The 72089-nt window shown below is 40.0% G+C and overlaps 1 protein-coding gene across 1 annotated transcript; it reads right to left on the bottom strand.

Moving 5' to 3' along the window:
• Positions 1-32499: 32499 nt before the first annotated feature.
• On the bottom strand, positions 32500-71191 carry SETD3 (SET domain containing 3, actin N3(tau)-histidine methyltransferase). Its single transcript, XM_059819409.1, has 12 exons — positions 71089-71191; positions 69369-69461; positions 65926-66074; positions 64794-64866; positions 64017-64273; positions 47575-47633; positions 45596-45710; positions 41353-41427; positions 38461-38627; positions 37729-37814; positions 35821-35981; positions 32500-35197 (listed from the first exon to the last, which is right to left on the bottom strand). Exons 1-12 carry the CDS (start codon positions 71189-71191, stop codon positions 34754-34756), a joined length of 1782 nt encoding a protein of 593 aa, XP_059675392.1. The 3' UTR covers positions 32500-34753.
• Positions 71192-72089: the final 898 nt, after the last annotated feature.

Raw genomic sequence — 72089 nt, 5'->3', positions numbered from 1 at the left:
GCTGGAAACTTCTATGCTGTGTAAGAAAAATCTTCTGGAGCTCTCTATTTCTGGATGATAAGTGAACCAACCCTGCTTTCATCTAGTAGGTTGCTGTCAAGTAAGCGGGTTTGAACAAGCTTGGGTTTATTAGTACATAAAGTGCAGCGTGTGTCGGTCTGTGTTTCTAGGACAGAACCCCAGTTTAAGTAAAGTTCAAGGTTATACCCAAGGCAGAACCATGTGGATAGTCCGCAAAGAACCACTAGCCTCCAGCAGCTCCCGAAAACTGCTGGGTTTGCTCAAAATGATAGCCAAACTACGGGCATACTGCTGTCTCCTGGCTTAAGCAGGAGCTGCGGCTTCTTTGCCAGGATGTTTCCCATATCACAGGGGTTTCCCACATTAATGTACCTACATGCCAGCATCTGCAGAGGTGGCTGCAGGAGCTCCTACTGCCCCAGGGCACATCTGAATCAGAACCTCACCTATGCACTCTGCTTTAAGCCCTCTTGCAGCCTCCCCAGAAAAGTTTCCTATCACTTTTCCCTGACATCCAGAGCAGTTTTGGGAAAAGACCAAGCAGGTCTGATGGTCTGAGATAAAGATGCAAGGGTCAGCACGACTCTGGCCTCCTCCAGGAGTGGGAACCTGGACCCACCCAAGGACTTTGGTGGTTCTCCTGCAGCACCCACCACCCACCTCTCCCTCACTCACACTTCAGCCATTGGTGGCACATCAGCCCCTGTCCCCGAGGGCGGAGGGACCAAACAACCCAGGAATTTCCCCGGGGTCCTCCCCTTTAGTGCCAGCACACCTGTAAATGTCCCTTCCTCTGAGCATTTTTTCCCCATTCAGAGCTCCCATTTCCTGCCCATCCTGCCCCACTCATCTGTCCAAGGGCTGAGGGCCGCCCTCACACCCACATCTCACACTCTCAACTACCCACTGTCAGAAGAAACTACCGACATAGAGAAGATTAACCAAAGACAAAGAGCCAGCTAATATCTTGCTCCCATTCAAAACAAAACAGTGCAGCAGCAGAGGGCTTTTTTCTTGGCTAGCTGGGATCATATACTCAGCATTTGCACCATTTGCAACCAGCCCTGTCTCTTTACCTTTCCTGAGGTACCTCTGCAACTAAGGGCTGGAAACAGGTCCTTCTCAGCACCAGTAAAGCCGGACTGTGACTGGAGAAAGGTGAAGTTTCCCCAGTACAAACACCTTCTCCTAGCTTCAGTACAAGCATGTAGCTCTTGCTAATGATGAGCCTTTGCTGGCCACAGCCTTTGGTAGAACCAAATCAGGGTTTCATTTACTCTTTCCACTTCCTAGGATTTCTGTTTAGTTTGTCCATAATTTCATGTAGGCATTAAGCTTTTTTTGCTATATATATCTCAAGTAGAAATCCGTTCTACCAGAATTCCCTTAATAAAGGTTAAAAGATTTGCAGTGAAGAAATGTCAAAATACACTAGCTTATAATTGCCCGCAAATATGCAGTTTTATATATTTACTTAATGGAGAGGAACCTTGGCATATATTTAATTAAAGAAATGGAGCCTGCAGGAGGTCTTGGAATGGAGCTCATTGTATTTTGGTTTGGGGTGAATTTCACAGTCTACTCTATAGTTTTATTAATCTCCCCAAGCATGAACAAACTCCAGCTATTTCTGTAGAAAATGGGAAGGAAGTAAAACTTAGAAGCCTTTGGAAGTGGTTTTAAACATAGCAGGAGAAATTACAGTATTTAATGTCAGAATCTAGAAAATTATTACAGAATAAATGTCTGCATGCAAGAGAAATAAACTTTGAACCAAGACTGCTAATTGATACTTCAACACAGGAGACATTTTTATGAAACAGACATTCTGAAACAGACTTTTAGCACTTTTGTCAATTAACCAACAATAAAGGTTACAATCGGCACCGGGAAAACCTACAATATGATTCCTGTTGACACCATCTTTTTTGATTAAAGCTAGAAGGGTTAACCTGGAGACCTGCAGAACAGGAACCCAAGAAGTGAAGCTCTGGTGAGCTTCCTAATACCAGCTACTGGATCCAGGAAAGAGTGCAGAAATATGTCACTTAAAAAGCGAGTTGGTGGATGTTATACAGCCATAGCTTGGCACTGCAGAAAAATGGTGCCAGGCCAATCAGAAGGTGACAAGACTTGTGGATCACCTTTGGCAGGAGGTGGAAAACCTCATCTTGAGATACAAGTAAAAATGGGAAATGCACACATGCGATGCTATTTGTGCCAGGACCGGGGACATCAGCGTGTGGGGAGCACCACTATGAACTTTGAATCTGAAGATGTGTCACATCGCCAGTGAAAATTACCCTCCCTCCTTCTGTGGGGAGAGAGTTTTAAGACCTCAGTGAGGCCAGCAAGGGACAGGCCTGGGGTATTTATGGGGGAATCTGTGACAGGAGCATGCTGCTATAACCTTTCACTTGGCTAAGGGAAAAGGAGGACTCTGTCCTGAAACAAAGACTAACACTTTCCTCCTCCTCTTTCTTCTTCCTGAAATGCCAGGGCAAGAGGAAGAGTGACCAGCGTGGTGAAAACAGTGAAATAAAATGTTACAAAATGTGACTAATTCTATTTGTCAAGTAGGCTCAGGTGTCAGAGACTTGCAGGTCTAAAAACCAAGCCAACCCTGTTATTTTTCACTGCTTTACTCCTCCTCGCTTCTACTTTTTCACACAGGAAAGACAGTGGAGGTTAAACTGTGTGGGAATGGGGGTATTTTCCACTGAAGTAAATGTAATTTAAGTGTAAGAAGGGAGAATATAAATTTCCATGGCAAAGCAAAGAATTTGAGAAACATCCCATGCAAAAACAACTTGTTCATTAAGAGGAAAAAAACTTCAAGAAATATATTTATCTTTCCCTGGCTGGTAACTGAAAAACTTTTTGATCTGTAAAACTAGAGTCATGTACCAGTAGGAGTACAAGCACTATATCTCACCAGCTCCCTTCAAGCCCCATACATATGGCAGAAAGTATAAAGTAGGCTGAGTTTAACAGCACAAAAACCTTAAGCATATAATTTTAGCCAAAGGGAGTTCCTTACAGAAGATCTGAGACAAAGAGCTCCGTGTCATAGGATCACAAGGCTTGATTAATTGCGTGCATCCTTCAACCAGAAGCACTGCTTTCCTCACTGTTCAACATGCTCATAGTTGAGGTAAAAGGAGATTTCACACCAAAAGAGGAAAACCACACTGTTGTAATACCTAACTTCCACTTACCCTGGTGCATACTGGAATCCTCAGCCCTGGGTTAGAGACACAGGCATCCCAGGGTGCCAGGTCTGGCGTAGGGGAGAGAGTAAATCTGATACCTCAGGATGGGATTAGAGAAGCTGGAGAGGAGAAAAAGAAGCTGCCCAAGCTAAAGGATAAGAAATGGCCACAGGAGGCCTTGTGGTGCGAAGTATTTAGCAGTGAGGCAACTAAGCAGAGGCAGTTACATAGCTACCGCTGGGAGAGAAGGTGTTGCTTATCTCCTTTGAGAGTCCTGGCTGTAAATCCTTTCCTGGAGATAAGAAAAAAACTAAAAAACAACTAACAATCATCCCCCCATATTTTTCCCTTAGCCACATAAGAGGTAGGAAATCTGCTTTCAAGTCTTCCTCCTCTCTCCTCGCCCACACACCTGATTAGAAAGCAGAGATTTGAACCTTGGTCTCCCATCAAGGAGAGTGCCCTCACCACGACCCTCTGAAGTATTTGGGAACTGGACTTCTTTAATACCTTCTGCTGAATCTGATCTACTTTGCCGTAGCTAATTAAATACCTGCATTCAATTATAAATGAAACCTGACTCTCCCACCTTTCTCTGTAAGACCAAAGGATGAGGATATTCTCCCAGGATGTGAGAGGCTCAAGTTTAAATCACTGCTCCTGAGGAGATGGGCTCAGATGGCTATGAGTTTTGAAAGGACCAGTTCCCAAAAGACCTTAAGGCATTTCCCACTCCACTAAGTGTGTTCAGAGCAGGCCAGGAGGTGATTCCATGTGCTTTCCTGCACCACTGTAGTATCAGCTATACATGGAGCATCCCTTGTAGGTGTTCATGTTGCTAGTTCTTAAAATCTCTGGCGATACAGACTGCATGACCTTCCCAAGCAATCCACTCCAGTGCTCCCCTTGGGGCAGCTTTGAGCAAGGCGATCTCAGTGACACCTGAACACTGGGCATAAATACCCTTTGTACAACTAACTCCTGGGTCAATCCAAGGTACCCCATTTTCAGCGGTGGCTGTTACCTATTGATGCTCTCAGTGGGTGTCTGATGGGTCACATATCTGCCCAGGAAATCTAGCTGGAGCATTGCTCCTCCTCCTGGATCACTGCAACAGTGAGGGTGCTTGCACTCATTGCTCCACAATAAGTAACAGCAATGGAGAAACATTTTGCCAAGGATAGGAAAGACTGGCTGTTCCTCCACCTACTTTAAGTAGCAAGGGGAAGTATTAAAGCCCTCTTAAAGAGGAGAAAATGCATGGACATGAAAATAGGGTGGGAGGATGAAACCTGTCTGCATCAGGCATCCTCCTCCCTCTGGTACTACAGATGCCCTATCAAGAGGAAAAGGTTACATAATGAAAGAAGTCTGCCTACAAAGCCTGCTGCTCCAAGAGTTTGCCAAGAAAAGAGACTCTCGAGAGAGTGCCTTACAACAGCCTTAAAGCAAGACATTGCAAGCTAGAACCTCAAAGCAGGATCTCTGACTAATAACCTAGAAGGGATGAAAAGGATAGAAAGACCACTGAATCAACCAAAAAAGCACATAACAGGGCATCTCTGCAGATTCTCACTCATTAATGTTACTGCTATTGCAAATAATAATACTGTTTATTTTCAGCCTCTGTAGAGTGTGGATGCACGAGTGACTGGGGCTGGTTGTATTTGGAATTCAACAAGCAAGGAGAGAATTTGAATCTAACAGGATGATGGACAAATTACCACACCAAACTTCTCTGGTGTTCGGTACAATCTCCTTAGGCCCATCTAACAATGAACACTATGTGACTCATATGACTGATGTGACCATGACTCATGTGATAAATATGCTTGATATGACCAATGAACAAAGAGAAATAGTGTTGCTGTCCACTACCTCCACGTTGTCCAGGTAGTTTTGTCTTGCTCTGTTTTTGTTTCAGTTCTGTTATTTTTGCAGTGAGAACCTGGATATGCATTGGCATGAAGGAAGGAAAATAGAGGTGTTTAAATACTTAGCTGCCCTGTGAACCCTGAAATAAAATATTCAGTCCCGGTTTGATTCAAATTTTGGTTAACAGTTTGAGATTGCCAGAGACAGATGCCAGTAAAACTATTACCGTTTCCAAAAGTGGCCAACTTCTGATACTTCACTGATACTTCTGGAACCGTTCGTCGTTTGTACATACATGTATTAAGTACACATTGTTCTCTTCCCTTGAGCGTTGATTCACACACTGATGGTATCAAGAGATCCCCAGCGAGATGAGGGCCCACGTAGGTTAGGGGGCACCGGTGCACTTGCTCTGTCTGAAAGAAAAGCTAGGAGCTAGAAAGACTTCTGCCCCCTTTTTACGCACAGAGAGCTGAGGTACAAGCGAACAGAATTACTCAAGATGCCACAGGCAATCTATGGTGGGGCTGGGAACTGAATCCAGATTTCCTGAATCCTATCCAGTGTCTTAACCTCAAAAGCGTCCTTTCTCGCTAATCAGGTATATCAGACGAGTCATCAGACACCTATATGTATATCTGCTTACCCTCAGATTTGTATACCTCTGTGGTCCTGAAAACTGGTTTGTTCTCTCCTGCCTCGCCCACAGAGGTTTGATAAGGTGGCAAAACCAGCTTAAAGACTTCCTTTGTTCTGGTGACAAGCGCTGCAAATAGCAGCTCTGCCCAAGCCTCTGACCTTGGTCGTGAGGTCCTGAGAGACGAAACAGCTGTCGATGGGCTTAATTCATATGGAAACTTCCTCCCAGTTTGTGCCGTGTTAGGCATCTGTTGGAGTACAAGTGGCTGGATGTGCTGTCCTAATGAAGGCAGTGTAGGCAAACCGCTGAAAGAGGCTCATCAGCAGTTCTCCAAAACTGCCTTACCTGTAGACAGAAGGTAGGAAGGACATGGTCTGCTAGACAGAAGGTGCACAGGTCTCAAAGAGAAGCCAAACAGTCTGGAATCTGCCAGAAATCGCTGCCAAAGTCTGCAGCTGAGGATCCTGTTACCTTACCCTCAGTAAATCCTACCAGATTAGAGAAGCACAGACTCCAGAGGCATATGAAAATGCCCTGTGACTTCATTAGCCATGGCTCCATCACTTAGTCAATCTTCATGAGCAGAAGATCCGTCTTTCCATTTCCTTTGAGAGCAGGTGCTGCCGACCTTGTCTCTAGGCACGATTGAAGTCTGCTGTGTTGAAAAGAAAGTTGACAGAGGTAGCAATAGGTATGACAGGACCATATGAGAGTCCTTAAGCTAATCATTAAAGCCCAGGATCAAGAAAGCAAGTGCTTACATGTGCCTCTGACAGTCTTGTCAAGCCAAGAGAAAAAGAAGAGATGGGGGATGAACTCCTGAAAAAGTAACAGCTGAAAAGTGAGGCTGGTGTGATAAGATGGCAGTTCCCAAAAAAGGTGATTCGGGCAGTGATATATGCTGGTATTAGGTAAAAACATGAAAAGTGCATAAGGAAGATGCTGTGAAACTGGCAAAGCTCATGGAATTTAAGAAGAAATCAACAGTTTTGGGAGATTAGCCTATTATCACTGGAAAACCACTTTCACTCTGACTAGAAAAATAAACAGGGGATAAAACTTTAGAACTGCTGTAGCTGGTGGCAAAACTTCTACAGATCTCAGTGGCACCAAGACTTCGTCCCAGGACTCTTGTTGTAGGAAAAGGAAACACCACTGTTTTGGCGAAACGAAAGTCTTGAGTGGGGAGAGCCTGAGCTTTTTGGCTTTTCCACTGTTCCCACTGCCTGTGGATTTTCTGAGCTCCCCACAATACCAGCATCATTCCCAAAGACTAGTATAGCACATGGGTACATCTGCACTGCACATTACAGTGCTAAGAGAGTTAGCTCTAAAAGAACTAGCTTGAGGACGAGAAGCAATCCAGACTTATTAGCATGGTGCTCTACCCATGCTAATTTATTGTGCTAATGTAGCTATACCACTTCTAGGTATCCCTGAACAACACAGTGTTGTGAGATCCGGATTTGCCAAGAACGCAGATGTGTCAGTAGGTTGAATGAGGAAGGTCTGAGACTAACAGGTTGGTTGGTAATATGAGGTACACCGAAAGAGGCTATTACTTTGTGCTTCTTTAATGCCTTCTAATTTTTTTAATTAAAGCTCGGTTACAATATCCCGTAGGGAAAAATCCCTTGCTGGCAAAAAGAGTAGGCCAAAAAACCTCACAAGCTCTTTTCTGGCATTAACGTCTATTACTCTAAGTAGCAGTCCAGCCCAAACTTGTAGGAGAATAAAGCTACCACACTCCTACCACAAAGACTGTTGTTCTTTGCCAGTAATTGCTGTTTTTCCATAGACAAGGACCAGATCATCCACTTTCATTAAAAATTACTTCTTTTAGATTAAGGGAAAACAGCAGTGAGAAGAGGGGGGGAATTAAAATAAAATGCAAGGTCTCCAAGTGAGATCAGCGCATGTTCGCTTCCGCGGCAGGCTGGAGCAGGCAGGAGGAAAATGGCTGCTGCCTTTGCACACACACAGAATTTCTTTGAAATTCCACATGTTGCTGGCAGGCTTAAATGTTTCCTTTATTACATTGGCCTTTCAGGGCTCCCAGTCATTTGGCTGCGCTGATATCAAGCCTCGCAAATGGCTGAAGTCCAGTAAGGTAACAATCAGATGTGTCTTTGTACTTGGGATCAAGACAGGCGCCCAAGCTACATAAAGATTTGGCTCCAGAAGCCCAGCAATGCTGATGCTGCCCTTGCTGTCTCCACGAGCACCCACCGATACAGTTAGGTCTGAACTTCCCCACCTGCCTGTGTCCATGTGCTCTCTCATGTTGCACGGTGAGAGAGTAAATCATGTGGGGAAGAAAAGAAGCATCTTGTTAATTCTGGGTTTGTACCGTCTCAGTGGTGGTCTATGGCCAGATCCTACCGGTCTTACTGTAATATGGCACTAATAACAACAAACCAGAGAAATAATGCGATCATGGTAAAACTTTTGCTGGAGTTGGTCTGGGGGCAAGCTGGCCCCGGTGAAGGCAGCGGGGCAGGGCTGTCGGCAGCTGCCTGCTCGCCCCGCCGGAGGGGGACGGCAGTGCTGCGAGAAAACGATTGATCTGCAGGGCTCGACATGAGAGAGACAACCTGATTTATGGTGATGTAGCTGCATTTGATAAAGGAGCTGTGGCCTTTTACTTTCAGCATAGGTGTGGTCATCACTTAATTATCCCTGAGAAGGTGGAAAGCATGAAAACCTCAGGAAACTCTTGTGTCTGTGAGTGTGAGAGTAAGAGTGTGTTAGGCAGCTAAAATTACCTGCTAAGAATTAATTTTACTTTCTCTGAGGCTTTGCTTTTGTTTCCACACCACATGCACGTACGCTCCGGCACGCACAGACAAATACATGCACGCAAATACTAAACAAATACATTCACCTTGAGAGCATTATTGACTATTCGATATGGTCGGATTGCTTAAGTTAAAAACTCTCCAAAGAAAAGAGTTTGCAGATTTCTGTCAGCCAGAGATCTATTACTCATGCTCAACCATCTGGTATTTAATGAGAATATGACAAGCTGATTGTTATTTTTTTTTCACATGGCAAATTGAAAAACGCGACTTTTTGATCTGTATTTTAATTACACCCCCTCTGATCTCTCTCCCTTGCACTTTCTAGTGATATGAATTTGGAGAGTAAACAGACTCTGACTTTGCCTATTAGCCCTGCCTCTCGAACGGCTAAAAAAAAATTTCATTTCTTTAAATTTCTCTGATTCACCTGTGATCTGTGGAGGTTTAAAGACGACTCTTTTCCTCCCAGCTGAAGAGCCAGGGAAGGGCTTCTGATGAGAGGTGAGACTGCTTGGCTCTGCAACCACCCTCAGTCCACCGCAGCTCCCTGGCACCCTGCTTTTTCCATGGCATTGCAGCTCTCATGGAAGGGGAGTTATTTCATGTTACATTTCATGTTACAGGCGTTGCTATTATCGAATTGGCTCATAGTTTTGCTTGAATGCTGGAAACATAATTAAAAAAAAAAACAAAACAACAAAACATTTTTGCCACAAAAAGAGGGGAAGCTATTACAAGCCCTAGAAATGGGGATTTTTGTCAGAGTGACCCTGCTCAGTTCACGACAGGTTGCTGCTTGCTTAGTCAGGCCTCATGCCTATAGCTGCAGCTAAATCAGACTATATATGAAAGCATGACTTTAAAGGGACCGGACCCAATCACATGACATGTTTTTGTCCAAGTTCCACTATCATGTGACAATCTACAGTAGATTTATGAAATTAAGCACAGATGGCTACTTTGTTTTTGTTCTTTGAACTGACAGCTGCTGGTGTAAAAATAAATTAAATTAAATTTCATATAAGTCAGACTTTGAGATTTTTTTTTTTGGTTAAATAATCTTTAAGGTCCCCCCCCCCGCACATACACACATACATTTTAATGTTTTACTCGTTCTCGCCTCTCACCCCACGCTCCTGGCATACCCCCAGGAGCCTTCCCCAGCCACCCTGGCAGTGACCGACCTCCTCATCTGGGCACACGCCTCCAAAGGGACACTGGACATCCAGCCCCCATCCCCGAACAGACACCGACTGATGGTGGGGACAACCTGTGCCAAGCCTGGCCAGTGGGCATAGCTGAAGTAGGGCCATTTAAAGCCACTTTCCATCAGGAAACCCAGCTAAAAGAAGGGAAAACCCCATGAATTCTCCACCCTGCAAGCCTGCGGGAGAGTATTCCTAAGCCCTTAGGAACTGTCAGCTCTAAAAGGCTGTGTCTGCCAACAAAAGTGGGAGGATTGTTATTAACCAAGCTGCTAATAATCCAATATATAGGAAAAAATGAAGGAAGACACTTCTAGGTAAGGGAAGTAATGTCAGGTGCATAAAAGAGAATGAAACAACTTTTTAAGAAAACAATGGTTCAGGATTAGCCAAAGGGTTCTCCTGTATTCCCAAATCTCCATGGAGCACTTTAAAGTCTTCTGTGTTTGTATCACTTAAAGTGCTGCTATTTTAGGTCAGTGTAAATAAGTCATGTGTGCCGTCAGCCTTGTACAAGTGCTTTCTGCTGCTTAATAATACATGTGCTTGTCCATTATAGGGGCTACACGGGTATGTGTTGGGATCTAGAGGCAGTCATGCAAAGATCCTGTCTTTGGCATGGCTGCTTAATGCTTTGAGTGAGGCCATGGGGTATATACTTGTGATGACCTAGAGCAGGGCAGAGGCTAAACCTAGCTCTGATCGCAGTGCCCAATAAATAATTCATAAGAAACCATACCATGGTATCACTGCTTTCATCCCCAGCTATGCCAACAATCCAGCACTGTTACCTTTTATTTTATTTATACACAGATATCAGGATTTGAGGTAGCAGGGGGTTAACTGACAGCATCCGAATTCTGCCATTTCAATTGCATTTCAGCAGTTTGCTGGGATTTGGTGGGTGTTTGGGAATTATAATATCTCAGGTTCCCTCACAGAGGTGCCTGGCAGGAAGGATGCTGTTCAGATGCAGCATCCTACAGGACACAGCAAGAAGACCCTCTTGGGCCTGACATTCCCTTTGAATACATGTAGATGCTGAGCTCCAGTATCAGCTCTGGTTTGGGCATCCAACAGATTCCCACCCCCGTGAAAGCTATTCAGATGATTGGCCTCAAGTGGGAGCAGGAAGCTCTGAAGCTGAGATCCCCACTGACCTGATATTCGCGGCTCCTGTATTGTTCACTCCCTTTTGTGTCCCTGCTCTCTCTGGGTCTCTTTTTCCATTTATATAATGGATTTGTCAGTACAGGGACTCTCATTATGTGCTTATCCAGAAATTAGCACAATGGGGTCCTGTTCCTGTGGCCCTCTAGGCAGGAGAGCAGCAAACACAATTAGTTTCACTAAGGGTCTAAATTGTACAACAGTGTCGTGCAGTAGTCTGAATACAGGACAGAGAGCGTGAACTTTCTAGATCTCAATCATTTGATCATTTTGCAAAGTTACAGTGAAAAGTAGAAGAGATGGCAAAAAAGTAGGCCTGTCCGTGATGCATGATTACTGGGTTAGTGCTGAAGGAGCACTCAGGTGTTGGGAGCCATGAAGTCCTGTTGGCAGGCCGCTGTGCCACATTCGCTTCAATCCATCTGCATGTTGCTGCATCCGACCAGGTAGCCATCACCATGAGTTAGATGTGGGTTCTCATATTCTGAGCCGGTTGCTTTACCTTGGAGTTTGTGGGGAGAAAATGGGTTAAAGTGCCTAGTTTTCCTGATGGGCATCTGCGAGAGTTAATCAGGAGACACTTGAAAGGATTTTGCCTGTACTGCTGTGGTTTCGCTCCCAGAGAAGTCAATTCAGATTTGCCATTCCTCCAACAGAAGGAAAATTCAACCAACAAAAGAGCAATCTATCGTACTGGAAAAGCCAAATCTCCGAGTCTGACTCGCTGGGAGGAAGATGCCAAAATACCTTTACAAATCTGCACCTCGGTACCAGTGTCAGGTTTGCAAGGTGCAAACGCTGTGCTTCTGAGAAAAAAATGAAGAGGGTTTTACTAGCAAAAGGCTTGCCCAATCACACCTCACAGACCTCCTCAGGCTACTGAAACTGAGCACAATGCCTGCGAAATTAATAGCTGAAGAGTAATTTGGTAAAAGAAAATGGGGAAAAGAAAAAAATAAATTTAGTTTAAAATGGTCCTTTTCTTTCCCCTTCAAATGTTACAGATCTGATTTCTTTGACAGCAAAATAAGTATGTGCGTGCGTCTATATGGTGAGTTTTAAGGAGAGGTTTAGAAACAAGATTTTTAATAGAAAACAAAGGCACGTCAGTTAATAAGCATGCATTAATGTTGAAAAAGCCCCGTAATAGTGCTTCTTGTGCATATGTGGGAGTGAGGGATTGTAAGAACAAGTGGTGGCTGGTTGCCTGGGTTTATCAAAGCCCAGTAGGGTAGGATCACCTCTTTGTCTTTGCTGTGCTCAGAGTCATCAATCCCTCCTGTTCCTTCCGGAGCTGTGAAAATGTCAAGGGAGAAACTCCTCCTCCTCTAACAAAACCCAAGTGCCGTGAAAGCCCCAGCTCCAGGCAAACACCCCCCGCGCCGCGCAGCTCGGCGAGGCCTGGGGGAGCCCAGCCGGCCCGGTCCCGCTGGCTCTGCGGGGCAGAGGCATGGGCAGACCTCCTGCTGATGGGGTCCCACAGCCGGTGGCTGTGCCCCCTCCAGGACTGTGCCCCCTCCAGGGCTGAGCTCCATCCAGGGCTGTGCCCCCTCCAGGGCTGTGCTCCCCCCAGGACTGTGCCCCCTCCAGGGCTGTGCCCCCTCCAGGGCTGAGCTCCATCCAGGGCTGAGCCCCATCCAGGGCTGTGCCCCCTCCAGGGCTGTGCTCCCCCAGGGCTGTGCCCCCTCCAGGGCTCGCAGCCCTCTGCAAAGCAAGTAGGGGCAGGCCTGGCCTGAGCGCCATGGGAAGAAGAGGGACTTTATGTTACCCCTGAGCAGGGGCTGGCTGCATTTCCATGCCCTGACAGGGCAGTGCTGGAGGCAGTTTTGCTTTATGGTTGAGCTCGCACCTGAAACCACAGCTCCCAAACAGCTTCCAGCCTCCAGCGCACCCTGCTCCTCAGGGTTCCTGCCCCTTGCTCCCCTTCCCACCGCCTCATCCACGGAGTTGCAGACCCCAAAATCTCCCCGTTTTTAACAAGGCAACCCCCAACCTGCCTGCCCTGCCTCCCCCACCCCGAAACGAAACCCTGCTGGGGTGACACGCAGCTGAAATCCAGCTCCCTGAGGCCGCTCTAGTGCTCACAGAGCCCTGGGGGGTTACAAGCCACCTCCAATACAGGAGGGAAACGGCCCTTGCTGCCCGCTGGGGACCAGCGCCCCGTGGGCAGCTGAAGGTGACTGCCCCGGTCCGTCATCCGCAGAAAGGCACGGTCTGTCATCCACAGAAAGGCACGGTCTGTTAGGCGCTGCAGTTGGAGGCAAACAGGGCAGAGGGAGAGGAATGCAGACAGGGGAGTGGGGATGGCTGGAGGGGTGGCAAGGCAGCAGGAGGGTGGCAGAGGGTGGGAGGAGAGAGGAAAGGCTGGAGGACAGGGAAGAGGGTGATGAGGTGTGGGATGACGTGGGAGATGTAATCTAAGGAAGAGCTGTCCAGAGCCTCCAGGCTGGGAACCAGGTGACTGAACATGATCTGGGGGAAGCAGATGCCTTCACAGCACCTGCGGCGCAGCCCCCACCCAGAGGTAACAGAGCTCATTAGCTCGCTGCCAAAGCGCTCTGAATCAATGCAACCCACTCGTGAAAGGCTGAACACCAAAGGAAGACGTTCACACAAGCGTTGTTCCAAATGGTGGTGTTGACAAGCTGGAATCAGAGACTTTCTCTTCTTCCTTATCTGGTGCGATGCTGGGACAGCATGGGGGGGCGGTTTATGCTGTCGGTTTCCCCAACAGGACCAGGGGCCCGAGCCGGTGGCTGGGGGGATGCTGGTCCCTTGCCATGGTGTAAATGAGTGATGATTTGCAAAGGCACCTGTGCAGCTCGATGACCTCCCTCTCACGTTGAGGTAGGGGCTGTGGGCAGAACAGTATTTTCCCAAGCATGCTCAGCCTGAGAGTCAAATATTTCTCTGCCCTCCATCATTTTATTGCAAAATTATTCTACCAGAAACATCCAGGCCAGGAAGCGATTTCATGACAAAACAGCCAAAGATGAGATATGAACCAAGTAAAACCCCAGATCAGTAACACAGGATTAAGCATGGGCCTTGCCCCAGTTTAATAGTGTTATTGTGCTTGTAATTAAAAGTCTTTTTTCTTCTGATTGCAAAGGTAACCTTCTAAGCATTGCTGACCAAATCAGTCTCATATACTCAAGGCTGCATATATCCTGGAACGACAAATACCTCTGAGAAATAGATACCATCCTATTCCTGTCAACGAAGCATCATTGCTAGTGGTGACAATTCACTGTTTAAATGCTCAGTGCATGTTTTCCTTCACTGCTGCTGGACATCATGGCAGACACTGGTGGTAACCTTTTCAGTGTGGTGGTGGCTTTGCCAGGAGAGCTCATGACTCTTACATATTTTATATCATGTGAGATCTTGTGTGAGGGATAGAGAAAAAGGAGATTCCTCCTTCTCTGTATATTCTACTTCTTGAAATTTCAAAATCCGACATCACCTCCTACATCACCTACATTGCCCATATCCCCTCCACCCCATCCAAAGTGACGAATGGCCCACAGCACCTCCCTCTTTGTCACTAAGAGCATTGACAGTATAGCTTAGAAAGAAAAACAGAGTATTTACAAAGTAAAATATAAAGTTTCTACAACGGCAAGTGTGGCTTAAACGAACCTCTTGTGGTGTGTCCCACACTAAAGGATGAGGCCATGTCACGTTTTCTTCCCAAGGGACACCGGCAGATGTACTCAGCATGGCCCATCAGTCCTAAGGATCTAGTTGTTGGGAAAAAGAGCCATATCATCGCACTGACTTCAGCATTTCCAGGGAAAGGGAGCCACTCTGAGGGGCGAGTCATTAACTGCCTCACCACACAAGAAGAGATAGGGGAGATAACCTTGGTGGGAGACTTGATGACAGCCTAGATTGGCCCACACCCCTTTTCCCTGCCCCTGTGCATGCTCTTGGCTGCCTCTATTTCTTTTTCTTGTGCCAACCACCAGGGCAGGCAGGGGAATAGGTCAACCCAGTTTCCTAGAATAGAGACATGTACTTCCCCTTCTGCACCACGACTAGCTGCTGCTGCCTTTGGGAGTTGTCATCCTCCCTGTGCAGGAAAAATACGATGAAGGGAATAGGCTTATGTCCCACGCAGTTTTAGGAAAGAGCTACCTTCTAGTCCAGCGGAGCAGAATGTGGTCCCCACTGTGTCCAGTGGGCACCCCAGCTCAAGAAAGCAAAACCTGTAGTGCTACCGCAGATTTCATCGCCTTCAACAGCTACTGATAAGCCATTAAAAGCTACTTCAAATAAATCAAACTAAAAAATAGCCCTAGATTGGCTCATGGCTTCAATACACATTAAGAATTTATGCCTGCCAGCCCAAAGTTTGTAGTAAGAGATGTTTCTTAGTGACCTGGGAATAGGTATGTAAATAGTGAATTAGCAAAATGTCCGGATGACACAGAATTTTTTAGGTTACTCAAGACTATGGGGAGCTACGACGTGTTCCAGAAAGACTTGACCAGACAGCATGATGGAAGATGAAACTCAGTGTAGACATGTGCAAGCTAATGCACACAGCAGGAAATAATTTAAGCTTTCATACGTGCCAAGGGACTGTGAATTAGTGATGAAAGGCATTATGGTGGACACACAATGCCTTCAGTGAGGCTGGCTGCTCAAAGTATAGCCCAGGCCAGAAAACGATTGAGGGAAAATTCAGCTATCTAAAGGTGAGTGGGCTGGTGCTTACATTGGAGAAACCTGGGTCAGGCTGGAACAACATTTAAAGCCACCTGGGAATGAGGCAGCTCTGGAATCAATTCTCTGTCTTTGCCTTAGCCAGGTCTTCCAGGGCTCACGTTTTATGTATCGAGAAGGTCAGAATTAGTTGTCAACCCTTCTAAAAGATCTGGACCTCACTGAATTCTTTATCCATCCATGAAGTCCTTGAAAAGTGATAGATATCCTGACAAAGGCTCAAACCTGGCAATTAAATTCCCATGAGCTGGAATTAGAAAAGGTGTCCCACTTACATGAATAGATTGCATAAATTGTATTCGGAGATAGTTTCAACAAGACAGTTTCCCTGGGTTTTGCTGTGAATGAGCTAAATGCTCTTTCAACATAAGGCACTACTGCTGTATCACCAAAACCAAATCCCCCTTACCGTGTGGAGTGGGAAATAGAAGACCTTTTTTTTTTTTTCCTTTAGGACAAGGGCCATAAAACAATGGCTGGGAATGAAAGCCCTGTAAATTAATTTGTATTATAATTTCTGCAACGCCTTTGTATATAAATGGAAGTTATGTACATAATTTATGGAGAACGGTATATGTGAATTGGAGTCTCAAACCCCCTCAAACACTCGCTCAAGCATGGTGTGTGGAACACTAACACTCTCAGACAGTGTGAAGATTGCAATAGTAAAAAGAAATCACTCTAATACCGTGCGTTACAATAATAAATGCAGGAATTAGAGGTTTTTACCCCTCTGTAAATAAATTATGCATACGTAGTTTTAAATTAACCAAATTAAATGATTAAAGACACTCCATTCCTTCATAAACTTGTCTCGGGAGTAAGGAATGCAGCGTACAAACAGAGGTCTCTGGTTCCTCTGAGCCTTGCTGTTTCATTTGAAGCCATCTTAGATGCACTTCCCTTTCCTCCCAGCTTTGCAAGGATAGAAGGCATTTTATTTTCCCTTCAGCTAATTATTTTCAGATGTTGAGATTAAAAGCACCACTTTTGTTTGCATCCCCTCAGTGGGGTGTTGCTGGTGCTGGAGAAGTAGTGCATGGCTCCTCAGAAGTCAGCCCATCCACAGACACTGGTTCCAACATTTCTGCCTCTGGATTTAACCAAGGGCATCACGTAGGCACAGCTCTTCAGGACTGGGCTGGCAGTATAAGTGGACGACATTCCTAAATGCAGGTCCATAGTGCCTTCTCTGCATGAAGTACCGTTGTGGTATTTTGTCAGTGATGACATGGTTTGTCGTGGTACCCGGCACCATGGTACGTGGTACCACGATTCACACTTGGCTACAAACATTGTTGCCCATTTTAACGTGGGAGGGAGTTGAGGCTATAGCTCAACAGACTCGTTTCTTACTCATTTCATGAAATGGCACTGTAGCCTAAACTCACCAGTTACAAGGAGAAGAAACCGCGGAGATTTTAAGAGTGTTTCTTTCCCTGTATCACCAGTGCTGTCCTACCACCGTATTACCAAACAGGGCTTGATTCTGCTGCATCTCAGATACCAGATTAGCTCAGTTCTTGCAGGGAACCTTTGGACAATATCTATTACTCTCAAAGCACTTAGCTCAAAATGCTGGTTTTTTTCTAGGCAGAGAAGCAGGCACAGAAAGACACAGCACCTTTCTCAAGGTCACAGGGTAGGGCAGTGGAAGAGCTGGGACACTCGACTCTCCGTGTGCGTCTTACTCCTGGGCAGCACCACCTCCACACGCTGCGGTCATTTCATCAGCTGAGCCACTGCAAGGTGTTGTTTAAACTTTGCTCAACAACCCTGAGTAACTTCGTTCCTAGACAGCTCAAGCATTTACAGATGTTAAAACTTCCCAAGGCTTCCCAAGACCAGAAGGGTCTTCCCAAGACCAGAAGGGTCTACTGAAATCTGCACGTTAAAAAAAAATCAGGAATGTGCACATAATATAGCTTTCAACTGGATTTTACAAGTCTCTGCTAGAGAAGAGTACACAAGCTTGTCGCTCTGTGTAAAAATGTGTATTTTAGTGCAAGTCTCTCCACACAAATCAGCTCAAACACTGATGCTCGAAGCAGTGTGAAGGCAGAAGGAGTTTAGTGAAGGCAGTGCAGGTACGTCACAGTTCACAGAGCTTGCCAGTATTTCTTCTTTAATTGCACTTGTCACCAAAGTGTGCTGATACATGCTTTCATTCACTGCATTTTGACCGTGTTTTCCCTTCTTGCTATAAAACCAGCTTCAGCCTTAACGAGTTGCGTGTAAGTCAGCAATATCTCTTGAACCATTCTTGGTGTTTTGGAGAAAAACCCCTTTTTCAACAGCAGAAGAAACTGACTCTTCACATCCACATCAACAGGGCCTCAGGAAGCAACTCCTGGGTACAGGCAGTGGGATCAAGAACCATAACTGGTTTTAAACTGTAACTTTATGAGTTTATGAATGGGATTATAGATAAATATGAAAACTAGTAGCTTCAGGGAACCAGACTTACTAATACAGAGGTTCCTGCCTGTCCCTGGTACAGTAAGCAGGCCACTCCTGCTGGGAATTAGGGTAGCTGTTCCAAGGTGACTAAATACTGAGACTTCTATGATTCAGACACAAGGTAGTTACAATGGACTGAAGCAAAAATGAAAAGAGTTATTTTGAACTTTTTTTTTTTTAAAGTATTTATTAATTTGGCTGACGCTTTGGAGGAGAGTAAGGAGCAATTTTTATCTCAGAGTGCCAATAACGATTCTGCTTGATCCTAAGCAAACATGATTCAAATTTCTTCCAAGTTATGCTTTTTAAATGCTATATAAATCTGTCATTGAGATCTTTACTACAAGTTTCTGAGTACAAATACAGCCTCATGGTGAAATGAAGACTCTTAGCTCATTTTGTTCATAGCATGAACCAGGGGTTTCGGCTATTAACGGGGCATACACACCAGAAAGAGATGTGATCTTTCATTTAGAAATCTTCTCTTTCAGAGCTTTACACCTCTCACTAGCTGACTTGTCATTAGGATCTGGAACAGTGGAATGTAACGTTCACACAAAACAATGACAGGCCATTAGGCTATGAGCTCTTTGGAATTTGTTTCTGGTGTGATGGGTCACCAACCTGCCTGTGGCCTCCAGCATCAGTACAGCACAAATAATTAGCGTTGCATTTTTCTTTTCCCAGCTGTTTGCAAAACTTACTAGTATGTGTTTTCAACATCACAAGAAGCTGCTACAAGCTGACATCCATGTGTGCACACCAAAATGTGAATCACATGGCTGTAAAAAACAGGAAATACTTCACACTTTTAAATCACCTAGGTTCTTGGGTTTGTGTTCGGATTCTGTGTGTGAAGGACATATGTGAAGGACAAAGACTACAGCATCTGTGATGGCAGGTATACAGTTGGGTGGCTGGGAGAAAGTGCAGGAGGAATTGAGAAAAACTTGTCTGAAAAACAGAGGACATGAAAAGCCTGGCTCAGGATGGAGAGGGGTAGCAGGCCTGCACCTCTGCTCCACGCGTGTGTGGTTTGAAAGTATCCCACTCAGATCAGATACCCCTCTTACTTGCATGAGTTCAGGTCAATCATGGCCACGGTCTTTTCTGCAGGTGAGCTTCAATACAGCAACTCAGGCAGGAACACAGGGGTCGTCTACTGGAGTTAAAGAGGAACTAAATGTGTATGGGCTGAGCTTAACCCTCGCCTTCAGGGGGAGGTGAACAGGGCCTAATCCCACTTTTTGTGTCACTTCACGATGTGTTAGCAAGCATTGGAAATCAATAGCTGAGAGAAGGTGGATAATAATCCAGGCCAAGCTACTTTCAGCAAACACATACAAGAAAACATTTGTTTAAAATTGATCTAAATAGTCTATAACATTGATAGAAAACAGAGAATTTGAAGACTTTCCTCAGTCATCAGAGCTTTCCCATTCTCCTTTGTCTGGTCTCTACCTATTTCCCACTCCCCGGGAGTGTTTCTGCAGTGCAATTTTAGTCCTTAACTCCAGAAAGCGTTTTAGGTGAGTAGCTCCTATTGCCCTTCCAGAAGTTCGCAGTTGTTAAAAAGAGATCTGATTTAGCCTTCCTCTGTTACCAAAGGCCTGCCACCCATCAGTACTTCATATGAGCATGTTTAGAACCTGCATATATTTTGAGAATTGTAAGTCAATTTGAAGGTGCGAGTTGACTTTGAGAGTCCAATCGCTCTTGACGTTGTGAGGGCTTGCCTGGTCCCTGGTAAGAAACCATACAGCTCTGACACAGCTTGCGAACGTCTCTGCCCTGACACAGCCCGACTGAGCAGAGGCATTTCTTTCAGACCATTTCTAGGAGGTACCTGCCTCAAGAATTGCCTAGTGCAGATGATCCATGTTCTTCCTTACTGAATGACTGTACAAACTAACTGCTGAGCATGAACGTATTTAATAAGAGCCGTAAACACCCATGCTGTACAGTCCTCGTCCACAGTAAAAAGTGAAGGTACCTAGAGAGACAAGTTTTGATTCAACCCACTATTGGGAAAATTGAATTTGGAGTTGAACTTCACAAACTTTGCAAGCAGTTCTGTACTGTTGTTTTTCTAAAATTATGACTAAATGTGAAAAGTGTGGAGTTTAGCAATCTCTGTTCCAAAAAAATGTACTGGAGAACATGTCCCTATTTTTATCTACGTAAGTAAAAATATTCCAGAAGACATTAAACTTGACTATAGAGCTTCTTGTCACAACATGGCATGCAGCACACGAACTTAGGAAGATTAAAAAAACCCCAACACTGGACTTATAGAAATAACAAAATTCAAATGAAAAAAGAATTGAAGAAGACATAACAATTTCAGGCACGATAAGTGAAGATAATCATGGAGCTCTTATGTTCTGGTCCAATTGCTAGAATGGGATCATGAAACCTAAGAACTTTTTAATGCACCTGAATTCAAAGCCAGATGTCTAGAAATCAGAATACTGACTCCACCTGTGAACTGCGGAAACTGTATCATCGATAGTAGCGATTCAAACGATGAGCAAGGAACTCAATGGGAGCTTTAAAGAAGCACTAAGGCAAAGAGGACTACTGAAACACTTTGATATTTGACGAGGCAAAATGGCAATTAAAAACACAAATACCACCATAAACAGCCTTGGTGTTAAAAGTACCAGCATGTATTCCAGTGGAGGAATCTTTGAAGAGTGCTGAAAAATTAGAGGAACACAGAAGGGACACCTCAAAATGACTCTCAAGCTGGATGAAACAGCTTACGATGGGAGGCTTTCTTTGCCTATCTCATCAAAAGAAGAAGCCTGGGAGGTAAACTTGATTATTCCATACAAGTCTATTCACAGAGGGAAATTTCCAAGGACTAGAAAGAGAGCTTTTGCATCCAGCAAAACAAAGCAGTACAAAATCTACCATTAGGACCTGAAGCAATAGGAAAATATTTTTGTTGAAAGTGAGCATGATCAAACATTGAAACAAGCTGCCAAGAATAGCAATGGAATCGCCATCTTTTCCTATCTTTTTATCAACATTGGATGCCTTTGTCTTAGTCAAATGCACATTATGGACATGTACCAGGTAACAGTATGCATTTGAGGAGGTCAGAGTCAGTGATCTAGTGGACCCTTCCAGCCTCAAGGTATAAATCTAGAGTTGGAGTGGTTACTCCTAGTATATTCCAGAAAGGATATAATAGCTTCTGCTTGTGCTTCAGGGCTTTCATCAATCTCTTTAAAGGATCAGGATAAGGATCTTCACAGCAGTTTCCCAAATCTGCGGGTTCCTGAGCTACTTGTCCTACATCTCCATTAAGCACCAGTAGCGTAGATCCTGCCTCCTTGTGCTTCATCTGTCTTTTTCATGGTCTTTTTGGCTAGCTGGACCATGCCTCTTCAGAAATATCCCTAGCTGATAGCAACTTACTGGGTTATGTCTGCAAGACTTCTCATTCCTGCAAAATTATCCAAGATTCACAGAGTTCAGCTTGTTGCTATAGGTGTTCCTCTGAAGTCCAGGGTTAGCTAATGAACGCCTCAATTACAGCGTTCATGAGAGGTGATTTACATTTTTTCATTAATAATGTCACTGGAAGTCCAGTCTTCCCATGCTACAACATTTGAAGCCACTGCCAACAGCATACACGGCTGATATTAATTAAAGTAGAAGATGACAGCACTTGGAAAATGAACACTTTTCTCTGCTCAGATAAATGACCTTTAACGAGTGCTTGTTCTTTAGTTAGACTAGGTCATTACTAGAGGTTACCAAGCATTTTCAATAAAACTGGAATCTCTGACTCACCTTCAGCTTTAAATTTGAATGCTGAAAAGTGATGGAGACTCTTCTCTGTGTGGTACACAGTGTTTTCTACCCCTGTCACTACCCTGCCCCACCACAACAGACAGCTAGTAATCCCCGAGTATCATTTTGCTCTGAGCAGCAGGAAAAGTGAGGTGGTGAACTTCATTTCTCCCTCACAAGTAGAGCCTTTTCTTTGCTGTGCAGAATTAGGCTTGGGAAAATTGAAGACAACCATCCCCTGGCACAGTTCCTTTTATCGTCAACACACAGGTTATGGAAAATGGAAGAAGAGTAAGCTTGCAGTCCATGTTGCCACAGGTTGCAGCCATGTCCAAACTATGGGCAGAGTAAACTTCAAATAGCTATGCTGCCGCACCTCATCCCTGGGTAGTATCTTCTCTTCACCATGGCTTCACTCCAGGGCAGTGAAACTGCAGCTGGTTGTGCTCTGAGCTCCTGATGCCATGGTTCTATCTAGTTTCTTCTAGGGTGTCATCTGCCTTACAACACTGGAGTTTCAGAGTGCTCTGCTGGAAGAAATCAATTTTGAGAGACTGTCTGCGCTCATATCTCAGTTGCACACAAGACCTCATGGAACTGAGTATAAAGATGCAAGCATGACACACACCATACAGAAGAAAGGGTAGTCACTCTGTTCCAGTATGTCTGGACAAGAAGGGGCAAGGGAAACAAAAACCTCCCACCCAACCTCTTTGTTCAGAGAAGAGGGCTTCCCACCACACTCCACAGCTAGTGGGCTCCGTCAAATCCTGCAACTTGCTCCTTTCTGTGCAAGACATTAAATGGAGGTTCTGGGCGTACACCGTGCTGAGAAATTATGCTGCAGTTTAAGACAGTCAGAACAGAGGACCTGCTTAGGAAGCAGTTTGAAATTATTGAGAGCAGCACTTCACATTTCCACAACAGAAGCCTTTATAGGCTGGAAGTCTCAAACCTTGATCACTTCCAATTGAACCACTTATAAAAAATGTGCACTGCTGGAATATTTTAAATGACTGTGTGCAATGTGTACTGACTGAACATTGGGGGCTTCAATTAAATAACAGTTCAGAACATAATGAACTGAAAAATTTCACACTCTCTAAAGTGAGATAAGTATGAAGTGAAGGAGAGAGAATTAAGAAATAGTGTTCTGAACGTGGCACCAGCCACTGCCTGATGAGATTCAGCCAGAAGCACAACAGAACAGCTTGTGAATTAGGGTTTTTTTCCAGACCCTTCAGAGGGCACAGGAAAAAGTCAGGTCCTTTTTTTAAAAAAAGGGTGAGGCTGCTTGTGCTGAAATCAGGGATGCACCTACCCTGGGAGTTTGGCTTGGTCATGTCTGAAATTAGGCACTTCTGGATGCAAATTTAGAGTCAGCTGTTCCCTGCTGTGGGCTGAACAGATAATCTGAAGCCCATGTCTAAGGTTCTGGCCTGAGATTCAGCTAACATCGATTCCTTCTGCAGTTCCTATGTTTACTAATGAAATAATCTTCTTCTATGACCCATCTGAACCAGATGTACAGACGTAGTACATCTGAACTCTGCTTACAGGCATGGAGAATGATGCAACGAAGACTGTCCATGCTGTAGCTTTCTCTGCATGTTAATGAAAGGAGGAGGAGGGACAGCATGAGGCGCTTGCTCCAGAATACTGCAGGATGCTCTTTACAAAGGAAAAAACTGGCACTTGGAGTGCCAGCATACTGCATTTTGACTTCAAACAAAGGCTATTCTCCCTTTGTTCCATGGCTGGTTTGTTAACTTTGGAGGTAAATCCATTTACAGACTTCCCGTGATCTCTAAAGCACACTTATTTGGTTTGAAATGGAACAAAATGAGATCTCATTCCAGTAAGTACCGTATTTATCCCTTTACCAGAGAGGGCACGAGTGTCTTTAGAGATCTTGCTAATATAAAAGATGTTAAAAAAATCCCAAGAAACCTAAACAAACAGGAAAACTGACACACTTCAGATTTTTAGGCTTATTAGGCTTAACATTTCTGTGTTTGAGGTTGCGTTTTCAACTAACTCATTACTATCACTCTATCTGTATTATTTCATCCCAGCTTTTCAACCACCTCAGTGGCACCTGCTCTATGCACATTCTCCTCCTTCATATTAGTAACTGGCAAGGTCCTATAGCCAAATGCCAGCTGACCAAAGCAGCTGTACTTTCTAGGAGCCTATGAAGGCTGAAGGTGATGGACAGCCATACCAACCTCTACTGATGTTGGTATACCACTTACGTGCTCTCTTTTCACTTGTAACTAGACCAAAAAGGTCAGAAAGGTGAAAAGCATGTGGACCCTATTTAGTGGCTATTTCAAGTGGTAGAGAGTTAACTTAATTTGCCAGTAAGTGTTCATGGGGATATCAAGAACCAGGTGGGAGTCAGGAGCCTGCATTTATTCCAGTTTACCTAATATAAACCCAGCACATGAAAAAACTACAGCAGATTACAAAAGCCATTTATAAGCATATGCGGTAAGTTTAATGATTTAGGAGTTCTATAAAAATTGTAAATATGCTCTGATCTTCAAAAAAAGGTTGTAAAATAAAATAAAATAGGACAGAAACTTATGCACACTTCCTCAAGCTCCATATTGCCAAACTGATGAGTCTGTTATCAAAGACTCGGTCTGACTGGTCTTTTGAGGAATGTAGGAAATCCAGCTCAGACCACTGAACTTCCATTCTGTCATGCATAGAAAAAGCATCAAAAGCAATGCAAAAACCTTTCTCCTTAGACAACTATGTAATTACCTGCCCATGGGATAAGTTTCTACCTTCCTCCCCCTCAATTTGAATCTGCTCGTAATCTTAGGGCTGAGGGCTAATTATCTTCTTGATTTTGTCTATTTCCTGTAAAAGAAATCTGAAGCATTAGGACCAATGCTTTGCCTTTTCAAACTCCTCCTGAGTGGTGGGTTGCTTGTTTTGTTTGCTATAGCATGTTTCGTCGGGTCAGTTTGGGGGTTCCCTGTCCTTCAGCCTGCCCCTGGTCCTCTTACATAGAGAAGGATGAATGGGACTGGGGCTGGACTAAAAAGCAACTTTCCAATGCAGATCCAAGTTTGTTCTTCAATTTGCAGCAAAATTCATTCCTGACCATTTGCAGTGAAGGACAAAAAGTTATTAAGATATTGATCACTTTGAATCTTTTGCTTCAACACTTCAAAGAAAGAAATAGGTTGAAGTCTTTAAATCATACCAGCTTACACTCTTAAATAAAAGGTCATTTCAAACCCAAATCAGAGGTTTTAAATTTAAGTGGCTTTTGTGAACAAGGCATGGTTTTCTTCTGGCGCTCATGGTTGACCATGTACTGTGATTGGGGCTGTCTCCACGCGTTTTTTTCTGTAGGCTAACAACATATGAGTTCACGAAGCGAGTCTGTCCCTAAAGCAGGGCACTGCCTGGCTGGTGATTTTCATGGGACTCAGCAATCTCTGAGATTTCCACCATTTTGTCAAATTTGAAACTGAGCAACAAATTCTTAAGACTTAAGTAACTTAAGAAACAAGTAACACGTAGGGAAATGCAAAGAGATCATGTCACTGCCCAGGTTTTGTTTCTTTAACAAATCAGCCTTGAAACATCAAAATAGGGATGCTTTGACAAATCCCACCGTTTCAGAAGTATTCTGCATGAGGAAGACATGCTAAATCTCATCCTTTCCTGCAGATATGTGCAGTTTAGACTGATACCTTCCTGAGAGAACATTTTGTCACTAAAGCAACCAGCTAAGCCTTTCCCTACAGCACCTTTCATTGCTTCGTGTATCTGTATCACAACTACTCTTTACCTTAAAAAGCCTTTAAAAGCTCTGTCATATAAAAGCTCCACCTTGACTTTGTTGTCTATATTTGGGTCTTTATATCTTCTTGGAAATAGGATGACCAGACCGTATCATTATGTTCTTCAGCGCTTTCCAAGCTAACACTTTATTTGTATTTGCCATCACTGAACCCAGAGAAGTCTCAATCAGAACAGGTACAATTACACCTGTGAACACCAGGCTGTCCTTGGGGGAGGCCTAGCACTGCAGTTACAGCATTACTTTCTTCCCCCAATCCATGGCTAGGGAGAAAAAAAAAGCCCAATTCTTAATGATTTTCTATTCCTAAATATAAACTGCTTATTTTAGTAAACATTTGTTCTAAACAAGTAGCAGGCACATCTTTTTTTCTCTTTCTAGAAACAATCTTGTAGTTTGTTCACAAAACTATTTCACATGATCCTGAAAACATTTAACAAAGGCATCTCTCGTGACCAGAACCACAGATTCAGGCTCTGCCACCCTATTTTAGCCCCTTCTTCATCTCAGAAAAGTACTGCAAAAATTCAGCTTTGTGAGAGCTGCGAGGCATTTGGAAACCATTGGGAGAAAACGTGCCATGAAAGTGAATGTCTTCGCTGCATGATGCAAATATATGTTCAGCAATAAAATCCTTGTTCCGAAATAGGCTTGTCTTGTTTTGATATTCAAGGATATGAAAAAAGACACACATACTTCTCATTTAATCCTGCCAAGATATAAAACTTGCCTATTTTTATACAGTCGCCCAATATGGACAACAAAAATAGCTTTCTTAATAAAGAAGAGAAAAAGGCTAGCTAATTTCTTGTGATGCAAAATCATGAGGTCCACCTCAAGACTGCACATCATTTTTGGGCTGAAGTTCTACTTGTTGAACATCATTTCACTGAGGAAAAATGCTGCTGCTTCTTGAAACTCAGCTTAAGATGACTGAACTGTTCTGTCAGAGAATATTACTACTCCCAAAAGTAAAATGTGAAGAAAAGATTAATATACTTTGCTGAGAGTAAGCTTGATAACTATCATTGTGCTGCATATTTGCTTCTCGTGGTAGATGATATTTGATCATTTGAAGTGATTACTTAGCTTTAGCCAAAAATCTTTTGAATCAAGTGGCTATAAATCATCTCTCCCACAAGTATTGCTACTAACTAGTGAGCATTTAGATAGCATTAGCACAGGCTAATAACTCCTCTCAAAGGGAGAGGGAGCAGAGTACCACAAGTGCACATGTGTGTGTGTGTGTGTGTGTATAAAAACCTCCAGGGACTATGCAAGAGTTTTCAAAGCAACAGCTAAACCTCTCCCATGAAAAATAAGTCACATCAGTGCCAAAATCTATTGCAGTATTTTAAACTAAAAAGCCACACTTTTTTTTCCAGGGGGGAAATAATTTCATCTAATCTTGAGTGTTGATACTAGAATATGAATGTTGTGCAATTACATTGGTGCACATGTTAATAGTGCCAGATACATCATACCCCTGTACTTGAAGTGTGCCTGTTCAGAAGCCCAGAGCTACACCTTCCACAAAGCAAGACTGAGAATTTGTGACAATATCTCTATTTCTAAGGGTTGGGTAATACTACTTGTACTACTTCATGAAAAAATTATACAGGAAACACTATTATTTTCAATACACAGCTTCTTATTCCTTGAAAGATTTGTGTGTCATTCCTGCATTAAAGTGTTCAGCATCAACATATAAAACTCCTGCAATAATATTCCAGAAGGACTCAGTCTTAGTCGATATCTAAAAACTATGCAAAAATGTATGTGAAATACAGGTTTCTAAAAATCACTCAGCACTGACATAATACTAAAGGTGCAATGATTTTATTAACCTAGAAAATGACAACTTCTGATTCGTCTGCAAACACTTCTTCAATGGATGATGCAATTTAAAATTAATAAATATGCTTTTTGATGGATACTTTCAGAGGTTTCAAAAATGACAACATACTTCAGTTCTAATTTTTAAGTGATAGCTGAAGAGACCCAACATATCTTTCAGGAATTAATGCCATGACACAGAAGCAAGGGTTAATTTTTATCTAATCTTATGGCTTATTGAAATCCAAGTGTTACTAAAATGCAGTATAACTAGGTTTTGGTCATCTGAAAACACCACCACCATTTTCTTATTCATTTTGCTTGTTTATGCCTTTCAGCTGTGGTTAGATGCTGCTTTAGAGCTACGGGGGGAAAAAAAAAAATCACATGTATACGTGAAAAAAATTTAAGGGACAAATTATGGATTTGCATAATTAGAAGCTAAGGTAGAGTAAGTTAACAGGGTTATTAATGGAAATTATTTTGAACAGCTTACTGTGATCTATACTTTTCCTGTAGTCTGTTTTACGCTATTCCTTTTACTTCAAATCCGTAAGAGTTCTGGTTCTTTTGTTACTAACCATTCGATAGTATCTTGACAGCAGAACTACATCTTCGTTCTCATTTAATAACTCTTTATCATTCTGTATCTGCCCATTTTCAAGAAGGAATAAAGTTAAGTGTTCCAGAAATTGGAAAAATTGAAACTTGACCTTTATTAAGTGGGTTAATTGTCACAATCTCAGCATGTATGAAATTAATGACCAAAAAGTGGAACTTCAGAGTTTCAGAAGACTAGGTTAATGTCCAAAAAAGTCTAAACTCTGACCTTCTTGACATATGCCAAAAGAAACAGCCACCCTAATAAATGACTACCTGTGTGCAATTATAATAAACCATTCCTAGCATCCAATCACTTGAATTAATTGCTGCAAGGCAGTGGGGCTTTCTTACAGATATTCAAGTTAATCTAAAAATTCCTTTGCAGTTCACAGGAGGCTGTTTGTGCATGCCTGTTTCAGTATGGAGACTCAGTTTCAATATTTCATACCTTTGCACCACAAATCTGGATACAACCCCACTTATTAGCGCTGAAATTAGAAGCCTTGGCTGAGTTACTAGCAGCACAGGAAGCGGTGAACCAGCATGGAATAAAGGAAAGGGAAATGAATTTGCCTTAACCCATACCATAAAGCAATTGCTGGATGCAGGACACCTACATAGTTCCCATATTTCAGCCTTACAGAAGAGAAACAGACGACTTTTGTAAATATGACAACAAACTCCAGGATATTTAAATAAAATAGCATTCACAAAAAGAAAGATAAAATAGAATACTCCATTTGCACAGAACCAAGTCAGCAGCACAATGCAAAACCTACTGACTTCTGCGCCACTGTGTCAAACACAGATGAATTGGCCAGGACAGCCAGTATTTCTCCTATGGATAGCACGTGCATCTAGGGAACGGGTAGGTGGCCCCAGCCTGACACAAAGTAAGAGGTTACCTGGCCGGTAACCTCTCTAAGTGAAACAAGGCACCATGCTGGAATTAGGCTACTGTTGGTCTTGCCACGCAGACGAAGAGCAGTGGGATGCTACAGGGATACTTGGAGTTTGCCCCTGTTGATTCTATTTGGAGGACAAATGACTTGTGTGTTCAGGGCTGACAGGTTGGCCCAGTTTTCAAGAACAATATATGCTTAATATTAAATAAAATCCTAAGTGTTTAAGTTCAATTATCTAATTCTGCTGGTATCTGAATCTGTGCATAAGTAATGATGATTCAGTTGGGAAATGAACATTCCTCTCACATGCAAGATTTTATTCCCTATCCTCATGCAGATTTTAAACACCTTTCTGAAGAAGCAAAATCAAGTCTCAAAGGGCTACAGATCTGTTTCACTCCAGTTCACATTAAGCTGCTCAAAGGCACAAGCTGTGGTGGTCAGCATTACCTATTTTGCCACGTCTGAACTGGATTTAATTGGAAAATGATTGTTTAGTTTCTCCAAATTGGGAAGTTAAAAAAATAATAATGCTGCGTGGACATACCCAAAAATCTTTAAATAATAAAAAAAAGAAAAACAGAAATAAAAGGTGTTCAGAGCACAGACAACAGAAGGAGTCACCTGGAAGACTCAGGTTCAAAAGCCTCTTCTATGCTTGATCGACTTTACAGAATAAAATAGTCCTATACACAAAAATATTATTTGGACAAAGGTCCCCAAGTCCAGCCACATTATGTTTCAGGTGAGTGTCCTGAATACAGCACTGTCTTCTATTTTCATATTGCTCTCTGTGACTTTGTCCAATCCTTCCATGTTGGATTCATAAAGCCTTTCCTTACCCTCTCGGTGTTGACTAGTTCTCCCACAATGGCAGAGGAGCAAGTTAATGGACAGCAGTGACTCCAACCCTGACTTCACTCAGGCTGCCCTCAGCACCGACAGCAAGGCAAGCAGCCACTTACATCTGTTCTTCACTGCCAGTTTAACCCATTACAACAGTTTGTAATTCATACGTTTTCACCTGTTCCTAGGGAGAGTGAAGCCCTTGTCTAATTCTGAAAGGTATGGCTTGCTTAAAAATCCACAGTAATTATAGTACTAAGTGGAGATACTCTTTTTTTGAACACTCACTGAAATAATTCCTAAACTTCTTATTCTTCAAGATAGCAACCGCTGCCTCTGTGACAAGCTAGCTAGCGTTCAGTTGTCCAGCTTTTATTTTCTGCTTAAGGACATCTCCTTGCTTTCCTCCCGTATCTAGCTTAATCTTTCATGATAAAAATGGCACCAGCTCCAGCTGTTAAGGCTTCCTAGCATGAGACACAGGCAGAAGTCAGATGCTTTCTGGTTTCCAATTGTTCCAGTACTGACTGTGCAACGCTTCTTGGGCAATGCAAACACCAACGACCAACCTGATTTTTGTAAACTGCCAGGCCCAGTTCATGCTGCCACCAATGTACAAAAAAAGATATCATTTAATTTGTAAGTTTGATGTCTACATACACTGAAAATATAATTGTTAATGACTAAAGACAGCATACAAGGCAAAAATCACGTTTTATTAGAAGTACTTGAGTACCCTATAGAACCCAATGTATGCCAGTACACAAAACAGCTTATTCAAGAGTATTTCAAAGCCTGTTACTGATAATCCAGGAGTATAAGTACTAGAGCACTCCATATTCAGCAAAAGGCTACAAAAACAGGGAAAAAAAAAGGGTGTTTTGGTTTCTGCTTGGTACCATAGGATAGGCACTTTGGCATTTGGCAAAATTTCAATTTGTTTTGCACTAAACAAAGTATCATAGATAGATTTCATTTCTACAACTAAAGCTCAAGTTTATGTCATTTACACTAACTCTATGGCAGTCATTCATTCAAGTCTTGAAATACACTGAATACACCAGTGAACCTAAGGAGACACAAAACCCAGAAGAATCCAGGACCATTTGTGGCTTTTTTTTTTCCCTTAAGTATGGATTGAGATTTATTTATTTTAACTGAAAAATCCTCCACATGGTTTCCAAACTTGTGGCATTCGTTGGGAACTACATGCAGAAACCGAGAAATGCTAAGGAAGCTGCTCTTCTAACCGTGAGTCACCAATTTACATGCTGTACTTTGTACAGCAAGCAATGCACTCGAAGGAAGCATGTTAGAAACTATTAAATATAGATGGTAATTATGTGAAAATCATGTGGTCATATCTGACTTCAACAGACATCAGTTAAAAATCTTCTAGAGAAAAAGGAATTGTTGTTGCTTCATCAGATAAATTTGGTAGAGCGATGTTTTTTCTGAACATTCCTGTTTGGCACAGAGTACGAGAAATGGACTGGAAGTCAGTCCTTGCTATAAAATCAGAAAAGAGCAGTGGATTTTGGGAGCATCTTTATTGTGTCAGACTGATACACTTCAAATTACGTTTCATAATTACTTCACATGCCTTTCTATAAAATAAGGGTGATAGAAGTGGCAGCTGCAGATATTAAATACTGTTTCTAAACATGTGAACTAGGGAAGAACAGTTTGTAACCTAAATCTTCCAGTGTACCTTTGAAACATGCAAGTTTTATGACTTCATGATCATCATTCCTCTCTAAAGGCAAATTAGCCTCAAGAATGCAGCTACTGCTGAGTTGCATAGATTTTCTGTACATACCGCCTTTTAACAATGTCCAAAGGAAGGAATACTTATTTTAGCCAAGACGCTAAAACACAACTTATTTTAGCCAAGATCCTAAACCATCTTACCTCCACAGCCAGAAGGCACTCAGATCTCATGTACTCATGACAGCACTTAAGCTAAGGTTGAGTTCATATACTTTACAAGCATTTTTTCCAGAGTGGAGGTTGTTGCTCAATTTTGTATATTTGTCTTTATTAACAGGGCTATATGGACGTCGTCTTGCAGTATAGAGCCAAAGAAGTTATAGGTTGTTAGGGAAACGATTCATCAGTAGGTAGGTTCATGCAAAATTCAAAAAGGCTTTTTTCCCCCTATTCTGTTTTTGGAGAACAGTCCGAGAAATCCAAGTGATGTCTTTCTTACAGGAATACTTCAGATAGCTAGCTAAACAGAAGCAAGATTTGGCATTTAGCCTGGGATTAGTGTGAACAGCCTCTTAACCAAACATTATGAAGAAAGTTAACTTTAAAATGCTTTGAAAGGTCTGTTTTCATGACAGATGGTAATAAGGGCTCATCAGTGCCAATTTTTTTTGTTTCCACCTCAGTTTTCAAAAGCTTAAGTTTTAGGTTAGTGCTTCTGAGAAACCATTACATGCACAGAGGAAAAATGCAAATTACAAAATTAGATTACTCACTATTTTTATTGTGTGCAACATATTTTTCTAAATAACACTAACATGAAGAGTAAGAATTTGACCATGCGCTTAATAGACGACTTTCCCTTTCTCTTTAAAAAAAATCCCTCTTTTTTTTTGCCAGCTATTTCTCCTTTAATCTTTATCTGTACAAGTGGACAGATACTCCTTTCCCCACAGACCCCAAAATATACAGCAGTCGGTAGCAGGTAGAGGTTTTGTTTGCATAATACACTCACTAGTGAAGACATGGTAGAACTATATTTTATTCAAAACCCACATATTCTGTCCTGTGTTGACCACAGGCTTTGCTAAGCCATAGATATCAGCAAATACTGGAACAAAATACAGTGTATCAGATTGAATCAAAGCATTTAAATTCTGAATTACAGTTATAATTTTCAGGGAAGGCTAGTTTCAGAATTGCATCATAGTATCTAGTACAATGTTGTGCAATGTAAGTGGCAGAAACAGAAGTGGAATATTGGTCCTAATAAAAACCGAAATGTAATGACTTTTGTACGACATTTAAGCTGTCAAGACAACAATTCATAACATTCTACCAAAGGCAGCATATAGTTACAAAAATACTGGTCCAGCATCTTGTTAGTGGTGAAGCAATATCCAAGGTGCAATGGCAACGTGCCATTCTTAGTGAAATATTTTTTAAAAAACTATTTTCTCTATTTTCCCCACACTGATACTAGCTGAACACCAAAATTGCTATGACAATCTGAAAGAAAGTCACTACTTATCATGTGTATTGCACCAAAGATTTATGCAAAAACACATTTTCCAAGTTGCAGTATAAAAGAAGCAAAATCTAATAAAACTATGAATATGCCAAAAGACATTTTACTGCAACTGATCTTGGGTGAGCAGGTTGCAACATCTATTGAGCTGTAAACAATCGTCCAAGCTTGTCCATTCTATCCATTATCTTAAACTTAAGGATACAAAGGTAAAAGATGAAGTCCTTAATATTGAAAACAGAATTAAATCACTTTATAGTCCATTCACCCACAAAATAAAAATATTCCACCCTCCTCTCCTCCCAAAACCCAGGTAATTTCAAAGTCAAGCCTTGGAACTACCCTTGTTCTGATATTGCACTGTGCTAGGACTGTACTGTTTCCACCTAGAAGTTAAAACATATAGTAATGAGGGTGACCAAAACTGCTAGAGACAGACACCTGCTTAACTTGTGGAGTTATCCCAAGAAATGTGCATCAGACAGAGACACAATCTAAATGGCAAAGCGTACTGCAGACTTGGCTGTGGTCTGGACTTGGGCCAAAAATACATAAGCCTGGCTGCCATTTCCTTCAAGAAAACAGCATCAATTAGTATCTTAACCAAAAGACGAAGTTGAGTAACATCAGGCAACCATGTCACATTCAATGTTACATCCAACAACACAGAAATGAAGGAGTAGCAGACAGGAATATTAATCATTTTCCTTTTAATAATGGTCTAGTCAAAAGTGTAGCTTTCAAAATCTCTAGCTAGTTGTGAAAACCTGAAGAATCTGGGAAGCGACCTCACTTTGAACAGTACAGTTTAAAGCTGTGGCTTGGCCTATCTGGTTTCAAACTCTCCAGCAGCACTGCCAACCTTGTAAATAAAAGGTACCGTCTGGAAATAAAAAGAAGTCAGCCTTTAAAAGTTGGTGAATGTTGTATTGTAGCAGCCTAACTGACTGAAGAAGGAAGATGAGATATTTTTATACAGTAAACAAAAGAAAAAGTAAACTGAAATCTTCAGAGATCACTTTAAGTGTATACAATTTGACTCTCATCAACATTTAAAACTACCAATCATAAGGTTGCCACCTTACCTTTTGCTGGACTGGCATACCTCATTTTAAACAGGTTTTCCTCCAGTCTCCCAAGTTTCTGATCCTCTTATCCAGTTTTCTGCTGTACTGCTCTCCCACCTTCATGCTGAATACCGAGTCAGTCCTGCCTTCTGCTTTTCTTGGCAGGAGGCAGAGCAAGCTTTTAATTTCGGTAGTCAGAGTGACAGAACAACAAAAGCACAGCAGATAGAAGAGCTTAATTCTTCCCCAGGAAGAAAATACATTTGGTTCAACAAAGGGCTGCAAAATCTTCCAAAGGCACCTCTTTCCCCAGTTTTTGCCTGAAAGCAAGATGGCAATCTTAATTGAAAAGGGATGCTAAATCTTTTAAATAACTTAAAAATTCATTTTCATATAAAGCAGCAAAACCATTTTTCTCTGCAGAAAGAGAAATGTTAACAAAGAAACACACCAACATAAATGCACTGTTCATAAACTTCAGCTAATTTAATTTCACAAGAAAGTAAAATTTTAGGACTATTCTTTAACCTCATCAGTACTTTCTGAAGAAGATTCTTTGGCATCTTCAGTCTCTCTGTTGCTCTTCTCTTTATTTAGATTTTCACTTTCTGATTTGGTCCCATTAAATAGAGAGTTTTCACCATTTACAAACCCATTCTCTGTGACTTCAGCATCAATAGCTTCATCAATCTTTAAGTCCCCTTGCTCTTCCACATCTTCTAGGTTTCTCAAGAGAATAGGGAGTCTAGAGTCTGCCACAGTGTTCTCCAACAAGGCAATATTGCTCTCTTCATATTTAGGAAGTGGAGCTCCATCTGCCATTTGTTTGGTATAATACTCTCGGCTAGCAGCTGCACTCTTTACCGCTTTCTCCAAGATCTCTTTTTCACCTAAGCGCAATTTGATAGCCATTATCGCATGTGAAGTAAGGTCATGGGTCTCCAAGAAGGACTTATCATCCTGTTAGAAAAGAGAAAGCAAGTTTGTTAGTAACAAACACCACAATAAAAAAAAAAATCCCGCAATTTTTCTCTCTGTGCATTAACAATAAGCGACACCAGGTTCTTCAGGTTGAGCCAAATGGACATATGTGAATGAGGGGGTCTGCATGGAGTCCCAGTGAAATTTGACAAGAATTCATAAAGAAGCCAAAAATTTCTCCACATAGATCAGCTTGCATAACAAGCAAAGGCAGGAGACTTCAAATATAAGAAACATGTAGGTTCACTTATACACTCACAATAGTAGCACATTTCTTTGCAGTTTGAAGAATGCAACTAATAGACAAGTTGAAAGTGATTCCCCATTTTACTTGCAGAGAAAAAGCAAGTAGCCTCTATTAGGAGAATCAAAGAAAAAATGCATTAACAAAATTACATTAACAAAATTTTCTTTTGCAATTGTATTTGCTTTTCCTTAGATAATGCAAATCTGTTTCTACACTTTAAAAAAGTACAGAATGAATTATGTACTAACATTCAGATTAAAGTTTGTAAAGACAAGATGGGGGACAAAATATCTTTTTCTGCAATCATAACACAAAACATTTCAGACATTTAAATTAAATATAATGATAATTTTACCTCCACAGTCGTTTTATAGGTTTTCAAAAGAAGGGATGCTCTGGCTTCTAGGAATGTCCAAAGTTTAACTTCATTGTCCCAGCTAACAGGAAACTCAGAGTTCCCCAGAGTGAAGATTTTGTCAATGGCATGCTCACCTATCAAGTGTTCCTTCAGCTCTTCTGCAACAAGTATAAAACCAGTCCGTTAAAAACAATCTCATCATTCACTTTGTCAGTTGACAGACTGCAGAAAGATTTATTTTCAATAGTATAGCTTTGAGCAGCTAACAAAAAAACATCTCCAAGTAAGAATTATCAGATATGCTGGTTATTTCTAGGATTCTCCTCAAAGAGGCAACTGGAAGTCTTGAGGTTAGAAAATGGACCTTCCGCTCCACTCTGAAATAAAGATACTTTATATATCATAGCCTCTCCTACACAGCATAACTGTGTAACAGTAAGATGGAATGTTTTGTGTAATACTTGATAAACAAAAGGGAGTAATTCTTTGAAGAGTTCAGCGAACTTTTTGATAATAAAAGGAACAGGCCAGAGAGTATGCAAATAGCAATGGAATTATTTTTCCTATTATTTTGGTAATCTTTTTCAGTAGCAGAAACTCCCTACAGTTGGTCAGAAAAGACATCCATCAAACAAACCTCACACAGAGTGGAAAATGTTTAATCAGCTCCTTGAAATTACACAAATTCCATTAATCTTTTAATTACCACATTTCACTCCTGCAAAGCAGCTACCAAAAACCTCACAAACCACTCGCATGTAGTTTCTCAGTAAAGTTTTCTTATACAGTATTTAAGACATATGAATAAACTGAGCACAATCATTTATCAGAGTAATGTAATTAAAATGTTTACAAGCTATATTTTCTTCTCTGAGCCAAAATTCACACCCTCATCGTCATCCTAAATTTTTCTTTACTTGAATGTACTTCCCTGAAGTGGTCAGGCAGTTGGACTAGATGATCATTGTAGGTCCCTTACAACTGAACTATTGTACGTTATTCTCATTTCTTCATAAGTTCTAAAAGATGGATGACAGGATGCAGTGAAGGCATGACCCTAAATACAGTAGGTTGTTTTCATGAAAGAAAGCAAATAAAGCACATGCAAAAACTTAACAACTTCAGTATGCCTACTGGTATTAAAATCCACACCATCCACACAGTATCCCTAACTGCAAGGGAATTCTCTCATTGTTATGAAAAACTGTCACATCTGTAACCTCCAAAACTGCATCTAACCAGCAAGCAGCTATTACAAACAATTAATCAGAAGTTTCACATGCACAAATTAGGTGAATATTTATTAATTGTACATATATTTTCCCCATAAAACCCCCTAACATAAGAGAAACACTACAAAGACAGTTTGCAAATACATTAAGTTGATTTTAGATTACGAATTACCAAAATATTGAAAATACTCAATTTTGAAATGCCTCTTCCATATTTCTCCTACAGTACAGAATATTCCAATTCCATACCTAAATGATTCTAACAGTGATGGCTAATATGCTGTGATTTTAAGCATGTAAACCCCTAGGTCTCACTTGATCTTGTTCTGTGAACCATTTTTAAACCTAAGAACTAAAGTTGAAGCTCCAAAGCGCACTCATTCACAAGCGCCTGGGAGATTAAAAAAATAATAATAATTAAAAAAAATTTAAAATTGCATCACCTCATGCTTTGGGAGTTCCAGAAAGGCCTATGTTACTGAAAACTCCCTCAGACAACACGGCCAAAGATTGGGTTTCTCACTAGCTTACAGATCCCTTTTTAACCTCAACTTTTCCGATCTTCTAACTTAATGTTTTCTACAAATGTCTATCACGTTCCCGCATTAAATAAACCAAACAAAGCCAACCCCAAACCGAATGTAAATTAGGTTATCTTTATAAAACATCTTACCTTCACTCATACAAAACACTCGAAGGAAAGCCAGAAGCTGGGCAGAGATTGGAGGCTCAGTGGAGTGCAAGGCAAAAACACTAGAACTAGTAAAAGAAACAATCCAACAGCAACAGTAAATGCAAGTTCTATTGTCATACCTTTGAACTTATTTCAACATGAAAGACCTTAAAGTATACAATAAATGCACTGTTACAAAAGTAACTTTCAAGAAATTAGGTAATACTAGTTCAAACTGAAAAAAGCTTCCCTAACCTGTATCTGAAAAGAACAATTATCTCTACAATTTTACACTTACAATTATTTTTACACGGCTTTCGTAATAAATTCATGAAAATGCAATGTTTCACATCTGCTGCTCCTAACAGTACCCTCTGGACTGAAAAGACTAAAGGAAAATGCTGTGGTTCACATACTGAGCATCGTAGTATGTCTGCAAGGGATAGGAAAGAAAGAAAAACCACAGATTGCTTCAAATTAATCCTTGCTCTGTTTTTGTTCAAATGGTTATTAAAGCAAAGGCTTTTTTCCTGATATATGGTCCAAATTAGATGATAATATAGCTCAGAGAACTTCTGTAAATATTATTACAATAACTTCAATTTGCTATACGAACAGGACAAATATTACACCTAAGAAAACTATCATAGAACAGAGCTTTATATATGCTCTACTGGACACTATATACTTTGGAAGTGTTTTAAAAACCCCATGGCATTGTGGTTTACTTACGTTGGGATACCAGCACGAGCTAAGACCTCTGCCTTCATAGCATACAGCCTGTCACTTTTACTCACGCCAAGCTTTATTTTCACTCTGTCATGTGAATTATTATCAAAGAAAAAACCACTGTGGATCACAAATTCAGCGTTTGACCGAGTGCCATAAAAAATGTAAATCTAGAAGGATGAAAAGAGAAGTGAAGAGACAGGAAAAAAGCTTAAGATCAGCTCACAAAACTGACATAATTTGAAAGTTATTTCCTGAAAGAGTTACTATTCTGAGTACAAGGTATATTTGGTTATATAAAGAAACACGCTTTGTCTTCTAGTATCGATTCAAATGCTGTATATAGTGTGGCAATATACTTTAGAGGTAGATGTAAACATATCCATGTAACAGAGACTTTGAAAGGAGAGAAGAGGTTCTTATTCTATAATTTCAAATAAAAATGCTTTGTTTCCTCACACTGTCATAAAATATCAGTATAGGGAAATAAGCTTTCAAAGATTTTTAGCCTTTTTAAAGGCTAAAAAAAATCTGAGACAAGGAGGGCCCATTAAAAGAAACGGTGTTTCTGGCATCATTTCCTCCCCCCGTATGTTCACCCAAAAGAGTAACCTACTCTGCCGAAGGATCAACCTTGCTTTTGTTTTAGCATTACTGTAAGGCATGGATATACCAAGTATATCATACAGAGAGATCTGGTCTGTTGTCAGCCAGTATTTAGTCTTGTGTTATACACTGAATTCTTTATCTAAAGCAAAAAGGTTACTTTAATTCACATTAAAAAAGAAGTTCCTAAATATAACCTGCAAAAAGCATTTAATTCAGGGCAAGGCTGTATGAAATACATGGGACAAGAGGTCAGAGCAGCAATTGTCTTCTCCCGCATCAAGTGGGTATTTTCCCCTTTTGTTTGATAATGGAATTGTCAATCAGAAAAAAGTTGCAACAGTTACAGAACTCCCTTAACATTCTAGAATACCTTAGGGTACAGCAATGCTCTAGACACCTGGAAGCTTACACTCCTCTCTCGCTGACAGAGAAAGGCACAGTGCTCTCTAAAGGGATCAACAACATTAATGATGGCATTTACTTACTTTGTTTTCAATTTTAGATTAGAACTATTTATCCTAAGCACTAAATGCTTAAGCATTAAATTATAGTAAACATTATAGTATAAACACACTCATACAATGAACAAGTGACCTGCCTGGGTATGTTAAGGCAGTGGTTAAGGAGAGAGTTGCTAACACTCTCAGGTCTTAAAAATACTGTGATACATGTCATATTAAACTAAAAGTCACATACCATGTGGAGATTTTAACAGTATACTCTTACACTCTAAGACTGTTTTACAAAAAAGCCAATTAAACAGAATGAGAAAGTTGCTTTATTCAAGGCCAGTGTTTGATAGATTCTGTGGACTTCTGCTGCCTCACATTTTTTAGTAGTAAAAGCAAGGATCATACACTCTTCCTGCTGAAACTGTAGGAAATAACATCTGTACGGTATATTAAAAGACTGAAGCATTATATAATTAAAATGCTTTAATGATGCCGCTAACAGTTAGAAGTTTGCACAGAAATTTAAAAAAATCTGATAAATAGCAGCCAAAGTGAAACTAATAAAATAAAATCAAAATAGAGGAAGCCTCTACAATTGAAATGGAGAGAGCAGCCAGAACAGCTATATGACACATCCATTGCCAGGTGTGGAAAATTATAAATTGGATCACTTCTGGAAAAACTGTGGACCCCTTTTAACTCATCATACCGGTATTGGAAAAACCGGCAAATATTTGACTACCATAACAAATTCTAAGAGCAACACAAAAAAAAAATATACAATCACCATAAACCCCAGCATAGCAATGAGGATAAATATACCTCCGGAAAGACATACTTCATTTTTTTTCAGATACACCTTTCTTAAAAAAGAAGGTAAGAATACATAAGAAAAATGAAAATCAAAATATTATTAAGTGTAAGACTGGCAAAATAATACACTAAAGGTAGTAACTCAGACTGAGTTACAAAACATTTCAGGATTTTTCATAGGCAAAAGTCTTTTTCTGGCCATGCTGACTACAGTTGCACAAGCAGCAGGAAAAATGGAGTGCTACTACACTTGAGGGCTTACACTGGCTGCTGGCAGAGCACAGGAACCCTCTTGCCGGACATTTCCTACACTCCTGGAGCCACTGTCTTCAATGCATCGCTAGTTTTAACACTCATTTTTGTTTCTTAGCAGTTCTGAACAAAATAGTGGATTCTGAACTGTTCCATGCATCTTTCTAAGACTCGCCCTTTGGTACTTTCTGTTTCAGGATGAAGTGGGGCGTACATGTGTGCGTGCCTGTGTGAAAGGGAGGGAGTACATTTTTAGGTCCTTTCTCATTTTTACTAAGCATGGGAACGGAAACATGGGTAAAATGACTGGCAACTATATTGCATTTAACCTCTTGTTAAATGAAGACTAACAAGAAACATAAACCAAAAACATTTTTGGGAAAGACTCTACAATCTGCTATTGCAGACAAAGTGACACCCCAAATCTAAAATACATTTATCTTTGGTCCTTTGCGTATGGCCTTTTATTAATCCCATCCAGAATACCAAACTCAGTGTCTGTGCATTTACAAGTGATTAAATATTTCAACTAGTTCTCTAAAATATGAGGAATCAAAACTCTCCTAACATTGGGGTCTACCAAGTGATAGAAAATATCTTACTCTGAAAAATGTGCACTTACTTAGTTTTCTCACACAAAATCAGCTCAGCATAATAAAATTCAAATGTATCAGGGCTTAATCCGCACCACTCTGCTATTAAAATTTTGTAGGGAGTTACCAAATGCCCACAAAACTTAAACAATTATGTAGATAAATGTTTACAGTACTTGTTCTCCAGCCTTGAAATCTTGAAGCGCTACACATTCACACCGGTCATCTTCTAAATTGTAGCCTGTAGTAATCTATCCAAGGAAAGAGTAACAAAAGCACCTTCAGCATTTTATATTTATCTCCCCCACCATAGCTGGTAGTAATTGTTTTACAATTCCTGAGCAACCTTTTTTAAAAAAATCTCTGCGTTAAGGAAATCTAAGGGAAGAAATAAAACTTACCTGAAGTGAATGGAAGGCTCTGAGGAAAGTAACCTCCACAGACCACAGACACTCCCATGCCAAAGCCAGCAGCTTGTTATAAAGTTCTGGAGTTCTCAGTCACTCCCATGAGGCCCAAGGGAGCAAGGCACTGACAGCTCTATGCGCTATGCTTTATCCTTCAGCTGCCAGCACATTTTTGATCTCTCAATGAAAAAGAATTAGGTAACTGTGGATCTTTGGGGGATACAATCTTCAGAGAATTATAATTTACTTGCAAATAAACCCTTTATCTAAAGTTAAGTAATACGCTTAAAATGTTAAAAAGGATTTTTTTGATAGTAGGAGGCAATGGAAGAGGATAAATTCTCTTCCAAAAAAAATTATAAAACCATAAAGTGGTCACACTAACAAGTAAAGCTATCCTAAAAATGTAATACTTTCTTAAAGTGACAAACAGCATGTTCTTGAATAGTATTACCAAAGATGCAGGCACAGATGCAGCCACAGGATGGACCATAAGCTGCTGAACAATCAGGAAGCAACTTTTATGGCAGGTATTCTGAATTTAGTACTGACAGAGCTAACTTACAGAAAAATAAGCTCTGGGCCTGAGGAAAAACCTAACAGAAGCCAAAGATTGTCTCTCAGCCTTTGTAAATGAAAACATACTTGTCTGTAAGCTGACTTACATGTGACTTGTGGTATACCCTGATTCCCACCTTGGATGCAGTTTGTCCAAAGACAGAACTCCATGGATTATTTTAAAAGCTTGGTTGATGGGTTACACATTAATAGTTTTACGCTGCTTGCATCATCAGCCAAAACAGTGCTTTCAAAGTGGGCGTGGGCAACTTGTCTACAATGCAGCAAATCCAAAACGGCAGCCACAAGCATGGGTGGCCTGACCCTGCGGAGGCTTGCAGAACTGCTCTGCGTACGGATGCCATCACTTCAGGTCTCTTAATGGGTTTGTGGAATGTTGAGATCAGAAGAGAACACGAGAGTCATGCAATACAGCCTACTGCAAAACACAGGCTGTAGTACTTGAACGCGGAAGTTCATGTACATTCACTATGCTGGACTGAACAATTTTTAATTCAGCGGTCTCATTTAGAAGGTTATCTAACCCTTAATTGCACGTTGCAAGTGCTAGAGGATTTGCTATGACAAATATACCTTCCAAGTTCAAATACAGTCATCTTGGGAAAAACTGCAACTTCCATTCAAAAAAGGGAACTCTTGACAGCACTTGACCTGTCCTGAAATTTTCTTTGTGTGTAAACTTAATGAAATACTTCTGAATGTGAAAACTCCATTCCAGTTTCTTGAAATGCCTGTGGAACAGGAGGCTTTCAAGGACTGGGGAAATTCCAGTATGTTAAGAGAAGGATTCTTTTAGTTTAAACATGCTTCACTAGAGTAATGCTTGTTTTGGGGATTGTTTTGTATTTTTGCCTTTTTTAAAAGAACGATCAAAACCAGCAGCACTTCTGAAAGGCTTTTCTATAAAGCATAATGGAGTGCTAGACTCTTATTTCCTCTTTCTTTTAATAGCAGTCACGTAAGAATTAACAGGGTGTTTACTTCTCTTCCCACATGATAGCTGACAAATTGCATCCCTTCAGTTTTATTTCTGAATCAGACTGATGCATGAATTTCAAGTTGTGTATAAAGTATGCAATAGTCTGCTTGGTCAGTGATTAAGGATGGACCCAGCCCAGCAGAATGTAGCTTATTTAAAGCTCTGACAGAACTGGTAATCAACCTCTGACTGTCAAAATACAATCCCACTAAAGAATAACAATGAGAAATGCATGAAGACAACCATTTTGATATAGTTCTTAGAGGCAGGCTGATCTAATTAACAGTGTCAGAAGCAAGAAAAAGCTGGATGGACCTAGCTCCAGTTAAAACCCAAAGAGCATTTTATTCTCTAGCTCATGGATAGGGGCCCTGTGGAATAAAGCAAGAACTGGGATCTATAGTAGCTGATTGACTCAAGAAGTATTTCAGCACTATGTTTGGAATAGACTAGACGGGGTGCATATAACGCCACCTTTTGTTTCATACTTTCCTGCAATGAAGAACAATTCCCTTCATGTATTTTAAAGGGATGTGGTATGATTAGAGCAGAACCCACCCTCATCTCACTCTACAATAATATAAACTACAATACAGACAGCTTACAGTTATCTTAGCAGGTTTTTTTCCCTATTTCTAATAGTAGAAGGAAACTAACACACAACAGAAATAGGTTTAGTAGCTTTTCTTAGCCAATTATCAACATTACAGTTGTCTATCCTTCCTAAATCTATAACCATCTAAACTAGTTTCTGTAGAAATATGAAACAAATTAGTAAAGTCTGCATATACGTACAAAATATTTTAAGTTCTGCACCACGCCCCCCACCCCCTCTTGGGATACACTTCAGCATAAAAAAATGCTTCCAACCCTGATACACTAGTGCACTAGCAGGTTTGGCTCCAGAGGCTGGCTCCATATCAAACCCATTGTCAAAAAGCATAATAAAAATAAAAATTACTTTATCAATTTAAATAGAAGTTTGAATGATTATAACAACATAACTAGCTGCTCTTTTAATATAGGCTACTTAATCTTTTCCCTCTCAGAACCTTAATTCTCTCCCTCTTTCCTCTAATCCCAACTCTGAAGGCATTCATTACGAGTTGTCTAATGAATACAGACAAGTCTCTGCAAAAGCATCTGAAAGAGATGCCCAGCAGGAAAAGGGTCCAGGAAGTACTGATGCTTGCAGCGAAGCCTTATATTACAAAAATATACATCTCTGAATTTTAAGCAATTTTCTTTATATTGGAGACTCTCATACAATCTTTATTACTAAATCAAAGTTATGGGATTGCATAACAAATAGTGAAAGGCAAGAATCATTGTTAAAGAACAATATGTAATCACCTTTTAATAGGGAAACACAAATAAATATAAAACCCCAAACACTTGCAACTTTGTAGCCTAGCCTATCATGCTATATTTGGTACAGTCATAGTAATAAATTAGCTAAATGTCAAGTGAAAACCAACTTGCTTTACAATTTGTTCATTCAAACCAGGCTTTTCTTATACCAACAATACTAGCACATGCTGCTGTCCTAACACACAGGTCAACTCTCCCAACAACAGAACCTGATTACTTGAATAGTATGGTCATAATCACTGCTTACAATAAATAATACTATCTACTGGAAACACAATTAGCGTATATGAATTTTGAAGCGTACATGAGACGGGCTAAATAACATTGATAAACTATCCTCTTACGGGTTTCCATTTCCTCACTTCAACATTAACTAGCCTGTTAATGAAATCAAGACCTCATCTTCTGAACTAGCTCACGTAAGCCAAAATGTCAGCAGGTCTGACTTTCTAGATACATATGTCACCTTTTAAATGTTTAATATGCCCTAAAGTAGTATTTTTGCATTTTGTTTCTTTGATGTAGTAACAGATGTACTGTTTTTGTTGAAATAGGCTTTGTTCTTGTTACTGTCTCCATAACAAGGCTCTCTGGGCATGGTTAGGAGAGCAGGCAGTATTTCTTAGTTGCAAATTTCTGACTACTTTCCCTAGTGGTAGCTACAAGAGGCAACCTCCATCATTGTCTGCTTTCCTAGTCTCAGTATTGTGAATCTTTTTCAGCCTGTCAGAAACAAAACTCCATGTCAGAAGAATATTCAAACTTGGCTGGAAAAAAAGGTATCACGTAACTGAAAACTTTTAAAAGCACATTATATGTATATGAGACATAATTGTATGCAAGTACGCAATCACTTCTAAAGTTTTCTCTAGATGAAGAAAGTTCTCCCTGAAAAGCTATCGTAAGACATTTTAGAAACTGACAAATCTTTCTTTCAGATATTAGTTTTTTAGGGTCACTCGGGAAGATAAAATACCTGTTTTAAGAAGCATAATGAAAAGTCTTATGAAACCGTTCTACAGCAGTTGAAAGGCTTAAGACTTAAGCCCTAAAGCCTTTCAGCAACACTGAAGAAATCCTTACCAGTCCATTAGTATGATTACACATGTCCCATAAAGGTATGAGAGCCAATGTAACTCTGGAACCATCTTCTGTTGGAATCTGGTTCTGCCGTGTCATAACAGAGGAAACTGCCCATCTACAGAAATTAAAAAAATTAGATGGTCAGTGTTGAAAACAACAATATATGATTGGCTGTAGTCCAACCTGAAGCAGTCATTTAGGCTAGGAGTTTCCAAACTTAGTTTTCTTAAAGATCACACTGACTATAGTAACAGTGGAAGGCAATACCACTTACAGGAGAAGCAGCAGCTCCTAGGTTTCCAAGGCATGCACATAGACCAATTCCCAAATCAGGACTGCAGTCCCACCCCTCTTCTGCACTCTTTGCAACAGAACCTTCATACCTTCCCTTAACTCAACCAGGGCCCACTCCGATGTCGCCTTCTGCTTCCCCAACCCTTCACTGCATACGTACCTCTCACCACGCATCCCAAACCTGGGGTCAGCTATTCCTGCAGGCGTCAGAGTAGTTCACAGCTACTACTTGGCAGCAGTAGCTCTCATCTATGTGCACTCTTGTAAGAGCCAGGGAGTGAGGGGAAAAATACCTTCTAAAAAGCTTATGTACTGCATGCACTGGAAACCAGTGTCCTCACCTGACACATGCATGATATTTTGCAAAGTGCTTCTCTTCAGTTTCTGAACTTTTGGTTTAGATCAGTATTGCTAAATTTTCTGCTTAACAGAATAGAGGGGAAAAAACCACCAATAGCCCAAAACAGATATCCAGGTAAAAAGAATGAAGAAAGTATAACGTAGTTTAGCACACAGACGTCATTCAAAATCCTTCTAACTCAGGTTAAGCAAAGGAAATGCCAGCTACCTGTTTAAACTAAGAATCTTCAGAAAAGCTCAACATTTAAGTATTTTCTAAAATTTAATTTTTATTTCAGACAAAAATTAATATTAAATGCCAGAGGGAAAAGAATAATCTTAATTTCACTATGTTCTGGCCTTAACACATATATTTGTTGTGGGTTTGGGGAGGGAGGGCAGGGAGGAACACCACCAGGAGAAGGTAAAAATAATTTTAATTCCCACTGAATCCACTACTAACAAGTATTTAATATACAGAATTAGACTTTCAGAAGGATTTTTTCAGAAGGACTAGAGATTGCTTAGAAAGATATCATCAAATTGAAATCTACTTAATTTCTAAAAAAGCAAGTTAAAATTGTGGATAATTCTGATATACAAACACGGTTTGAAACATAATAGCAATATGTTTCTTTTTAATTGTTGTACTTTATCTGCAAAGTTTTAAACCACTTCACATGTAAATTGGCATGTTCCTCTGTGGCCCTATAAGTGAAGGAGGCATGCTTTGGAAATCCCACTTTCATAGACTTATCCAGAAGTACAACTAGGCTAAAAAAAAAGTCCCTGTAAGACCTCCTGAATGCCTTTTATTCATGCTATTTTAATCACTTAATAAAATTAAAGCTCTCGTTATCTTAATTATTCTTATTTTTACCTTAATTATGTCACCCCCTATAGCACCTCCAAATGACACTCATGCTTCATGTGTACAGCTTAAGTTCTCCAGCTCTCCTGTTCAATAGCCACTGTAAATATTAGTTTTTACTACTATGTACTAATAAAGCCTTTTATAAAAAAATAAATTTTAAAAAAATCCCCAAAACCCAAACCTCCTGCAATGTCAACTGAATCATTTTCTTAAGAAACAATGAATTACCTTACTAATCTCAGAGTATGTGTGCCAGTTGGCTAAATTAACTGCTCATAATGACTATTCCTTTGTAACAATTAAAATCTGCATATTTATTTTACTTTCTTCTTCATTAATAAAGTGTATTAGTATCAAATCCTACATTTAACGTTTCAGTAACGATAAAGCTTTCCCACCAATGAAGCATTTCCAGGGTCCCACTGTTCACTATATTTTAAAAAAATAATAAAAAATTAAAAGACAGACCAACCTGTAGTCATCATAAGTGAAAGAATCCTTTAAGGGCAGTTTGCTGGCATTAGGATGGGTCTGGGAAATGCAAGTTTCAGAAAAAGGTGAAAAGAGAAAGAAAAGAAATCAGAAATCAGTCAGCAGAATTTCATTATTTAGCTGCCTAACAGATCCTAACAAGAGCCAAATGAAGCAGGAGGCATCCAGCCGCGCTACAGAGGGATCATCATGCTATTATGCTCTCATACATCACTGTCAACTTAATTTGTTGTGCCCAGCAGCCGCCATAAATCTGTTTCTTCATATTTCAAGACTGGAACCCACAGACATTGTACAAAAATAAAAAATTTAAGGTGGACTGAGTATGTGAAGGTAAAACAAAACCCAACCCGTGGTGCAGGGTGGGGGAAAGAAATCCGACAGTAAGCACATATTAGGTTTCACCAACTTCCACATTTTTCCTTTTCTCTGGGATATCAATAAGGTATTTCACAAGTGCAAGTAAAAATTATACATACAAGATTTTCAATTCTTCCTTGATACCTGTAAAGGTTTTACTCAGTACAAGTTGCACTACACCTCCGAAATAAACCAGACTAAATTATTTTAAATAGTTTTGGCAACAAACATTGATTAGGTAGCACCTACATTAAGCCATCTACACATATGCCCATCTAGAAGTGGAGCAATGCCATTTGAGAATGCATACTGTAGTTGTCATTAACAAGCACAATGTTTGGATTTTATAAAGGCTTTAAGAAGCTGTAATACCTGTTACTTTTCTGATCAATTAACTTATTAAAAGTTTCAAAAATACAGGTAGCTTTAAGCCCACACTCACACACTTTCTTTAGAACTTTGTCCCAATTCACAAATGGAAAGCCATAATAGCATAAATTTTAATCTTCAGGTTCAATTAGGTCTCAGAGAAGAATTGAAGTAAATGATCAAACGGTTATTTCAGAAGATACAAATGATTTTTTGCATAGCTCTATCTTTGCGACACTCTTAATGCATGAAGCTTCATGTAGTATGCAGTTTTTTACTCTTGATGCATTAGCATCACAAGTGCACAGTAATTTATCATTTCTCACTGTAATGTACTTGCTGGCACTGTGTGCAGGACAGTAGGGGATGAGGTAAAAGTGGCTCAAACCGTAAATCAATTAGAAAACAAAAGCTTGTGCTCAGTGTGCAATTTTAGGCAAATTATACATTACAAAAGACTGCCAATTGGGTGTTAGGTCCCAGGTGTCTGCTCTCCCTCAGCCCCTCCAGTTAACCCTTTGGATGGGCTTTCTCAAGCACGACAGAAGTCAACAATTCCAGCGACTGCTGTCCCTTCCCTGACTTTTTTTCTTTTTAAAGCATTCTACATTTCCATACGATTTTTATTCACATCGATGATATGGTCATTGCAGAACAAACTTCCCCGAGTTTAACTGTAGCAACACATTTTACAGAGTTATTTCTTCTTAACGAAACATTCCGTAGAAAACCGGAACTGAAACCCAAACCAATAAATGTCAGGAGGTCTCTTTGCTGCAGCAGAACAGTCCAGGCTCGATTCCAGAAATGAAGACAGCCTTCAACCGGAGATAACAATTCTTAGAAACAAACACCACCCTATGTTATTCCTTTGTGACAATTTAATTTCGACTTTTATTGCTAGTATGATTAATCTATTTTACAGTAGCTTGATAAACTAAGCAGGGAAAGTCAACACCAACAGTGGGACATACAAGCCGATCAGTTGCACTTTAAAAATACGGTACCATTTTAATCTGTTACATTGCTATTGGCTGTAAAAGAGTTGGAGTCTCATTCTGCACCTGAAGTTTTAGAGAAGGTATTTCACACGAACAGAGAAGTTCGGAGCCCTTAAAAATCCGTATCTTCACCGTTCCGCTTCTGTGCGGACCATGCGCTTACCCCGCGTGAAAACAAGCCCTGCCGAGCGCCACCGCTTCCGAAACCGCACCTCCGCCGCACTCCCCGTCCGTGGGCGCAGACCCGGTGCCCGCGCCGCGCGCGCGGGCCGGCACTGCCACCTGCCGGTGCCGCCCGCCCGTGCCGCCGCCGCGCGGCCCCGGCGCCCGCCGAGCAGTCCCGGCCACCGGCGCCCCCTCGGGCCGCTCTGCCCTCCTCCCCCGTCGTGGGCGGGCGAGCAACGCAAAAGTAAAGCCAGACTCCTCCGCAGCGGCCCCTAGCTATCGTGCCAACGTCCGAAAGGCTGCGCTTGGATACCTTACCGTCAGTGCCAACGCATGCTGCCTGACCTCAAACGGAGGGTCGACAAGTTTCTCGCAGGAAGTCGACCCCGCGTGTGCAAACTGATAACCCCTGTCCTTGCTCTCTGCCCCTTTCTGCTCTCCTCCCTCTGCCCAAACAAGAGATTTCAACGGAATAAATTATTTTGCAAACAGCAATAATTACGATGGCCATAACACACCAAAAGTCAAAAGGCCTCACAGAGACTACGAAGGGCTTAACAGTATAAAAGTGATTTTTACAGACTAAACACAATACACATGCACAGTTCCTACTCGCACTCTCTACAGGGAGTGCCAGCCAACACGCTCAACCCGAACTTGGAGCAAACACCTACAGGCAGCACGATGCATACATGCTGCCATTGCCCTCGCCGTGAGAAAAAATCTGTATTAAATCAGCAGATTGCTGTGAGGTTAATTGTTCATCTGACATAAGCAGTCCCTCTGTAACGAGTCAACTTGAACACGCAACCCATGGGCGAAGACTCTGGATGCCATCAAACACTCTGTAACCCCCCCCTATTTGTAAATCAGTGAAACTTAGGGACTGCCTCTATATGGAGACCATCCAGACAGAATTCACATAAAACCACTAGTAAATTATAATAAAGGACAATATACAGTCTTAAAAGACACAAGGCAGAATAAAATCCTGGCGTACATAATTACCATATTTATAACATTCCATGGTACCATATTCTAGTAGCTATTTTAAAGTTAAGATACATCAGCATATTTGATCATGTCAGATTTCTGACTTGGACTATTTTACTACGTAACTTAAAAACCCTATAGATTACAAGAATCTGAAGACACACAAAAAAGAACAATATTCTGATTAAAAAATTGATTTAGTATGCAGCTTCTCTTTATAGTCCCTTGGTAAAAATGAAATCTCCCTAACAAACACTTAATAAAACCTGTCAATATATCTAGAAAGAAAAATGACACAAATGCATTAAGTATTAAATACCCTTGAAAAAAGTCACATATTCCATGAATTTTTGATGTACTATCTTGACATTAATGTAAAACCTTGATATTTATAATTGACAGATATTTAATAAAGTATAGAAGATGACTGCTGCATAGCATGTAAATTGCTCAGGCTGATCAAAAAAGATACAGACATATTTAAACTAAACAAACACTTAATACGTAAAAAAAATCATACCTAGCTTTTATAGGTTCACACAGCTAGGTCTCTACAAATTACCTTTGAAATGTGACATTACCCGCTACACGAACCCTAATTTTAACTTACCAAGTCTGTATGAAGTAGTTTCAGAAAGTTGGGAGGGGAAGCTTTAAATAAAAAATGGGAACATGGAAATGTGAATATATTCATTTAGATGCAGGTCCTGACATTCTACTGAAAGAGTTATTATAAAGAACAAATACCATCTATTTCGTTACCCTTTCTGTGAAAATATTGTCAGAGCTGGCAATCAGGGTGATGACCATTGCAAAAACAAATAGTGGCATGCTGAATTTCATTTTCCTCCTGATTCCTAAAAAAAAAATAATAAAAATGCTTCTTCCCCTTCAGTGTTCCAAGCCTTCTTTGAGACATTTGGAGGATATCTCAAAATAACTAGAAATATTAAAAAGTAACAGTGATTGCTGCCAGATTGTCTGCAGCCACTGTAGAAAGAGACAGACTGTTATTCTAGCCACCTAAAACACTATCAGACTAGAAGCCAGTTACTCAGTATGGCAACCAGTGAAAAGAGGGGAGGAAGGGAAAAAAGAGAAAAAGACACTTTCAGACATTTTTCTCTTTCTGGGAAGCAGTAATATCCAGTGGTTCGTGTCTCATGTTCAATGTCTCAAGAAAGCACAACTCCTGATGCCCACACAGGGGCTTTTGCGCTAATAATTTATCCATTGTATTTTTGGATGGACATCGCAAGATAATGATTCTCAAGTCTTATAAACCAGATGTTAGAGGACTCCTGCACTTCTGAGAAGGCTTGTTTTTATCTGGACAGCATGAAGGCTTCAACGTAGAAAGGGGGGGGGGTCCCTTTCCAGCTGAGAAGCCATCATAACCTTCACTTCTGCTACCCAGCCAACCAGGGCATTAACCTTCTATAAAAGAGTGGGCAGACAATTAGAGGCAGTAACCCCTTACTCCATTCAAACACAAAATACCAAAGTTCATTTATCAGAGCTCCTATCTTGATGAGGAACTTCCATTAAAATTAGCTTAATATTTGCTTGCTTACTGAGTGATGCAAAGTACAAGTCCTATTACTGTAACATGCAATAAAAAGTCTAAGTTAAAATTAGAGTACAAGTTTACATAGTGTTAAATTTGTGTTCATATCTATGCTACTAGATGTCTTGAAAAAATTGATGTATTTTGGTGTGAAGTCTGATTGGCCAGTATATTCCTTTGCACCATTAGCCCTTGTATACTCCAAGTAAGAAAAAATTAATTGAATCACTGGATGTGATCAGTTAGTGGGTTTTTTTTTGAAAAGACACTGCCTCTCCACTGAGATAAGCTGACCAGAGTCATCTACTACTCCACTGTAATGCATAACTAAAAAGAAAAAATCCTTGGTTTTGTTGGTTTCCTGAGTTTGTAAGACACAGAGATGGTTGGATTTCTGTCAAGAATATTTCAAGTACTCACAAGTCCAAGGCAAAGTTGTGGGCAATCACTGCATCAATATTACTAAATCAGATTTCAATATTCTCAAAAACCTCTTGTGTACTGTTGAAGTAGCGACAGCTCCATTTCTATCTCAGGAAAGCATCATACCAAGTGTTGAGATTATACTGAGGCCATCATTCCACCCCCCTCCCAGCCCCCAAAACACTAGGGGTGCTTGAAACAGTTAAAGCCAAAACCAGTTTAAGCTTCCACATTGTTAACTTTCATTCCTTTGAACATAAAGCCCAAGGGTTCATTCCTTTTGACCAAACATTTTCCTCCCCCTTTCTCTGCGAATTCTCCCCTCTTTCCAATGTACTCATTAACACGGGGAGATTTCATTATGAGCCTTGTTGGATGCTACTTGATGGTTTCAGGCCAATATGTAGGTGTACAAAAACACAAACACACACCACACACACACTTTCAGGGCCAGAAGCAGGAAGATCTGTCAGTGTTTGCTGGTTACTGTCCCTTTCCCAGCTCTGGAAATCCTTTGAAGCAGCAGCCTTGAAGACAAACTCCTCTCTGTGGAGCTGCTGAGGCTTTAACTGCCCTAAAGCAAAGTAAAATAAAGAATTCAGAATGGAGGATCCTAGCGATCTACAGGGAAACAACAATTCACATTTTCCATTGGACGTATGCTGCCTAACCTAACGAGGGAAAGCCAGTTCACTGTACAGGACAGAAGACAAAGCCAAAGATTATTTTACTTTGTAATAACAGTTTATAACTACAGAGGCATGCTCTGGAATTTTCAAACAGCCCAATTCATGAAGCACTAGGAATTATGTCCACAAACCTGTGCTATTATAGGACTTTTCTAAAGGAAGAAAGATCATCCTACTTTGCAAAACCTAATAGAACGAACCTTAAAATTAAAAAGGTACCACAGGATTGAAACTTATTAAATCTAAATAACATTCTTGCTTATTCTTTATGTCAGCAATTTTTATTTACTTTCTGCCAATATACACAAGAAAGCACTGTTCCAGACTATTAGGGGATTCATGCAGCGGAAGCAGAGTGGAATGACTCCTTCTGGTGCAATGGAATTTAACTGCACAGTCCCTTTTTCTGTACCTTCTACCTGCAAAAATTGTTCTTAGTTAATGAGGCAGCAGTGGCATAACAGACAACTCAAACGATGACATGAACTACTAACTCAAGGGTCTGAAGGACTGACAACCCACTTCACATGGGAAGTGGACATTACCATTTGGCTGACGCAGTACACAGAAGTAATTTTGAACTGACTGGAAATGAGTACCCTGCCTACAATCCTGTGGCATCTCCTTTATTAAATAGAGCCTGAAGTGAACTGCTTTAAAAGGAGAGGGACAGTATTTCCTATTCACAACCACTCTACATCCGAAGAGTTTTGTAACAAGTATTAATATTATGCAGTATGGCCAAAGTTTTGTTACCTGTGAATTGACTACTCAAGTTTACAGATAAATTATACCAGGAGCCACTTAGGTGGAAGCTAATCATCAATGATTGTCTTATAACCAAGGTACCACACTGCACAACCAGCATGGCACATGGGGCATGGTAAGTCCTAGAACCAGATGTACTGGGACTATAGTGCACACGCATCCAAAACTAAAAACTTATCACTTCCTCTTCAACTCACATTCAAACCACAGTACAAGAAAATAAACTTTGGTTTACTTAGCAACATATCAATCTCCTACTGTGTGGAGTATTAGCATTGGGTCTGACTGAAGAGGATAATCCACTTTGTAATTTAGTTAAATTACTAATTTTAACCAAGATAAGTCCCCTGTATAATTTTGCAGTGCTTAAAGAATACATCCTTTGAGTATTCCATTCTAAGAAATATCAGCTTGTTATCATATTTTAAATTTATGGAACATTTGTAACTGCTGTTATATCAGGAAATATATTAAATCTGCACAATAAGTACAAACTTTATATGAGAAAGTATACTTGTAAGTGTATGATGATCTCCTGATGTCTGCTGAGGCACTCACTTCCACAAGACACAGACAACATCTCTGGGGATAAACTCAACTGTCCCAGAAAGTGCAGCTCAGTTAAAAAATAAAAATAAAAGCAACTCACAAAAGCAAGCAAAAAACCTCTCTCTACTCTATTAGCTGTAAAAACAGATGCTTATCTGCATTCTCAACGAGGAGAGTGGTTGAGAACCCCATCTTCCAAAAAAATGCCTTAAAACCCCACAATACTAACAAGAGAACATATTACTCCTCCCAAATGTGGTTTAAACTGTGCAGAAACAAAATTTTGTTTAGCACTGGCATATAGGCTTTGAAGTACATCTCTGCTTCTCTAGAGGGAAGAGGGCATTTAGGCTAGTATAACAGAATCCAAACCATTCCGATTATAAAATAAATTAAAACCTACTGATTAGGAGATCTTAACAATGAATGTCCAAAGAAAGTTAACATCTATATCCAAAATGAAAGGTATGTTTTATTCTGTCTGTCCTCCAACTTTAAAACATTTTGACTGTAAGAAACAGCAGACACTAAGTAGGATGTGCCTGTATTTTGATCTAGGCCAGCACGGTCCAACTGGCACCCATCGGCTGAATCTGGACCACAGGATGCCTCCATATGGCCTGCCACCTTTTCCTTGGAGGAGATAGGGAACAGCTGTTTGAGGAGCAAACACTGCCCGAACAGCCAAACACCTCCTCCTGTGTCCGGCTGGCTCAAAGCCCAGAGCTGTCGCCATGTTCCTGTGGAAGGCAAGGAAGGAATGGGGGAAGAAGGCAGCAGACCTCCTACCCACACAAGGACCTGAGCTCTTCATTTGTCTGAGACAGACAGATGCAACCCACTGAAGCCTGCAGCTGCTTCTGCAATGGAGAAGGACAGCCACAGGAATGGCCCAACGAAGCCCCAGGATCTGGCGCTACTGTCATCATAGCCAGGGGTGGGATATACCAGAAGTGACAGAAAAATCAGGAATTTGGCGCATGTTTGCAAAGTCTAAACCACCTTACGGTAGACACACTAAGTGGTACATACAAGCATACAGTCAATCTTCAGTTTGCTGCCAGCAAAACAGATTAATACAGTATTTTGGCCCTCACAGAGAGGAAAAAACACAGAAAGGCAAAAATATGTTCCATTATTAAGTGCCTATTGATTTATTATTGATCAAGCAGAACAACTCAGGCATTGAAACTCAGACAAAGCAAATCTAAATAGCAACACTATTTTACCTTTGTAATTGCCCGCTCAATGGAATTTTAAATCTCCCCTTAAGCTGACATGTATAGTAGACAAGTAAACAAAAGGAAAAGACTTTATAAGGTTTACAACTGTGCCATCTTTCTTCCACACATTTTTTACAGTGTCACTGACATCACTTCTGAAAAAAGCTATTTGATTGGCATGCCAATGAATATAAATCAAGTAGGGGGGAAAACTGAGAACCCTAAGGATCTACATGGTACATGATCAAAACTCTTTTCTGTTTCCAAATACATTTGCTTTTGACTGCATATTAGTTGAACTCTTTAGAAGCATTAAAATATTCTTTATTATATCAACTTTAAAATAATAAACAACTTCCAAACGTGAATAGTTTAGAGTGTTTGAAAAGGCAGTACACTTGTCTGCATTGATCTCAAACATTATTTAGCACATGAAAGTTAAATGGTGATATCTTAAAGCCAAGTACCGAGAGAGACCAGACGTTCTACTTCATTGACCTAGAAAATAATATGCTTATTGGAATAGGATAGGTTAGAAACAATACAGAAAAATAACGTAAGAGCAGCATAAGTCATATTGAAAGTATCATCACAGCTTCAAAACTTAGTGTCAAAATTAATCTCACCTAATATACCCAATATTGAAGAGCCAGATGTGATACCAGATTTTAAAGATGCTATAATATTAGAGATCTAGAAATTAATGTGTTAAAATGTCCCAACTAAAATGATATTCCAGTGCCCAACAGCTAAAAACTGGGTTTTAGAATTTCATTCACAATAAATCAATTAGTCAAATTTTATATGAATAATAAATAAAATTTAGTATCTGATCAAAAGGGATTACAGCCTCCAGGAAATTAAGTTCTCCATCCAATAGTGCAAAAAAAACAGATCAAAACATCTTTGGATAGATTACTGCAAGGCTTGTATTCACAATGGGACTACAATAACACTTTCACAAGCACTGCCCAGATGTCAATATATACCAGTCAGAAAACTGGTATGAGAGTGTTCCTGTGGAACACTGGATACAAACCAGACTACAGATAATACTTTTAGGTAGTAATGACTTCTACCAAGTAGATTCTATTAAAAAAATAGTGTGGTTCATGGGGCAGCTTCTGCCTTTTAGAGTAACAGTAGCTTGACAGAAGGCAAAGAAAGCATTTGCAAGTATTTGCTCATTAACTTAGTAAAGAAACATACAACTTAAAATTAAATTAATTTGCTAAAATATTACTTAAAACAGGTGACTTTGCTTTCTCCTTTAATTCTAAAATTCTTACTTACTGATCTCTCTTGTACTGGGGAGCCCAGAACTGGACACAGTACTCCAGATAGCCTCACCAGTGCTGAATAGAGGGGAAGGATCACCCCCCTTTACCTGCTGGCAACACTCCTCCCAATGCAGCCCAGGACAGCATTAGCCCTTTTTGCTGCAAGGGCCCATTGGTGGCTCCTGTTCAGCTTGGCCCCCAACATATTAATGGGATTATTCCACACTAGGTGCAGGACTTTGCACTTCTTGTGGAACTTCATCAAATTACAGCCCATTTCTCCAGCCTGTCAAGATCCCACTGGATAGCACCTCCACAAGGATCTAGGTGAAGCTGACAGGCTTGGAGTTCCCTGGGTCCTCCTTCCTGCCCTTTCTGAGGCTAAGAGTGGCATTTGCTTTCCTCCAGTCTTCAGGCACCTCTTCCGATTGTCATGATCATTCAAAGATCACTGAGAGTCACCTCAAAATAACATCAGCCGGTTCCCTCAGCACGAGTGGGTGCATCCCACCAGGGCCCATGTCCGGTTTGCTTAAGTATTCCCTGACCTGATCCTCTTCCACCAAGGGTACATCTTCCTTGCTCCAGCATTTCCTCCTGGTGTCTGAGACCTGGGATTCCTGAAGGCCAGTCTTGCTAGTAAAGACTGAGGCAAAGAAGGCATTTGGTACCTCAGCTTTTTACACATTCTGTGTCACCAGGTCCCCTGTCCCATTCAGCAGCAGGCCCACATTTTCCCTAGTCTTCCTTTTGTCACCTATGAACTCACAGAAGCCCTTTTGACATCCCTTGCCAGGTTCAATTCCTGCTGGGCTTTAGCTTTCCTAACCTCACCCCTGGATGACTGGACAATGTCTCTGTATTCCTCCCAGTTACCTGTCCCTGCTTCCACCCTCTGTACACTTCCTTGTTGTGTTTGAGTTTTGCCAGGAGCTTCTTGTTCATCTATGCAGGCCTCCTGGTATTTTTGCCTGACTTCCTGCTCATTGGGATGGAATGCTCTTGACCTTGGAGGAGGTGATCCTTCAATATTAACCACATTTTCTGTCTTGGGTCCCTCTTCCCTTCAGAGCCTTATCCCATGGGACTCTTCCAAAAAGATCTGTGTTGAGGCCAATACTGCTCTCCTGAAGTCCAGCATTGTGACCTTGCTTTTTGCTCTGCTCCTTCCTCTCAGGATCCCCAACTCCACCATCTCATGGTCACTGCAGCCAAGGCTGTCTTCAACCTTCACATCCCCAAACCCTTCCTTGTTTGTTAAGTATGAGGTCCATGAGTGCAAGTAGCACCTCTCCTCGTTGGCTCTTGGCCAGAGCACTTGGGTCAGGAGGTTGTCATCAATGCTCTCCACAAACTTCCTGCATCGCTTATACCCTGCTGTGTTGTCCCTTTAACAGACATCGAGGTGGCTGAAGTCCCCCGTGAGGACCAGGGCCTGCAAACATGAGACTATTTCTAGCTGTCTGTAGAAGGCTTCATCTACTCCTTCCTTCCTCCTGATCAGGCAGCCTATAGCAGATGCCCATTACAATGTCACCCATATTGGTGTTTGTGGTCCAGAGACTACAGGCTGAAAACACTGTCTAAATCAATGCCAAACTGCCATCCTGGACCGTCCTGCAGTACTGATCCTTTTTCCAGTGCATCAGAGGCAGCTACATACAGATACTACTTACATAAAGAGTGTTCCTGAATGCATACAGCTGGCTACCCTGGCAAAAGCTGATGGGCTCTGCTAGTTTCAAACCTACCACTTAAGAGATTTTAAAAGTTCACTAAAATTATCATACAATTGTGTTTTAGTAAGGCAACTAATAACAGCCTTTACTATACCTGGGGAAAAGATACAACACTGCTTCAGACCCGTAGTGTGCAAGATATAAATAGAGTTTGGGCACTTCTACCTTCTGTAAGAGCACTCCTTGTCTTGATGTCTTGTTTTGATTTACAAAAACTTCTCTGTAGTCGACTACAAACAGGCACACAGATGCAACTGAAAGTCAAACATGAAGACCACTGCATATTCTTTAAAAAAAGGTTCAAACTTGGTTGTATTTTCATTAGGAATATCTCACTGTGAATGTCTAAACTATATGGCTCCCTCTTGTGCCTATTACACCACATTTCAGTGTACAAAAAAATCAACATTAAGCTATAAATATTTGGGCTCTGTTCACCCTTCAGTAGGCATGCAATGCCCATAAATGTTAATGGAAGTCACACACATACCTTCCAAGGGAAGACAAAACCCTGAAGTTTACAAAATTTCTCTTTGGAACAAACTACAAAAACATCTTGCAAAGTACAAGTCTGCTGCAATTAAAGTACTCTTTTGACCATTCACTGTATTTTGATAGCAATGCAGAGGCCAAATACACCTTGAAAGTACATCTGTAAGAACTTCTAACTATTTTTCAGTTATCAAATTACATATGTTCAGAAAGGTGTCAGTGTGGTTTATAGAGCCTGGCTACATGCTCAAGGGTTTATTTTTGTCTACTCAACATCCCACCTGTTTCTGCTTATCAAACGAGACTACAGTTTAGCTTGCAACAGCTGTGAAATGCATAAATCTGCCCATTCTTCATGTGTATCCCGACTAAGCACTTGGAGAAAGAGTTAGAACTGCAGCATTCTGTGAAAGACACCCTTATGGAGAAGCTAGGGAAATAAAACAGACCAGCACTTGTCAAACAACATTTAAAACTGCACACCTATCAGAAGCCAAATTATTTTAGTAACCATCTAGCAGTCCTATCTAGAAAGAAAATGAAGCATTTGAAGGAATGATTTGTTAACCCTTTTATTCCCCCGGCCATTAGAAACATTTTGCAGACTAAAAATGCTCCAAGGGAATTAAAATATTTTGCCTGCACAAAATATTCCCTTTTCCAGTGTCTTCAAATATCAACAAAACACCTTTTATTTCAAGATGCTACTAATTTTACTTTCTGCAGCAGAACAGCTATCAAGAAAGTAAATACACTTGTAAGATTTTTGTATTACAAAAAGTGTATTTGTAAATTTTAAAAGACATTAGTCTGCATACCTGAGGCAATATCAAAATCCTGGTCACACAGGACAGCTTTCATTAAAATGCTTATGCTAAAGCAGTAGTAGTACTGAATGAAATGATGGTATACAGAAATCTAACATTCACTTTCATACAGCTTGCAGACTACACTGCCTTTAATAGGAAAGTGGTTTTGCTTTGCTATTTTTCATTTATATGATGAATTTTTCTCTCCCCACGTCTTCTTCCCTTTTCCATATGCTCATGAATTACCCTCAGCACTAGTATTCTGTGGGTCCACTTTGTTCATAAAATGAGTGTGTGCAAGACGATACCAAAATTCATTTCAGCTTTTCTGAATAATAGAAAATGGTACTTTGTTTTAAGGAATAAAGAGGCTTTTTTTAATGAACTTTTTTCCTCCACTATTTCATAAATTACAAGCTCTATTTTGGAGAGCAGAAACAGGAATGAAAAAGTTTTAAAACTTTTCCATGAGTTTTCCTCAAAAGCATTAACAATAGGTACCCAGTACATTCACAGAATCACACAGAATCATTAAGGTTGGAAAAGACCTGTAAGATCATCAAGTCCAACCATCAACCCAACACCACCATGCCCACTAAACCATGTCCCACAATGCCATGTCCACCCATTCCTTGAATACCTCCAGGGATGGTGACTCCACTACCTCCCTGGGCAGTCTATTCCACTGTGTTACCACTCTCTCAGTAAAGAAGTTTTTCCTAATATCCAGCCTAAACCTCCCCTGGCACAACTTGAGGCCTTTTCCTCTAGTCCTGTCGCTAGTCACTTGGGAGAAGAGACCAACACCCACCTCTCTGCAACCCCCTTTCAGGCAATTGTAGAGAGCGATGAGGTCTCCCCTCAGCCTCCTCTTCTCCAGGCTGAACAACCCCAGCTCCCTCAGCCGCTCCTCATCAGACTTGTGCTCCAGACCCCGCACCAGCTTCGTCGCCCTTCTCTGGACACGCTCCAGCACCTCAGTGTCCTTCTTGTAGTGAGGGGCCCAAAACTGAACACAGTATTTGAGGTGTGGCCTCACCAGCGCCAAGTACAGGGGCATGATCACCTCCCTACTCCTGCTGGCCACACTATTTCTGATACAGGCCAGGATGCTGTTGGCCTTCTTGGCCACCTGGGCACACTGCTGGCTCATATTCAGCCAGCTGTCAACCAGCACCCCCAGGTCCTTTTCTGCAGGGCAGCATTCCAGCCACTCTTCCCCTAGCACAGGCACTCCTGGAGCCAACTTAAAGTATGTATCTTCTTAATGTGCCATTTAGTGAATACTAGTAAAGAAACAATCAGCTGAAATTGTGGTTAGATGGCAGTGCTGAAGCATGACACCAAACAACAAGAACACACCTAAAATTTACCTAGTATTTATTACCAACTCATTCTCCAAAGAAAAAGTAAATAAAGCAAATTATTCCTACCTGATCTATCCTCATGCTCACATCCAACATGAAACAGCTATATTATACAAGAACATAAAACAAGCAGTAAAAGCATTTGTCAGGAGAATAAAAAAATCTAGTCTAGATTTCTGACCACAAGTGACCAGAACCTACATTTTAACAGTTCATACAAAAGGCAACAGTACAGTACTAAACACTTTCTTGGGTATACTAATATAACGCTCAAAGAATGTATTTCCACAAATGTTTCCCATTTCTGCAGATCAAACCAAACCGAATCAGTCTCAACAATACCAGACTGAGAAGTCTTCCTCCATGAGCTGCCATATCAGCTTCCACAGAATTGCAAATGTAAACGAGAAAAATGTAACACCACAGAGTATTACAGGCTTGTTACCGTGTACAGCACATCACTATCACTAGGATTCTAAAGACAGTCTGCCCATAAAGTCATCTCACATACATTATATTCTTTGCTCAAACTGTAGCTTTTCTTAACTCTTAACAGTCAACAGCATGGACTTCGATGCAGAATATAAATAATTTTTTTAGTGAGACATTACTTTGACCACTTTAGCTTAAATGCTATAAAAATGATCTTTTATTAGCTTTAAGAGACAGTAAGAGAAATAGAGTGTATTTGCCACCCTTAAGCAGATTATGTGCCACATGAAAGCGTCAAACAAAAAATGTTTTGTCAAACATTTAAGGTGCTTTTAATATAATAGATATCTCATGCTTCAACTGATGTTACACCACAGCATTTTATATACATTCTTCAGTTGTGCTTGCATCACTCTGATATCAGTCTACATGTATTCACCAATTGCTGAGAAGCCGTTCTGAAATACTGGACACATGGCAGTGAAAAGCCAGGGTTTCATTCCAGATCTCATTTCTCTGTAAACTGTATTTCAGGTTTTAGTTTAATTAAGGTTGTGACCACATAACTTCTCACATAATACTACTACTGCAGGATTAGTCAATGGAAATGATGGAACTAGTCATAGTAATAGTTCAGCTATCTGATTAAGTACTGCAAGAGCGTGAATAGCAGTTGGAAGAATTGGATAATGTTACACAATATTCTGCTAATAACTCTAAAAACAGTAGAACTATCTAGGAGTAAAAAGATATTCTAAAGAAATAAAATTTAGGAGTTCTGTTTGCTCAGGGAGTATACTTTGAGGAAAAAAAGTGAAAAGCTGGAAGGTCAAGTGTGGACTGGCAGCCTAGAATAGCACATGCCAAGAAAAGAGAGCTGGCTATCATTTCCTGAATTGTGACACCTGGAAGGAAGAATTTTGTTCCTTCCTGATATTAAAGCCATTGTTCCTACCCTACTCCTTGCTTCAAAATGAAGTGCATCTTATTTTGTTTTCACCCACTATTTTCAATAGTTTAGTTTTCAAAATGTACCCCTCCGCTCCTTATACTTGGTAAATTGACTCTGTGTTTGAAACATACAAAGTTCTTCAAACACCAAACAGCTATGCAAAATAATTTAACTTTTGTTGACCTAAAACAGTTAATAGAAAAGCTTTGGAACTCTGATAACATTAAAGGAGAATAGAATTGCTTTATGTCTTCTGATCTCTCCTGTGGCCAAAAAAAAGGTCTCTAGATCACACAATTGTGGAAATTCGGTACATAGAGGCATATGCTTTTTACACAGATTGTGCCACAAAAAGCTTTGGATATTGGGACATTGAGCACTACCTTGACAACGACACATCACCATTCACTTACAACATCAATTATGTCTAGACATCAGTCAGAGTAACAGTTCTATCTTAGAAACTCAATTTAAATCATTACTTCAGAACATGATGAAAAGTTCACCCATGTCAAGCCTCCCCATACTCAAATTGTTACCAGATGGGTTTATCTTTGTATTTGAAAGCAATCAAAATAATTATGTTAAATAGACTAGAAAACCACACTAAATCCATGGTTATTGGAAATACAACATATGCAATGGTTTTATTCTATGTCAATTAACAATTACAATTTTACTTTGTTTACTGCAAACTATACATTTTTCAAAAAGTCAGAGGCATAGGTTGTAGATCTCTGCAGGCCACCAAGCCCTACTTCCCACACGCAAACTTCTGGAGTCTGGCTACCAGTGGCAAGTTAAAAGCAATAATTGGATCATCCCTTATCTCCTTTTCCCCAGAATAAACAAATCCAGCTCCCTCAGTCTCTCCTTGCATGGATAATGGGCTGAAGCAAATGACATCTTAATAGCCCTGCTCTAATCTCATTCCAGTTTGTCGACATGTCTTTTGTACTGGTGGGCCCAAAATTGTACAGTATTCCAGATGAAGCCTTACCCAATGCCAAACAAAGGGCCGTAATCACTCCTCTCAACCAACTAAATACATTCTTATATATTCATAAGCCTACTGAACTGCGAAATTTTAACAGCAGTTCAAAAAACAGCAGGAAATTGCTTTAATGATTCCGACCTTTAAGAGCAACACACTTGCTCTATTATTTAGCATCACTGTTTTCACACCTTCGTCAATAATCATCATGAGAACAACATATACTATATACTACATTTAAGATGCTTACCTGAATAACTTTGTAGAAATAGGCATACTGTCGAGCTGTATTTTTATATTGGCTAAAAACATCATGTATGGCCTGAGTTGACTGAAGATACAGCACTTCATCTTCTTCAAAATAGAGAGGAGTGTCATATTCACTGGGGAGCGCCTGGATGTAGGGCAGCCAGAAAGAGTTGGGGTTGGCTCGTTCACAAAGAAGATGGAATGCCAATGTTATATTGCCCATGGCTTGAAGAATTCGATCTTGAGAATACAGGGATCCTGAATTAACCCAGAAAGGAGATGCACTAAATTAATTGTCCATGGAAAATATCATCCTAGATATACTTTAAATGAACATGATAAGGTAACATGTAAGAATTTTCAACAAAAAAAGCTTTTCAGGTTTCTAAAATATTTAGCTGCCCACATTGTATTATGCTGGAAGTTATTTGACACAGTAAACACCTCATGTACAATTGCATGACGGAAGACATGAAGAAACTAGAACAATACTCTCAGTACCTCAGAAGATATTTATCTTCAAGTGTCATACAAGCTACATGATATGGGTTCAAAATAACACACACACTTCTGGAAGATATCTAGTGCACGCAGCCAGAAACAAAGAGGAAAATTAAATTATTTCCACTGACACTTCAAGCTTCTAGGTATTCCAAACCTGATGGTCAGCATGATAAGCAAGTCCTGCAATAAAGGAGATCAGCTAAAAAATAAAATCTCCTATTAAATGATCCCATACATATCAAGTTCTTGCTTAAGAACTTCCTTAAGCTCTTACCTAATACTGAATTTTTAGCTGACTCAACTGTCATCAACAGTTTTCTAGGAACCCACAGAAACAACTCTTCAGCCTACAGAAAGGAAAAAATGCACAGAGGGTCAGTTAGCATTTATATGATATGCCAAGTGTCTCAAAAATACATCATCTTCAAATTACAAGTTGTTTTTTTTTTAAAAAAAAATCAAAATTATTCTGAATCAAAAATCTTCCTTCTCTTCCACTGCAAATTAAACAAATGTGCTATGTTTCATATTGTGGTAACCAAATGTTCCAATCCGCATTACACAAAGCTTAAAACAAAGACACTTGGATTACAAAATAAAGTGCTTCAATTTGAAACTGCTAACATGTAGATTGCCCACACAACCTCAAAGCTACCAGATACATTATACGGCAATTACGTGATCAAATATTTTCTTTCAGGAAAGGTTTTTTTTCACATTGTCCATTCTTATTTTAGAAGAACTGTTCAGGATTTTTATCAACCAGTAGTACTAGCCTTATTAACTATGTGCTACTAAAGCCTTAAAATGAATATAATATGCTCATTTTCTAATATTCCTTCTACAACAGCTGATTGTTCTTCAAAGCTGTTTCTCATCTGTAAAATGGGAATGGAAAGAAGCAATCTTAAATGCTTAACTTTTAACAGTTAGCTAACTGTGTGTGTCTATATTCCTTACTTGATGGTCAAAATATATTCTTTACAATTATGAGGTAATTTGGGGTTTTTTTAATTTTCACTGGAAAATAAATATTGCAAATACCTCTTTGAGGCAAAAAGACCAGTGCTTTAAAAGAAGGGACATGAAAGAAGAGAAGAAGAGACTAAGTAGTTAGAAAACATGGAAGAGAGGGATACGTCAATGGGATAGAGTACTCTGGTGATTAGCTAAACAGTACAAACAGAGAAAAAAGACTGATTAAAATTTCACAGTACTATCCAATAGTCAAAAATAATACTAAATTTTATCAATAATTCTATTTCTTAAGGACGCAGAGTTCAGAGCATTTCGGAACAGCATTTTCATAAGCAGTCAAAAGGGGAAAGGCAAGGTGGTGTTTCAGAGCTCTGAAGCTACATTCCAAACACGATGTTCTAATCTAATTCAAATGTTCACATACTAACCTTTATCTCCCTTGTTGCTTTCAAACCAAACCCCTCCTCTTCAAAGTTAGCTATTTCAAAACCCTCTGTGGATGCTCCATTTTCAGTTGCCCACTTTATCAATTCAGGGAAATAGTCATCTCTTTTTCCATCAAAGACAATAGACAAACCTATATACACAATTTATTAAAAAATAAATGCAGAAATAACAAGACCTAGAAAGATAAATAAGTTCAATATAAAAGCACATGTAAAAAGCTATCTGCTATCCCACAGCAGTTCTACTTTGAAGTAGCTGAGTCAGAACTGGTCTTTGTTAAGTGTTACTCAATAGCATACAAACGTCATACACAATTTTCACCAACTTAAATATTCTGCCAAATCGGGTTACAAGTCATCTTAAAAAACACATCGACCTAAACTGAGCTGTGATGAAATATGAAGCTCCCATTCTCTTTTCCATTTAAATAAGATGAGCTAAAATATTTCCCAGCTTCATATTGATGATAAATGCAATCACCACAACATGTTAATACAGACAAAGGAGGAATTTGAGAGGCAACCTGCAATTTCATTAATTCAGCACTAGAAATTATGATAGGCAGATCTCAAGCTCCTTCTCTCACATACAAGGCAGTTAGCTTTTTCCTGTAGCATATGGATCTACTAAAATAACTAAGGACTGATCATCCTCCTGACATCACAGAGCTCGTCCAAATTTTTACACTTGGCTTCTCCAACAGGCAAGTGGTCCACCAGTGAAATTGGAACTCTCATTCATTTCCTCAGCTTTCCCTTTAACCTTCATCTGATTTGAACCTATGCATTATGGTTCCCAGCTATTACTCTGACAGCTTTTTCTGTACCTCTTTGCCTCTGTGTTCTCTTTAACACAAACCCTAGTGTCAGATCACATTAAAAGTGTCCAAACACCCCTGCAATGCTCAGGCCATTTTGAGTGACAAAATGTCATCAGCAAGTTGCTTACATCCAAAGATATTTTGGTTAAGCACAGGTGATAAATACATCTTTAGATTAAAAGGATTTTAAGAAAGTAGCATTAGTGTATTTGAAATCTTCCCCCCTCCTCCAAATCATGCATGTCAAGCCCCAGAGCCAATCAAATCCACAGTTAACATAAAAGTGCAAGTATCATCTAAAACTATAGTCTCTGCTGATGTGGTATGAAAAACTCAATATTGATAAAGGTTTGTTTTTTTTTTTTAAATACAATGAGAATGTGGTGCACAGTGTCTTGACCTTTTTTTTTTTTTTTAAAAAAAAAGGTGGCATTTCTCCTTTATTTCATAGTCCCTTCAGTATGCTATTTTCTGTGGAATATATTCAGAGCTAAGGCTTCAGAAATCTAGTTAGACTAGTTGCATAGCTTCTACAGAACTTGATAGGTGTTTATACTGTCCAGGACTTTGCTCTTTTGATTTCCAACATTGACTACTGTATAAGGCTACTGGAAGCTTTTAACATCCAGCTTGTATTTGGAAACATTCTGTAAGCATATCTGAAATTCTACCTCTGTTCCTCATATATGATGTGGTCCAATACTTCCCACATCTTTCTAAATTAAAGAGAAAAGCAGCTCCTTTAAACTACAAGCACTATTGGGGGACAATTTATTTCTATCCTGAACAAAATATAGCTATACTGATGAAAATCTATAATGAAAAATTAGCTTTATTTAAAATTTTGCTAATGAGTCAAACAAGGAAAAAATTTAGAAAGTAAAAACACTGTTTTCAAATTAAGAGTTTTCTATAATCAAGATCTTTTTAGTTCACACTCTGCAACCCAGTATCTATTCAAGAAAAGCACAGCGTATGACACTTTACGCAATATATATGCATTTGTACATCTTAGAGTTCCCAAAAGCAATTTATACTTCCTTTGCTAATTGTTTAAAGCTTTTATTAAGCTAGAAAACTGTGTAGTATAAATTACTACGTTCCATTAAAAAATAGTTTTGAGACACGATACTATTCATACTCGCTATGTATGTAAAAATATTACATTAAAAGCCATTTGTCAACACTGCTCTGAGTAGTAGGTGTTGCATCTTTCAAGGAAAAAAATATACGCTTTACTAACATAATACTGTTATCCTAATTCTAACACTTCTGCCAGCAGCCATTTTCCCCATGAATGTTTCAATCTCTGGCACAGAAGAAAGATATAGTGAACAGCCCAACCCCAACGCTAACTCTGTTCTTGTTAACCTGAATTATGTTTTACCATAACACATGTATTACACCATAAAAACCAGGACATGTACCATACATTTATAGAAGTCACGGGACAGCAAAACAATGAATCAAGTTCACCTCGACAAAGCTACAGGATGCAGTCACTCAAACAGTATCATTTATTCTTCCATACACCCTCTACCAATAACTGATGTTCAGAGGTTTAAAAGTCATTTCATGAACTAAGATTCTTATCCATTAGTCCAAATTATGAAAAACAGGTATGGAAAGGACATTTCAAGCCTCTAAGTACAGTCTTCTGCTTTTTCAAGCAAGCACATGAACCACCCAATCTCCATTTTAAATGCAGTCTGGCTTTTTTACCATCACCGTATAAATACCAGATAAGAAAGAATTGTTATTTCTCTGCCATTAAAATACCACAGCCATAAAAAAAGGTTAATTTTACTAAAATTAGATGAAAAGCATTTTTTAGAGCATACCTCCAAATAAAATCAAATCTAATATGAAAATAAAGTACCAAAACCAGTGAGCTGCTGCAGAACATACCAGAAGAAAACTGTTCTAGTCTGAAAAATAAGCATACCTTAAACTTAGGAAAATTGGCAATAAAACTCCATATTAACTGTGGTACCATAAACATTTCTTTATTTTAATTGTGTGCTTGATTTATAGCAGATAAATACATCAGCTAATAAATCTATTTTGTGCATTCATATATTTTTATTTTGTCATAATTTAATGTAATGATGTTGAATTGCTGAAACTGTTTCCAGGTCCAGTAAAGTGTTCAGGTTAAAATAAAATAGTTATAAAATTAAATTCAAAATGTTCTGATTTAGAGAGGCAGAGGGGCAGACTATGCAATCAGGAATCAAAAAGGCCTATTCCTCTCAACGGATTTTTACTTCTAGTGCTTCAGATTGTGGTGAGATGACAGTCTCAGTCTTTTTTTTCTACTTATCGAACAGAATTATCACAGGATCACTTGTCTGTGATATTCACTCAGAATTTTAAGTATTAAAATGGTTAATGCCAGTGGTCATGCCCACCAGAATATTTCAGAAACAATTCCAAGTGTAAAAAGCAACTGCATGTCAGAGAATTAAGATTTTTATCCCAAAATAATAGGATTGCATAATATTTATATAATAACAACAAATATTTCTTTTAGCTGTCCACAGACAATTCTTCAGGCAAATCAATACTCTGAGACACCCTTATCTTACAGTCTTTCACATTTACCTTTTTGCTTTTTGCGAATTTTCTCAACAAGTGAACGAATTTGTACATACTCTTCCCATTCCTTACCAGGACCTGGAGTAGGACTGCTGCATTCTGGAAACAGAAACACCAAATGAAAATGTTTTCTTTAATTTTGTGTGTGTGTGTGTGTATATACATATATTAACATCAGAGAAAAGGTCATGGTTTCACAGCAACTTGAACTGAACCTTAGTACTGTTTGTCCTTTAAACATGTTTACATGGTAAACACTACAATCTCCATTGTTATAAACATCCCATTCTTTGACATGTAATTGATACTTTTAAAATTTCCACAGTATAACTTGCCTCATGTTATTTTATTTTTTTAAATATTCTTTCAGATCTAAAATATACCAATTGTTTAAAAAGCTAGTAAGAAAAAACCAAACAAACAGACCATTAAGTAGATAGTCTCCCAGATAAGACAAACAAAAAAGTCTCAGTTTTCAATAATCCGAGAAAAACACTCTGTTTATATTAGCCTGCTTGCCATCATTCTTGCTGTAATGAAAGCAGATGATAATAGCAAGGACCTTACCTTAAGTAATTGAGAAATTTGCTGGTACATACATTTGACCTGCCTAGTCAATACTGTTTTCACAGATGCATGGTACTGGAAGGACAAGCAAAGGAACACTTAGCCAAGCTTTAGATTATACCCACAGTGTCTCTGACAATATTCTAAATGCCAGTGTGTGGATTTCTTGATCTAAGCTGCATAAATCCAAGCGGACAGCTGAAGATTACCTTGCTCAACTGATTTGAAAAGTCTTTGCGTTGAATAAAATATGGAAGCTTGACAAAAAGAACAGCTGATACTTGTCTTTGCTTAGTAAATTAGATCTACATTTTATTTTTGGTAGCAAAGCAGAGGCCAATTGTAGCATAAGCATCAAACTGCTCTGCCAACTCCTTGTCTCCTCTGTGTGAGCAATGCTAAAGAGAAATTCTCATTTTTCTAAGGCAATATTTAGATATGTCCGGGATATGAAAATTTGGACTTGTGTTTCAACAAGAAATGTAGCTCAGCATAGTTACTAATGACAGTAGAAAGAGTGAACAGTATTTTAACACCATCATACGAAATGATGCTCTGCTTTTCACATTAACTAGAAATAATGGATGAGTTCCAAGTTCCTCAACAAGTGAAACAACCTTTGGTCTATACACAAGAACTAAGCACTACAAAAAGTTTCCAAACAGCAACAACAACAAAAAAATTATTTAAGTGACAAAAATATCAGTTCAGTTGAACTGAGTTGTATTGCTGCTTTCCACTGTTAATTTCTCTACTCTGAGACCAGTTTGAAGTACTGTTCAAATGATAAACAGAAACAGTGCAATTCTTGAGGTTTACAAGAAAAACATTTTTGGCAAAGCTTCAATGTCAAGTTACCTACAGTAGTTCTTTTTTAATCTAATCTCGCTCGGTATTTATTCTTGCATTGAGATGTAAAGCCAAAAGCTGCCAGAAATATAGTATGTCCAACACATACACATTTAAATAAGCCAATAATGGTATATACTAAGAGAGACAGATACTATGAGATACATACTATACTATCTTAAGCAGGCTGAAATGGCAAGCTTGGCCACTTACAGGAAATGAATAGAATTCACTGGCTTCAAAAAGAGAACATTTTTGAGTGGTCTGCACACCATCCCTTTTCCCAGAGAGGCATAAAAACAAAACTTACTTTGCAATAACTCACTAATTAGATTCAACATTTCCTTTGGAGATACTGTCGCTGTGGCTCCTGTACCTGACCTCTGAGTTTTTACTCGGCTCTTCTTCCCCATCTTCCAACTAAAACAGATTAAGAAGCACACTGTCACCAATTACTAAGAAACAAAACACAATAATGATGAATGGACAGGTTCTTCTCTTATTAATCACTTAAAAAATGATGAGGAGTTGTTTCTGGAACATATATATGTGCAAGTATTATTTGCAAGGCCTGAATGTAAGACAACCATACAGTGCAATCTGAAGCAATATTTTATGTAGTTGCACATTAATTACGTCAGGGTAATTAGAAATTAGAAATATTAGAGAGAAAAAAAATCATTTGGATCACTTGCAAATTCATTAGTTGTGAACAAATATTATGGATACCAAAGTATCCACGCTATATAAAACCAGGTTATTTTACCTCATCAGCTGCACTGCGGACAGCAGCTGAATAAGTATTTGCAACTGCACAATAGTAATTCAAATCAACAGAAAATTAAGTATTCCATTTCAAAACAAAATCAAAATATCACATGTATATCTTTGCAGCAGCTTCTTGTGGTTCAAGACAACTAGTTAAGGAAAATTTCTTTTCAGTTACCATAATAAATGGAACATTATCCTAGGCTGGTTTTCCAATATTCAGAGCCCCTTGTTCTCCTGGAGGACTTAAATCACACAACACCTACTGGGAGGGCAGCGTAGCAGGGTGTGAAAAATCCAGGGAATTTCTTGCATGCACTGGGAGCAATCTTTGATGCTGGTGCTGAACAGGCTCCTAGGGGAGGGGTTGCACAGGATCTGGTACTCATGAATAAGGAAGAACTGCTCATGCATATGACGGCTAACAGCAGCCGTGGATGCAGTAATTGTGAAGTGGTAGTATAAGATCTTGAGCAAAGAAAAGAAGGAAAGCAGCAGACTAGAGACTCTGGACTCACAACAGTAGAGTTGGGGCTTGCTCAG

The sequence above is a fragment of the Gavia stellata genome, chromosome 7 (assembly GCF_030936135.1).
Source record: "Gavia stellata isolate bGavSte3 chromosome 7, bGavSte3.hap2, whole genome shotgun sequence".
NCBI lineage: Eukaryota > Metazoa > Chordata > Aves > Gaviiformes > Gaviidae > Gavia > Gavia stellata.
The sequence above is the reverse complement of the archived record's forward strand: the minus strand, read 5'-3'. Positions and strand labels throughout refer to the sequence as shown.

Coding starts and splice junctions, on each gene's coding strand:
- SETD3 (XM_059819409.1), bottom strand. CDS start 71,191: ATGGGGAAGAAGAGCCGAGTAAAAACTCAGAGGTCAGGTACAGGAGCC. Junction 66,075..69,368: donor AATTCGCAAAAAGCAAAAAG/GTAAATGTGAAA, acceptor TTGTGTATATAG/GTTTGTCTATTGTCTTTGAT. Junction 64,274..64,793: donor AGCTAAAAATTCAGTATTAG/GTAAGAGCTTAA, acceptor GGGTTAATTCAG/GATCCCTGTATTCTCAAGAT.